This window comes from Simochromis diagramma, unplaced genomic scaffold (genome assembly GCF_900408965.1).
Source record: "Simochromis diagramma unplaced genomic scaffold, fSimDia1.1 OVJJ01000165.1, whole genome shotgun sequence".
NCBI classification, from domain to species: Eukaryota; Metazoa; Chordata; class Actinopteri; order Cichliformes; family Cichlidae; genus Simochromis; species Simochromis diagramma.
Window position 1 is genome coordinate 3,024,874 of NW_024387467.1, and position 60,468 is coordinate 3,085,341.

Below are 60,468 nucleotides of genomic sequence, written 5' to 3' on the forward strand. Positions count from 1 at the left end.
ACACCCACAGACTTAGTATATCTTGTTTAGTCCTGTATTTGATATTAATGTGCTGTTCAGAGAGGATCTTATGTTCTCTTTTACAAAGCCAGCCCCTTTGTTTTATGATGTTTGTGTATAAATGAATGTAGGCTGTACGTGTATTTGTAAGTGTGAAGGAGCCCTGGGAGAAAAGACTGAAGCTTGTGCCAAAGAAGAAAAAGGAAAGAAAGATCAGCATTAATAAATACGCACAGGAGCACAGAAGGCGCCCAAGCACATGTTTCTTTTTCAGATTTCTCTAAAAGTGTGTGTTAATTTGTTCCGTCATCCTTCACAATAAACAACAGCTAACAGACACACATGCACTCTGTGTCACTTCACAGGGGCTGATGAAAGTGGACACAGTAAAGGGAGAGCTGGATCTGTTCTACACATCTTGGACTCTGTTAACAGACTTTATTCTTCAGCATCAACAGATGACGTAAAACTATAACAAATATATGAAAAATATAGAAACGTTTAACATTGTGACTGTTCACATTAGTGAAGCTGTTACTTTGCTGCCAGGTGGAAAAAGAACCCTAAAGCTGAGTCTTATTAAACATCTGTAGCACGAGAGAGTTTCATGGCCCTGCTTTATCATGTGCTTGCTGACCACCTCATCCTGAAACCTCTTCATCATCCTCACAGTTGTGTGAAGAAAGAGGGAAGCAGGTGGAGATGGAAACCATCTGTGCTCCTGTGTTCACTTGTGTGTGTGCGTCTATGGTCATATCTAATGTGTACCTACAGACAAATACAAACACAAACACCTGGCATTGCACAAGAGTCTCTACTGGAGCACCCTGCAGATGTCAAAAATGTGATTAGAGGGTGAAGTGGACTAGTGAGTGCATCTATGTTGTTGTTGTCTGCTGGGGGACAGCATCAGCTCCAGAGATGCATCAGGATCAGCAAACTAATCTGCAAGGCTGGAAGTGTCACTGAAGGAGTTTGAGTCAGTGAGGGACTCAAACTCTTTATTCTGTGAGCTGAACACAGCTGTCAGGCAAAACATCTGTGATGGGAATTTTCTTTATTTCATGTATTGATCACTTTGTCACTTAGTTCTATGCATGCAGGACAGCATCACATGCGAGTCTTATGCTGCTTCACATCTTTGTTCTACACACACACAGTGGGGCATTGTAAGTTCATGTGGGTAAAACCTTTTATTGAGTCTGTTTGTCATTGACCTGATCGACCTATAGCACCTACCAGAGGGAAAGGGTGGGGGGTGGAGTGAGTGTCCAGGGTGCGAGGGGTCCTTGAGGACGACATTGCCAGTATATAAATGTCTCTGAGGGAGGTTAGTGTCGGGCCCAGGGCCGCTCTGCTGCCCTCACCACCCGCTGCAGTTTCCTCTTGTCCTCCACATCAGCTGAACCACAGTGTGCAGCAGAAGTATCTCCATGGTAGAAGTTAATTAGCGGTTTTTGATTAGCATTCTTGAACATATGTAGATCTCAAATTAAAAGCCAATGATTGATGCAAAAGTCATTTGTTGGTTTGGGTTTGCTAGTTTCAGTTTATTAAATATAAACTTTTAGTTATGTCATGTCTTCTTCAGGTAATGATTCAAGACAAAGAGAAGGTAATAAGGCAAAGACGCGGTACTGGCCACTAGTGAAGTGTGTGACTGTCAGGCTGCCAAACAAACCTGTTCTCCAGCACGTCACACTTGTGGAGCTTCTTGGAAACTGTGTAACAAGAGCAGAGATCAGATGTGGAAAGTGGTAATTCAAGTTTAATTCAAATGTATCTGCACCTTTATCTTTAACTTTATCTGCACCAAGTCTGATCTTTTTGATCATTCACATGAATGGAAACAACTTAAAATTCAAATATATATCTGGGGGAAGAAGCACTGACCAGCTCCACATTCATAGGACACTGATGACATAAAAATAAAAGAAATGAAATAGCCAGTTGACCAGTGTGCTTATTTGAGGAACTGTTTCATATTTGATATTTCATAAACTCTGAGACATTTTAAGTACATTTGTAAATGCGCCCGTTAGTGGAAAATTTGTGTTGATGAAGATGAAACAAGGGTGGACATTTCAGCAAGACAATGATCCCAAACACAGCCAACTGGTTTCAGAGAGAGAAAATAAAGTTGATAGAACGGCCATTGACCTGACCTGAATCCTCACAGTTTATAGAAGTTTGATGTGGAGAAACATCCGAGCACATGTAATGTGCAAGTTAAGAGCATTTGAGCATCTCATGGTGGTCAGTGTTGGGAAGGTTACTTTTAAAATGTATTCCATTACAGAATACAGAATACATGCCCCAAAATGTATTCTGTAACATATTCCGTTACGTTACTCAATGACAGTAACGTATTCTGAATACTTTGGATTACTTAATAGATTATCATGCGTTTTACAACAACGTGAATGTACTATTGCTGTGTGATTTATTACTGTTACTGAAGGTCCGCGACTCCGAACTGTAGTAAAGGGACCTCTGACTAATACGGCGGGGTCCCTGTCGGCTCGTAGCCGAAAAATAGCTTTACTTTGTTGTGTGGGTCAACTTTTCTTGCGAGAGACAGAGAGAGGCGTTGAAAGACTGCTCCAACGGAACTTATTGTTTTCAGAGGAAAACATGAACACGGTGTACAGTCGAGTTTTAATAGCTTACTTACAACTGGGCTCGTCAGGCACTCTTCTTGGCTGCAGTGGTTATTATTATATTTACATGCTTCCAGCTCCCGTTTTTCCTCGATGACAACTCGTACCTTTCCACTCCCCTTTTTCTCCCTCCTCGCGCTCACAGACCCATAACGTGTATGGCAGTCCATTCTCCCTGCAACACGGACTACACTGCCCATGATGCTACATTCTTTAGAGCAGGGCTGCCCAATCCCAGTCCTCAAGAGCTACTATCCTGCAGCTTTTAGATATTATCGAATTTCCCAGAGGAACCCACCCGAGGGATTAATAAAGTTCTATCTTATCTTATCTTAGATGCATCCCTACTCCAACACAGCTGAATCAAATGGTTTGATTACCTCTTCAGCATGCCATCATGTTTGGCAAAGGCCTGATAACAAGCCATTCATTTGATTCGGGTGTGTGGGAACAAGGATGCATCTAAAAGCTGCAGGACGGTAGCTCTCGAGGACCGGGATTGGGCACCCCTGCTTTAGAGCTATGCTCGTAGCATTCAGCCTGTTAGCTTAGCACAACAACAACAACAACAACAACAACGAAAAGGCGCTCTCTCACCCAGGAAACACACAGTCGCAGAGAGAGAGAGAGAGCGTCGCCCTGTAACCATGGCAACCGTAACGCTGCCGCCTGGAACAACAGCACGTAGCTGTCAAACAAAACCCAAACAGTCCTGACCCGCAACAAAATGAAACAGGAAAGTACCGCAGTGTAATCCATTTATTTCAACAAAGTAACTGTATTCTGAATACCACCTTTTTAAACGGTAACTTTAACGGAATACAGTTACTCATATTTTGTATTTTAAATACGTAACGGCGGTACATGTATTCCGTTACTCCCCAACACTGATGGTGGTTACCCGGAGACTATCTGTCACTTTGTGTAGAGCCACGCCCACAGCGCACAGAATTCATGCGTACGACTAATTTGTCCACACAGGAGGCATCTTGATGCTGTCATCATACACAAAGGCTTTTGTACAAAGTATTAAACATGGTCCCGCCTTCACTGTTGTGATTGGTGTGGGGGTAGGGACAGGCTTAGGGCGTTGGGGGGTTCCCCGGAGGCATCTTCCTTGGGGGGCTCAACCCGGGGTAGCGGTCATGTCCGGTTAGGGGCTCTGTTGGCTCTCAGGTGACTGTTTCCTCGCGGCTGCGTGCAGCGGGGCTAGGGGAGGGTCTGTGCTGACGGACGTGGGTTACTGACCTGGTAGCCTGGCTGCCCCTGGGTGGGTCCGGGATGGGCGTGAGGTTCTGGGGGCGCTCCGTCTCTGGGCTGGGACCCGGACCGGGCCTCAGGGGCTTGGGTCCTGGTTGGTGTGTTGCCGGGGTTGTGGGCGGGTGGGTGCATGGGGGCCCAGCCCTGGAGCAGGGTGCCGCCGGTGCGTCGAGCCACCTAGGGGGCTCTTCAACTGGTGGGGGAGATTGTCACATCTTGCAGGAGCCTTCCTCTCCTCAGGAGCTCCCTCTGCAGGAGGGGGAGATACAGGAGAGGTGGAGGAAGATCTCAGCCTGGGTGTTTATTGTCTTATGTAGTCTGGAAGATGAGTGGATGGTGGGGTGGGTGCAGTTTTCTCTGTGGTGGGGTTGGGTGGACTGTCCCGGGCTCTGTGGGGCCGGGCGGCGCTGCTGCACTGGGCCCCAGTCTGGATGGGCCTGGGCCCCCTTTCCCTGGCGGGTCGCGGAGTATGGGGGTGCCTACTGGGGTCAGCGGGGGAGCTGGCCCCAGGGAGGGGTCACTTGCCCCTCCCTTCCTTCCCTCCCCATCTCCAGCTGCCTCCCTCTTCCCGCTCCACCACAACCACCCACACATGCAGGGCCTTGGAGTAGGGGTATGTCACCAGGGTGCAGAGGAGGCTACCCCCCCCTCTGTCCCCTTCTGGCTGCCTCTGCCTCAATTTTATCCCACAACTTAGACATTCACATTACTCACACTCTCATTACACATACATATAGGATCTTGGGGGTGGGCACGATACACGGAGTCCAAAGTACCATCAGGGTGTACACCCCACCCCTGGCATCGTTGCCCACCTCTCAATTTTAAATACACGTAGACATTGAGGGCTAGCAGGAGGGACCATGCGCTTACCTGCTGCTCTCTGGCAGGTAGCTCCAAGCCCTCCTGGGTTTTAAATGCACCTTAGAACACACATGCATCAACACTACAATGAGCGGGTGGAGGGAGGTTTGGAGTCTTCTCTCACCCCCATTCTCTGCGACCTGCTGGAGCAGGGGGGCTAGGACTAGGAGGAGGAGTTGGCCGTCCGACTGCGGTCTGGAGTGTGGAGCCTTCCTGCTGCTGCGGAGTCGGGGCGGTCTGCCTCCCCCCACCGCAGGGAAAAGGGAAACACCACCTGGGTCTGGGTGCAGTTCCCCCCTCCAGGGGCGGGGGCACCTAGACCCGGTTTGTAGAGTACGTTTGGGGAGCGTGATCGTGTGTACAACGTCTCTTTATGTCTGTCTCCACGTTGGTTGAGTGTGGAGTAAGTGCATATGAGAGCATGAGGGCGGGGATGGATGTTTGTGTCTGTGTGTGCCTGTATGTCTGTGTCTATATGTCAGGTTGGGTGTCAGGCGCCACCTCTCTGGGGACATCTCAGGCCCTCCAAGGTTTGGAGGCCTATCTCCCCCTACCACCACTTCCCCTGCCAGTGGCGGACTCCCTCAGACATCGGTGCGTTGGTGGTTCTTTGTGTCCGGGGATGGGCGTCCAGGTACACACCGGCTCACTCCTTGGCGGCCGCTTATCGGGGCCTGGAGCCTGGGGCTCGCTCGGGCCACTTCGGAGGTGGGGTGCCCCCGACCTCTCGGCCTGGGGCTCGGTCACTCAGGCGCAGCTGGCTGCCGGCGGAGCTCACGGGCGCGTCACTGCAACTCCCCCTGGCTTCTGCTCCGCGGCTGCTGAGTGAGCCCTCATCTGGGACTCTCCTCAGCTCTTTCCGGGACAGTGGCGCAGCTGCCCCTCTGTTGGTCTTCCTTGGTCTCTTGTGTTCTGGGGGCCTCTGGATGTCTGGAGTTTTGATCTCCTCCACACCTGCTTCACGCCCTGGAGGACGGGGCTGTGGCCCCCCCACACCCTCTAGCAGATTATTACATGAAGGAACCTTTTAAAAAACAAAAAACAAGCGCGTCCATGCTCACAGGTGTACACACGGGTGATCACACCCACAAACTACACCCTTTTTGGCTCCTACCTCAAAGCACACTGTGTTCTGTTGATCTTATGTGCTGCACAATAATGTTTAACATTTAGTATTTACTGTCATATTCCCATATATCATTGTGATGTTGTTTATTCTATTACTCTTGTTCTCTTCTGCTTGCTTTCTTTTTTCTTTCTCAGCAGGTGATCCAGGTGATTGATATATGCATTTTTTTTTCTCTGCCCGTTCTGTTGGTTTTTGTCTTTTGCCCTTCTCCCCCGTCCCTCTTCTCAGCTGTTTCTCTTTCCTTCTTTCTTTCTCCCCTTCTTTCCCCCAGTCAAGTCTGTCCCGTATTCAATAAGTGAAAATAAAATAAACAACAAAAGGTGAATCAAATGGACCATTACGGCAAGGCTGGGATGGTCAGTTTGGTAAAGTAAATCCGTTGGGCATCTTTCTTTGCCTTTAGACAACAATTCTGATGGCAAAAGAGCCAAACGGGACAGGCCAAAAAAACAAAAAAACAAAAAAAAAAACAAAGGCTTTTGTACAAAGTATTAAACAAACTGCAGCAAGTGTGTTCAAGACTTTTTCCCTGTCTTATTTCTCTTTATTACACATAATCTATGGAAACGTGTGGTTTGATTACTTTGCATGTGTGGATTTGATGGGTTGTTGCCAAATCTGGTGAGATTTTCATGTCAACAGCACCTTCTGAAATATATTTCTTTAGAAAATTGGTGACATTGGTGACATTCGTCCAATACCCAATCTATTTGAGCGATTAATCTGAGCGATCGTGGCTCAAGAGTTAGGAGTTCGCCTTGTAATCGGAAGGTTGCTGGTTCGAGCCCCGGCTTGGACAGTCTCGGTCGTTGTGTCCTTGGGCAAGACACTTCACCCGCTGCCTACTGGTGGTGGTCAGAGGGCCCGGTGGCGCCAGTGTCCGGCAGCCTCGCCTCTGTCAGTGTGCCCCAGGGTGGCTGTGGCTACAATGTAGCTTGCCATCACCAGTGTGTGAATGTGTGTGTGAATGGGTGGATGACTGGATATGTAAAGCGCTTTGGGGTCCTTAGGGACTAGTAAAGCGCTGTATAAATACAGGCCATTTTATTTAAACCCCATAACCACACTGGGTAGCAACCTCACCACTACATGGCCACAGAGATTTCCACAGTATGCACCTGTGTGGAACAGGAACATGACACAGAAATGTATTATTTAAATGGTCTGTTGGAAAATACATTCAAAGCATGGATGGAGAGATGTCCCCCTAATCACAAACTGGGAAGCTCAACTGCTTCAGTGAAGGACTGAAAACATCTGTGCACAAGCACTTTGTGCCAATGGACTTGGTGTAGCTGCCCACTTGGAATTACCACTCATAACGCAGAGAGCTTCGACTGAGGCGACTTTATTCTCTCGTCTTTAAACCACCAACAATATGGCACCGTGAAAACTATAAAGATGCACAAACAAATGCCATTATAACATTTAAGTAGAAAGTGCAGAAATGTTCACATTTTACTATATAGAAAATTATTTTGATGAACTCAAATTGTGACATTGACATAAATCAATAGCTTTTAAACAATTTATGTTACAGCATTTAATAAAATGAATTAACGACAAGCTTTCTGTCTCTTAAATACATAAACAATCATTTGCAATCATTAAACCAACCTCTTTCTGCTTCCAAGCGTGCTAATCATGCTGAACCAGCTAGCAACCTCCATGCGCATCTCTTAGCCAGTCTTTCCACACCACAAACAAATGACATGCATATACACAAAAAACGAATTCAACTACATTGTGTAAACTTTCCAAAGTTATAGCATGTGACAGTAAATAAAATACATAGTTCTGCATGAGTATTTTCAAAAAAAAAAAGGTTTTTACTCACTCTGAAACAACGTGTTTGTGTCGTTTCACTGAGAACAGAACAGGAAGTCTGATACAATAAAAGAGGAAGTGCTAAGGTACTCTTCAAAATACAAGCGCAAAGTAAAGTGGCTTATAGTGGCTATATCTCCTCCCTCACAGAGAGGATTATGACCTTGTTTTCTGATTGGCCGTCACCTAAGGATTTACATCCCTGATAAGCTGAAGGAGTGCAACTATCTGTTTAACGTCTCCCATTACAATGGCCTCACTGTGTTAACTTTCCACATGCATGTAAACTGGTGACAGCAGTGCTCTTACCATAGTAAAGGGAGAAAGTGATATTACGATATCATGATATTATGATTAAATATGTGGTTAATACATGAAAAAAGAAATCTGCCACCACACCTACATCCAGAGCAACATCACAGACACTCTGGACCCCCTGCAGTGTGCCTACCAGTCCAACAGGTCCACATCAGACACTATCGCTACTGCCCTTCACTACTCACTCTCCCACCTCGAAAACAAAGACTCCTGCATCAGGGTACTTTTAGTTGATTACAGCTCCGCTTTCAATACTGTGATCCCATACAAACTCACTCACAAGCTGTCTACACTCGACCTGCACCCCACCCTCTGTGACTGGCTACAGGACTTTTTGACTGGCAGGCCTCAGTCTGTCAGGATCGCCAACAAGACTTCAGCCAGCATTACCACAAACACTGGCATCCCACAGGGTTACGTCCTCAGCCCCATCCTCTACACGCTGGTCACCCATGACTGTGTCACCTCCAACAAAGACAACATCATTTTGAAGTTCACGGATGACACTGCAGTGATCGGTCGCATCACTGGAGAGGACGACGTGGCTTATAGGAGAGAGGAGGCTGGTCTGGTGTCATGGTGTGAGGACAACAACCTCCCCTCAACACTGACAAGACAAAGGAGATGATAGTGGACACGAGGAAGAAGAAGAAGAGGCCTCACCAGCCGCTGTTTCCCCGGGAGAGTGAAGTGCAGAGGGTGAGCAGCAGTACCTGGGCGTCCACATCAGTGAGGACCTCACCTGGACACTGAACACCACACAGCTGGTTAAGAAGGCTCAGCAGCTGCTGTATTTCCTGAGGAGGCTGAGGAAATTTGGTATGTTGGCCAATATCCTCAGCAGGTTCTACAGCTGCACTGTGGAGAGCACACTGACCAGCTGCATCACTGCATGGTACAGCAGCACTACTGCAAACTGCAAACGCCTGCAGAGAGTGATAACAACCGTGGAGAAGATCATCAGGATCCCGCTGCTCTCTCTGTAGAGCATCTACCATCACAGAGTGCTGAGTCATAGGGGGTCATATGATTGCTGGGTTTTTCTCTGTATCTAATATTGTAGGATCTACTGTACAATATAAAGCGCCTTGAGGTGACTGTTGTTGTGATTTGGCGCTATATAAATAAAACTGAACTGAACTGAACTGAGCAGAGTCCAGAGGAGAGCTGCCTGCATCCTCAAAGACCCCACACACCTTCAACACGGACTGGTCACACTTCTGCCCTCGAGACAAAGGTTCAGAAGTGTGAAGTCTAGAACATCCACACTCAACAACTCCATCTTTCCTAACCCTAACCCCTTGCTATCAGACTCCTGAACAGCTGACCGACCTCAAACTGCAATTTGCACATCAGGTCACTTTGCACACTAAGTTCATTTTGCACATTAAACTCCTTTGTACATCCATCTACATCGACATCTGCAGACCACCCGTGTCTTCAGTTACTTATTTGTACTTATTTGCACTTATTTATCTTTTTATTTTATTTTTTTTAATTATTTTTTATCCTTATTTTTATCTTTTTATTTATTCTTATCTTGTTCTTTTAACCCTTATCTAACTTGGCATTGTGCATGCTATTTCTTCTGTACATATGACAATAAACACTTTGAATCTTGAATCTTTGAATCTTGAATCTGTACACATCTGTATGTTTCAGCTTTGTCCTTCAGTCACAACCTGGTTCATTGTTATCTTAACATCCTGTGAGCTTCTATCGTGGTTAAAGCTCTTGAATCCTCTGGAGATCAAACACTGATGAGCTGAGTAAAGCTTGATGGCTATATTATACACGTTGTGACCAGTGATGGGAATAACGGCGTTACAAGTAACGGTGTTACTAACGGCGTAACTTTTTTCAGTAACGAGTAATCTAACTAATTACTATTCCTATCGTTACAATGCAGTTACAGTTACTAACAAGAAAATGCGGTCCATTACTATTTTTCAACAAACAGACAGTTGAAGCTGTGTTCAGCTTACCGCATCTTATATCTGTTGCACGGAAGTAGCTGACTACGTAAGTAATCTGGACGCTACAGCTTTAAGCAGCTGCGCGCGCTCCCACGGACGGTAATCATGATCACTTTTTGGCACAACACCTGGAGCTATTGGGCAAAACAATCGCATGAGTGCTGCTGTTTGACTGAGGAAGAATAAAGTAGTCATGGTAAGCCTATCACATGACCACTTAAAGACAAAGCAACAAGGTGATATATACCAGTTTATAAATTGTGTTGATAGGCCACGTAAAACCAGAGTCATAATAAACAATATATACGCAGCGTTTTTTCCTCAATAGTTTCCTCACGTTTACTGTCTAAGGACAGCGCTAGCGAGCACTCTCTGCTTATGAGCAAAAAAAAACAAAAAACAGGGAAAGCTTTAGGAGTGAGAGAGAGGGGGGGGAGAAAGAGAGAGAGAGAGAAAGAGAGAGGGAGTTTTGAGTTGTGAGAGATTTGTCACGTTTAGCGTGTTTGGAGTGTGTAGTTAATGTGTTGTCTTGTGTAGTTAGTGTGTAGTGTTGTGGATAGTTTTGTGTTGTGTGTCAGAACAATGAGGTGACTGCTGTCTCCAGGTAGAAACAGGAGTGATACACCTGCTGCTGTCAGACCTGCAGGTATCAGGCTGTGATGTTCTCCTTTATAGTGGACAGAAATTATTTTTTTGGAGTGGCAAAAAATAATTTGTGCAGCATCTTATTGAAGATCAGCTGACTGTTCTGTAAATAGTTTCAAATGGTTATTTAAAAAATCAAGGTAAAAGGTAAAAGGCTGAAAATAACTTTGTTGTTTGCAAAAGTTGTGTGTATGATTTTAAAATTGTCAATTTATATTTTCATTTAAAGTTAAGAAATATGATTCACTGAACATGTTTGTGGTTGTTATGGTAAAAAATATAACTTTTTCTATGTTGATTTTATGTTTTTTGTCTGATTTTAGATCAATTGTGTTAATACAGTAGTCAAAATGAAAACATGACTGTAAATTCAGACACGTGAGGTTGTGCTGAAAAGGATGATACCAAACAAGGCAAAGTAAATATTTTTTAAAGGTAAAATGTGGAGGGAAAATCAAAAGTAGTTAAAAATGGCCAATTATACCCTGGTAACTAGTAACTATAATTAATTACTTTTTCAAAGTAACTTGCCCAACACTGGCTGTGACACATGGCAGCTGTCAAAGCAGAACACATGAAGTCTGCAGGTGTGTTTAAATTCAGGGACACGGACCCCCTGTTGATCCTCTACGTAATCACACGAGCCAAGGTGTGAGAATGGGTGTGGGTCACAATCAGCCAAGGTTTTGGGTGAACCCATTGTGAGACCTAGCCCCACCCCATCATGTGATTTCCTGTGATCAAATGGCCCAGGATGTGACTGGGCATTAAGACGTCCATGTCCCTCTTCGGGGACACTCACACAGGGCTTAAAAACTGGGACTCTCCACCATTTGACCTTAGAACTGAAGAAGCTTCTCAGATGAGAGGTGAAACGTCTTCAAGCAACTTAAAGAAGTCCAGACGCTTTGCTTTCGAAGCTCCTTAGACAAAATCATTCATAGAACAGCTTCCAGCTTCTTTTGCTCGGCTACAGTTTGGATGGATTTGCATTTAAAGATGCAAAGAGACTAGAATGGTTAGGGTCAGGAGGTCAAAGGTCAGAGGTCCTGTGGGTCTGAGGTAGGGCTGGGCTATATCATAGCATTCACGGTAATACCGGTGTAATTTTGGGCAACGATAGGAAAATGAAATATCGCGATAGAATATGGGTAAAACGTGCATGCGCAGTGCCTATGTTTACATACGCACATGGCGGCGACGCAGAATGAGAAGGGGGAAAGCGGATCGTTGAGTGAAACCAGAATTGGTTTGTAAAAATGCTGCAGCTTCAGTGGTGTGGTACTGGTTTAGCTTTCGTCTGTCAGATACACAACAAAGCACTATTTTGGGTAGAGCATGCTAGCGGGCCGTCGTTATTACCGTGTTGTTTGGAAAATACGGCACACTTAAAATCAATCCTTTGATTTCTCTGAAAGTCGACAGAGCCCCTTATAATCCTATGTGCCTTATGTATGAATTCTGGTTGTGTTTACTGACCTAGAAACGATTTTATGTACACGGCGCTCGAAAATCTGTCAAATGTTTTAGTACGACTTTGCTAAGCTACTAACCCGCACTGCTTGATGGATTGTCGGAGCATTACGGCTATCGTAGGCAGGCACCTCGCGGAGTGATACGTACTGTGCTTCAACATAATATTACAGTATTGTGTGTTTATAACCTCTTTTTAAGTTTAGTGGATATTATACATGGTTATGCTGAGGATATGTCGGCCAATTTCCACTGGAAATGCCTTTTGGTTAAACTGTCTGCAAGGAATTTGCACTGTTTATAACTTTAATGCACATAAAAAACAGCTGCTTGTTTAAGTGAAAATACATTGATGGGTTTTTTTGCACTAATAAAGTTGTGGAGTTGTAAAGTATTTTGTCTAGTGTCAATTGTATCGTCAGTTATATCGTTATCGCAAATTTTCAAATGTATATCATGATAAATATTTTTGGTCATATCGCCCTGCTCTAGTCTGAGGGCAGCCTCACGCTGGAGAAGGATGAAGGAGTCTGACCTGAGCCAGTGTTTGACATGAACACATCAGCACTGCTGTCAGTGAGCCTAACGACAGCCGTTAGCATCATTTCAGTGTTTCAGTCAATAAAACACTTCCCGTCACTGTGGTGGTTACAGTGACATCATGCAGTTTGTCTTTTGACCTCCAGAGGGCGACAAATCAGCACAGACAGAGCTCCATTCAAACTTTGCTGCCATCAGTAATAAGTCTTCAAATATAATCATCAGTGTTTCAGCAGTTATAATATCAGGGACAATCTAGACATGTGTGACAGTACTGAACATGTCACATGACACACCTTAAGCATCATGTGATCCACTCTCAGTCTGCGCTTTCATTCATGACTTCAACAGGTTGAAATTAGCTTTGAACAAACATCAGTTCAGTGTTGAAATATAAAAATGCTTCAGGAAGAAGAACAACAAAGAGATGACACATGTTTGTGTTTCAAAAAGGAAATCAAGCAGAAATAAACCACAGCCTGCCAGAGAGTTTGGAGTTTACGAGGTTGAACGCAGCACACAGTGTTTCAATGGTCCTGATTGTCCTCAAACACCTCTTTGGGTGTTTCCTTCCTGCTCAAAGTTTACTTTCACTTTCCTGAACTTCGTGGAGTGGAGCTTGTTGTTGGTGTGTGTGAAGAAACTGTAAGTTTGCTTTGTTTTCTCTGTTTGTCTTTAGAAACTTTACTGTTCGTTCAGCTCATGTTTGATTTCTTCACACAACAAACTGTGATTGTTTGTATTAAAGTCAGTGTGTAATGTTTTCCTGGCTAACATCAGCTGTGTGCAGCTTAGTTCCAGCACCAATCTGCCGCTCCATAGTTCACGGTAACGGACTCACAGCTGGACCAACGAGGCCGAATGTGTCCGCCACTCTGAGCTACGTTCGTGTTTGTGTACTTGTAGTTTGTACTTTGTGAGTTCACTTAGAGTCCACAGAGGACGCAACGTATGTGATGACCTGCAGAGTTCTAACGCTAAGCTAGCCAAGAGCCCAGAGTGACGTTAAAGCTGAGTAAACACTGACCCCAGACCAGCACCGTGATAAAGTGAGCTGCTGCTGCTGAACTTGAACAGGTAACAAAGTGATGAGCAGTCAGGCTGCAGGTTTCTACCTGTTCATGTTTCTACAGTAGAATCACTTTGAAGTGTCTTTGTGCTGTTTCATCTTTGATTTGTGTTCATAAACACTCAGAGAAACATCACGTGACCTCATCAGGCTCTGTGTTGGTGTGCGGGGCTGTAGTCTCAGCTTTATGTTGTTACATGGTCATTTGTTCATTTTACACAGTAACATGAAAGAAATGTTATGAGTAGTAATGAAGTAACGTACTCCATTACTTTTAATAAAAGTGTTCTGTGTAATATGTGTAATAATAACTTTTTTTAGTAATGACCCAACACTGATCACAACAAAGAGGAAATGCCTCCAACATGCACAAACATTTGACCCACAACATGCAGTTGATGTGCACAAATGTCTTTGATATGCTGCTCAGTGATGGTGGTGACTGTCAAAGCAGAGCTACTGAGAATCAATAAGTAATATCAATGATGGAATCAGAATCACTAAATTCTTCTCATCCCTGTCAGTATCATACATGTGCTGTATAATGTGATAAATGTAGAGGTGCTGGCTGTTCTCTCACTCTGCTGTTTAGCTGTAAAGGACGCCTCCCTGCCTTTGTCTCATTCATGACCTTTAATAGCTTCTTCTAACATGCAGAGATCTTTTAGTGTGATCAGGGTCCAGCAGCAGAGTTGATGATTGATGGTCAGCAGCTGACTGACTTATTGGATGGAGGAAGCTTCTCATTACCAGTAAATCAGTGTGTATGCCTTTCTCTACAACCTTCATCTCTCCATTAAAGTCACACACAGCACTGTGCTGCTGTTTCCTGTCTGTCCTTAAAAATAAAATGTCTGACTGCATTCAGCTGACACTGAGATGAAGCAGGAAAGAAGCAGCTGATATTTGGACAGCACACATGATGGAAAGGAGGATTTCAGTTGATGTGCACATGAATGATTTGTGTTTTCTCTGCAAGTGAAGGTAGAAAGTGTGTGTGAGCTGATGTGAATTGAGCAGCATGGATCAGTGTGAGGACAGAGAGGAGGGAGTCCCTCCCTCTAAAACCACTCTGTGTGGGGAACATGAGAGCCAGACCAAAGCTCAGAGGTGAGATGACCATCTCTAACTGTCCATGACTCTTCTCCATGTCACAGCTCAGCACTCACATCACTGCTCCATCATTATTCACAGGAACCCACCTGGACCTCCACCCACTGTTTCATCTAAGAGCAAACGGATGAAGAATTTCTTTTGTGATTTACGGCGAAAAAACACATTGGATAAAAAGTAAGTTTATGTAATTGTTACAGTATCTAAAATTTTCAGTTTATGTGTGATGAGGTTTTTACTGAAGAGATGAACTTTTTTAGGATCAATCAGAGACTCACATCAGAGTCACAGCTTAGCACTCAAAGTTCTAATGAACACATTCTGGAGAAAATAAAGTGTATTTACAGACACTAAGTTAATCTTATAGTTCTTGGAAATTGTGGGTCTCCCCAAAGAGGAGAGAAATTTTTCTGTGGATGATGATTAAAAATGATTTTCGTTCTCTCTCTGTGCAGTAATGATGACCCAATATGAGCCAGTTCTTAGACTGCTTACAAACCAAAGCGTTTATACAACTTTTTCAGTGCTTCTAACAATTATACTCCTGTGGGCGCATTGGAGAGCAGCTTGGGAGTTCACTATCTTGTCCAATGACATTTGCCATGCAGACTTGGGTTGAACCTTCAAATTAGTAGATGACCTGTTTTACCTCCTGAGCTACAGCCAGCCCAGTCTGTCTGTGTAGGTTCTCCACTCAGTCCATTGTTTTTCTTTTTTGTAAACTTAGAATTAATCTATGTAAAATATGTAGGAGTTGACACCAGTTTGTGTAAGATGCCATTTCCCCCAACCGTGAGAGGTCAAAGGCACTACAACTGAAGAAAATCCTACCGAACAGTAATGAAAATTCAAAACCACATGAAACAAAACAGATGTTAAGTAAAGAACAATTGAAATGTAAAAAACAAACAAACAAACAAAGAAAAATCCCAAAGCTCACAAAACACAATAAAAGTGTTTCTGGGGAGATGATAGCATGATGGACCAGCTGTGGATGTCACATGCTAACACTAAAGAGCATGACAGTCATCCTTAAAATACACATTTGCTAGATCTTTTTTCCTCACAACACTGAATCCTGCACCTCCTTGCATGTGCAAGACACAGGCGTTCATGGGCCATGGCAAATTTTAATTAATGTCTTTATCTTCAGACTTCAGAAGATATGAAGGATCACACCTTTGTTTTATAATTAAGAAGAGGTCCCTCTTACTTAATAAGTGAAAATATTTTAAAAGTGATGTGGAAGTCGACTGTTATTTAAATGTGTTAAAATGTGGTGTGTACAAAAATATTTTTATATACAAAGTGATGAGTGTTATAAGCTATGGTCACATTGTTTGCTCTCTTGGTTGTAACATGTTTGCCCTACAGCGGCCACCATAGCTAGCGTTATGCATTTGAACTGGGAGGGTTAAAAAAAGAACTAGTGGTGATATTTTAAACATTGTTCTTTAATGTCTAAATGATTTGTTCTCTGTGTCTGTCAGAATCGCACAGACTCCATGGTACCATCTCCCTCCTCATGCTCAAAGCATCCAGAACTTTTCTGTACCAGAGCCCAGCTGTGTGTCTCTGAGCAGTAATCGGTCCAAGGATGAACCACTCTCCTTTGCTCCGTACCATCCGTAAGCTGTGAATGTGGCCTTCATGTGTTCAGTGTTAGTTTAATGTGTTTGTGAGCACATGCAGCAGGTTAGCTTCAGTGTTTAAGCTGTTTTCAGTATGTTGGTAAAAAGGTAAACATTTGACATCAGTTTCTACTTTCTAATGCAAAGTAAAGATGTTCAATCAGATAAATCTATGTGTCAGCCTCCAATGATGATTTTGCACCTATAATAAACCTACTTTAACAACCTCCAACAAAAAACAGCACTTTAAAATATAACATATGGTAAAATATGCCAGTAAACATGGATGCTCAAAGCAGGACTTCAACAGTAGAAAGTTCAGCCTGACATGCAGCATCCCAGTTACAAAATATGTTTCAGTTTCATCCTGTGATATTATTGTACAAGGTAAAGTTACTTTAGTTTTTGTTGAAGTGTGGACCAGTAATTTTATGTTTTGACTTCAGATTTCCAGTGAGAACACCACCCAGGCTGTCTTTGTTCTTTGTCTTGTGTCTCTGCATATAATACTCCTCATAATATTGAGTGCTGCCAGCACCCTGGTTTAGTAGATTCACAGTTGTCAGTAGTATGTAGTGGCAGCACCTCATTGTAAAAGGAGGATAATGTCCTGAAAACATCCTTCTTTTACTTACACTTATAAATGCTACTGCCTGCAAGCTGTAAGCATCGATTAAGCATGGTTCAGTGTGTATTTTTTCTGTACTGTCAGAAATAGGATTATCACTGATTTTCAAGTTATACTTTTGATCCTGTATTGCTCAAACCTACTGTGGGTGATGATTAAATATGATTTTCTCTGTCAGAACCGATAAGAGGGAGGGTTAAAAAAACAGAACTAGTGGTGATATTTTAAACACTGTTTTTTAATGTCTAAATGATTTGTTCTCTGTGTCTGTCAGAATCGCACAGACTCCATGGTACCATCTCCCTCCTCATGCTCAAAGCATCCAGAACTTTTCTGTACCAGAACCCAGCTGTGTGTCTCTGAGCAGTAATTGGTCCATGGATAAACCACTCTCCTTTGCTCCATACATGTAAGCTGTGAATGTGGCCTTCATGTGTCCAGTGTTAGTTTTTGAACACGTACAGCAGGTTATAGTGGGCTAAATAACTGCTGAATTTGTAAGCTTGCTCACTTCGAAAGAAATGAACAGTCTCTATTTTTATGGTAGTTTTATTTTGATGGAGAGAGACAGAATATTAGCTTTCTTTTTTTTTCTTTTTTTTTCTTTCTTTCTTTCTTTTTCTTTTTCTTTTTTTCCCCTTTCCTTTCTAACAAGTTGATGCTTGGTTATAATCTGCTAAACTCTTAAAAATGGAGGTGTCTTTTTTTTACAGGAAACATAGACAGCACTCTATTCATATATTATTAGGTATTAAATTAATGATTAACACTGTATGTCTTATAGAAGAACTTAAATGTTAACTTGGGCTGTGGCTCAGCTGTAGCAGCAGAAAGAAGATATTGCCTTTAGATCCAGGGAGAATGAGGCCGCCAAGAAGGAGGTACTTTTACTCCCTGTTCATTAACTAAGAGTGTCAAGATTTCTCAAATCTTTGAGGGCAACAAAGCAGGTTTTCATTCTCCAAAAGTTTTACAGTATTTTTTAACCTTGTTGTAAGGAGGAATTTTTCTCAAGCTAAGCTTGTTTCTTTGGTCCACTGTTATCCTATCTATTTATTTATTTTTTTATTTATTTTTTTGTTTCACACATGGTACAGCAGTAATGCATTCCCATACACAACCTTCCTTTCAATTAAAGTAACACTGTTTCCATGCATGAAAAGGAGCAGGAAGAAGAATAAATTCTTATTGATACCTGCCCCCTATCTGTGGTAATACAAGTAGGCAACCAAAATTACACTATGACAATTTTCTACACATAACAAAACAAAACAAAGCAAACAGAACAATATACTCAACAATGAACAATACCACTAAGTATCAAAATATCCTAAAGCACAATCCGGGCCTATCTTAAAGTTAGTTGCTAGCACTATGTCTAACATTTAAAAGCTTAACCTCTTTATTGATACTGTTTGAAGTTGGAATCATAGACCAGCAAATATTAAAGCCATACTGTACATTCTTTTTTTTTTTGCTTCTTTCTTTTTTTTTTTCTTTTTTTTTTTTTTGTGTCCCGTTTGGATCTTTAGCCATCAGAATTGTTGTCTTAAGGCCAAGAAAGATGCCAAGCGGATTTATTTTACCAAGTGGATCATCATGGCCTTGCCATATTGGTCCATTTGATTGACCTTTATTATAATTATGAATTTATTTTATTTTCAGTTGCTACAAACGGGACAGACATGACTGGGGGATAGGACAGGGAGAAAGAATGAAAGAAAGAGAGGGAGAGAAAGAAAACCAAAGGGGAGAAGAGACGGTGAGAAGGGGGGGAAGAAAGGGAAAAAAAAAAAACAAAGAAAAAAAAAAACAAAACACCTGGGTCACCTGTATGGAGAAAAAAAAACAGAAGAGAAAGCAAACAACAAAGAGCAACATAATAAAAAAAACGGCACCATCACAATAAACTAGCTAGCAGTAGATATCAGTAGATACTAAATAATAAACGATATTGTGCAGCACGCAAGATAGACAGCGCACAATGTGCTTTGAGGCAGCAGCCAAGAAAGCTGTAGTCCGCGTCTGTGAATACCCATGTGTACACCTGTGTGCATACCTGTGTGGATCAGCATGCTTGCATTCCAAAGGTTTCTCCATGTAACGATCTGCTAGGGAGTGTGGGGAGCCACAGCCCCGTCCTCCAGGGTATGAAGCAGGTATGGAGGAGATCAAAACTCCAGACATCCAGAGGCCCCCAGAACACAAGAGACCAAGGAAGACCAACAGAGGGGCAGCCGCGCCACTGTCCCAGTAAGAGCTGAGGAGAGTCCCAGATGAGGGCTCACTCAGCAGCCGCGGAGCAGAAGCCAGGGGGAGTTGTAGTGACGCGCCCGTGAGCTCCGCCGGCAGCCAGCTGTGCCTGAGTGACCGAGCCCCAGGCCGAGAGGCCGGGGGCACCCCACCTCCGAAGTGGCCCGAGCGAGCCCCAGGCTCCAGGCCCCAATAAGCGGCCGCCAAGGAGTGAGCCGGTGTGTACCCGGACGCCCACCCCCAGACACAAAGAACCACCAACGCACCGACACCTGAGGGAGTCCGCCACTGGCAGGGGAAGTGGTGGTGGGTGGAGATAGGCCTCCAAACCTTGGAGGGCCTGAGATGTCCCCAGAGAGGTGGCGTCTGATACCCAACCTGACATATAGACACAGACATACAGGCACACACAGACACAAACATCCATTCCCACCCTCATGCTCTCATATGCACTTACTCCACACTCAACCAACGTGGAGACAGACATAAAGAGATGCTGTACACACGATCACACTCACCAAGCGTACTCTACGAACCGGGTCTAGGTACCCTTGCCCCTGGAGGGGGGAACTGCACCCAGACCCAGGTGGTGTCACCCTTTTCCCTGCGGTGGGGAGAGGCAGACCGCCCCGACTCCGCAGCAGCAGGGAGGCCCCACACTCCAGACCGCAGCCGGACGGCCAACTCCTCTTAGCCTCCCCGCTCCAGCAGGCCGCAGAGAACGGGGGTGAGAGAAGACTCCAAACCTCCCTCCACCCGCTCATTGTAGTGTTGATGCATGTGTGTTCTAAGGTGCAATTAAAACCCAGGAGGGCATGGAGCTACCTGCCAGAGAGCAGCAGGTAAGCGCATAGTCCCTCCTGCTAGCCCTCAATGTCTACGTGTATTCAAAATTGAGAGGTGGGCAACGACGCCAGGGGTGAGGTGTACACCCTGATGGTAATTTGGACTCCGTGTATCGTGCCCACCCCCAAGATCCTATATGTATGTGTAATGAGAGTGTTAGTAATGTGAATGTCTAAGTTGTGGGATAAAATTGAGGCAGAGGCAGCCAGAAGGGGACAGAGGGGGGGGGGGTAGCCTCCTCTGCACCCTGGTGACATACCCCTACTCCAAGGCCTTGCATGTGTGGGTGGTTGTGGTGGAGCGGGAAGAGGGAGGAAGCTGGAGATGGGGAGGGAAGGGGCAGGTGACCCCTCCCTGGGGCCAGCTCCCCCGCTGACCCCAGTAGGCACTCCCATACTCCGCGACCCGCCAGGGAAAGGGGGCCCAGGCCCATCCAGACCAGGGCCCAGCGCAGCAGCGCCCCCCGGCCCCACAGAGCCCGGGACAGTCCACCCAACCCCACCACAGAGAAAACTGCACCCACCCCACCATCCACTCATCTTCCAGACTACATAAGACAATAAACACCCAGGCTGAGATCTTCCTCCACCTCTCCTGTATCTCCCCCTCCTGCAGAGAGTTCCTGAGGAGAGGAAAGCTCCTGCAAGGTGTGACAATCTCCCCCACCATTTGAAGAGCCCCCCAGGTGGCTCGACGCACCGGCGGCACCCTGCGCCAAGAGGTGGGTGCATGGGGGCCCATCCCTGGCGCATGGGGGCCCATCCCTGGCGCATGGGCCCCCATGCACCCACCCGCCCACAACCCCGGCAACACACAAACCAGGACCCAAGCCCCCGAGGCCCGGCCAGGGCCCCAGCCCAGAGACGGAGCGCCCCCAGAACCTCACGCCCATCCCGGACCCACCCAGGGGCAGACAGGCTACCAGGTCAGTAACCCACGTCCGTCAGCACAGACCCTCCCCTAGCCCCGCTGCATGCAGCCACGAGGAAACAGTCACCCGAGAGCCAAAAGAGCCCCCAACCGGACATGACCGCTACCCCGGGTTGAGCCCCCCAAGGAAGATGCCTCCGGGGAACCCCCCGATGCCCTAAGCCTGTCCCTACCCCCACACCAATCACAACAGTGAAGGCGGGACCAAACTATGACCCCCCACCCCCACTAGGTGATGGAGCTGATCAAAGGAGCCCAGAGCAATTGATCTGATGTGGTGGCAGAGGCTGTATCAAGACTAATGTAATCTAATAGATAATTTCTATATTGGTTAGAATTAAGATTGTTTTTATTTTTCCAGTTCATGAGGACTGTTTTCTTGGCTATGCATAGGGCAGTGAAGATCATATGGGCTATATTCTTTTCTGAAGTGACATTATCTAAGCTGCCCAACAAACACACTAAGGGGGAAGTTGGAATGTTACATTTCAGACACTTTGATAAGTCTTCACATATCTCGCACCAAAACTTCTGAACTGGTGGACAGAACCAAAGAGCGTGAATGTAATTGTCTGGTGTATTGCCTTGACAGTATGAGCAGTTGTTGGAAGATGTAAAGCCCATCTTGAACATCCGATGACCTGTATAGTGCACTCTATGTAGTATTTTGTATTGTATTAATTGCAGACTGGGATTTTTAATCAATTTAAAGGTTTTTAAGCATACCTCAGACCAGAAGTTTTGGTCTAAGCTGACTGATAAATCTGCTTCCCACTTTGCAATAGGAAGGGATATTGATTCATCTAATTTAGAAAGTGTTCTGTATATTTTAGATAATAATTTGGGGGATTTAAGAGTAAGGAAATGTGCCGCACTTGGTGGTGTTTGTAATTCAACTTGACTGAGGTTAAATTTCTTTTTTACTATGGATTTAATTTGTTGATATTCTAAAAATCTTTTCTTGTTGATCCCATATTGTGCAACTAGTTTGTCAAATGGAATAAATTCTGTTCCCTCTAATATATGTTCTAAGTATTTAATTCCTTTACAACTCCATTCTGGGAAATTAATCATATTATTGTTTTGTAATATGTCAGGGTTATTCCAGATAGGTGTACGTTTGCATGGGACTAATGAAGACTCCGTTATTTTTAGAAACTCCCACCATGCTGTCAGAGAGAAGCTGATGTTGATACTTTTAAAGCATTCATGTCTTTTGATGTTTGAGCTAATAAATGGTAGGTCTGAAATCTCTAGATCCTTGCATAGTGCCTGTTCAACATCTAGCCAGGGCTCATCTGAGAAGGTATGTTTTGACCATTCTGAGATGAACTGAAGCCTGTTGGCTAAGAAGTATTGGTGAAAATTAGGCAGATCTAATCCTCCTCTATCCTTGGTTCTTTGTAGCGTTTTTAAGCTGATACGCGGGGGTTTATCTTTCCAAAGGAATTTGGAAATATATGAATCCAGAGATCTGAACCAATCTTGTGATGGTTTGTTAGGGATCATCAAAAATAAGTAATTAATTTTTGGCAAGATCATCATTTTTATAGTGGCGACCCTTCCCATGAGTGATATGGGTAAAGATTTCCATCTAGTCAGATCGCCTTCTACTTTCTTTAGAAGTGGGATGTGGTTTAATTTAGTTAAGTCTGAAAGCTTAGGAGAAACATTAATACCTAAATATTTAATATTTCCGGATTGCAGTGGGGCAGAGGAAGAATTATGGAAGGAGCAGTTAATGGGGAGAACTGTAGATTTTGGCCAGTTAATTGAATAATCTGAAACTCTTGAAAACCAGTTTATTAGAGTAATTACCTCAGAGAGGTTGGTTTGTGTGTTTTGCAGAAAAAGCAACACATCATCCGCATAGAGACTGATTTTATGTTCTATGTTCTTACATTTTATGCCCTTAATTGTTGTAGCCTGTCTAAATGCTGCTGCTAGAGGTTCGATAAAAATTGCAAAAAGTGAAGGAGAGAGTGGGCATCCCTGTCTGGTGCCCCTCAGGAGACAGAAGCTGGAGGATGTCTGGTCATTTGTTCTGATACGAGCTGTTGGGGAATTGTATAATATTCTTATCCAGTTTATGAAAGAGTTTCCAAAACCAAATTTGTGTAAAGTTGGGAATAAAAATTTCCAGTTAACTCTGTCAAATGCCTTTTCTGCATCTAGAGATAATATTATGGTTTCGATGTTTTTATTGTATGAGTAGTCTATTAAATTAAGTAATCTACGAGTGTTTGTTGAGGAGTGCCGACCTTTTATGAAACCAGTTTGGTCAGGATGAATTAAGAGGGGGGTTATTTTCTCTAATCTCTTTGAGAGAGCTTTGCAGATTATTTTAAGGTCTACATTTAAAAGAGAAATTGGACGATAGCTTGAGGGAAATAAAGGGTCTTTGCCTGGTTTTAGCAGGAGACTAATGTTGGCAGAATTCATATTTGGTGGTAGTCTGCCATTTTCCTCGATTTCCTGCAACATTCCGTGGAATACTGGTGCCAGAATTGTCCAGAATTCTTTGTAGAATTCTGCAGGGAAGCCGTCTGGACCTGGAGCCTTATTATTGGGCATACTTATCAGGGCTTCCTGGAGTTCACTTGGCGTCAGTGGCGAATCCAGTTCCATTGCTTGACTGTCTAGTAATTTTGGAAGAGTTACGTTGTCAAGAAACAGATCAATTTCATTTTTAGATGGGTTTATTTGTGGTGAGTATAAAGTTTCATAGAAATCCCTAAAAATGTTGTTTATTCTTCCAGGGTCATATATTGTGGTCCCCGATAAATCTTTAGCAGCACATATAGTTGTTTTTTCTTTCTTTATTTTTAACTGGTTAGCTAGAAATCGACCTGATTTGTTACTGTGTTCAAAATTCTGCAAGCGAAGTCTTTGTATAAGGAATTGTGTTTTTTTATTAATAGTTTCATTTAATTCTAGTTTTGTCTTGCGTATTTTGTTCAATGTTTCCTGATCTTGGTCGCACGCGTAGGCTTCTTCTAGTGATTTGATGGTTTTTTCTAATTCCTGAATATTTTTGTTTTCTTCTTTCTTTTTGTGTGATGAGAAAGAAATTATTTTACCTCTCATCACAGCTTTCCCTGCTTCCCATAGAACAGAAGCAGATATTCCGGGAGTGTCATTAAAGTCTAAATATGAAGTCCATTCCTTTTTAAAATATTTAATAAAGTCTTCATCTTTAAGCAATGATGTATTAAATCTCCAGTTTTTACTTGGCGTAGTATTATTCTTGTGCATTAGTGTTAAAGATACAGGAGCATGATCGCTGACAGCTATAGGATGAATCTCAGTGTCTGAAATGTCACTCAGTAGTGAGCTGCTGACCAGAAAATAATCCAGACGAGAGTAAGAGTGATGAACATGCGAGAAAAAAGTATATTCCTTACTGTTGGGGTGAAGGGAGCGCCATGCATCGCGAAGGCCAAAGTCGCTCATATACTGTTTGATTATATTTGTGGATTGCCAATTGCGCTGAGTTCCTGTTGTGTTGAGCCTATCCATTTCTTCATTTAGTCCAAGGTTGAGGTCACTGCCAAGAATGAGTGTGCAATCGAGGTGTTCAGAGAGTGTACTAAAAAATCCGTGGAAGAATGAGGGTTCATCAACATTTGGACCATATATACTTACAATACATAGTTTTTTGTTCAATATTGATAGTTTAATAATTAGAAATCTACCCTCTGGATCTATAACTGTATCGAGTACTGTAAAATTAACATTTTTATGTATTAAAATTGCTACTCCCCGTTGTCTAGAATTATAACAGGCTGCAAACACGTTAGGAAACTCGGGTGTTTTAAGTTCGTTTAAACCTGTGACAGGTCTGTGAGTTTCTTGTAATAAAACAACATCTGCCTGTAGTTTTTTAAGCTGGTTAAATATCTTTAACCTCTTTCCTCTGGTGCCAGCTCCATTTACATTCCATGTGACAAACCTCAGCATGCCCATAATTGTGTGTGTATGTCTAATGATGTACGCTGGGTGTTTCGTTTAGACAGGTGGAGTGAATGTGGAAACATCCCTTGTTTGTAAATAGAAAGAGAGAGAGAAAAAAAAAGTGTGGTGAGAGGCCCCATAAGTCTGACTATGTGTGTGAATATTCACTAATATGAACAAGCGTGGCTTGTGTTATGTGTCCTGCAAGTCTGTGCGTGCTGTGACGCTGTTGTGAATGTGGTGCCGTTGAGCGGATGTGTTTGCGTGTTCGTGGTGTGAAAATATGGAGAAATAGAGGGTGTTGTTTGTAGGTGAGTGGGGAAGTAGGTGATCACAGCAGTGAAAGACAAGAGAAAGAAATAAACCACATGAACTGTGAGCAACAACAAAAAAAAAGAAATGAAACGGAAACATTCCAATTAAAATAATGATGGAGGGTGACGGTGTTATATCTGCTATGACATCATATTGATATTACTAGGCTAAACCCATGTTAAAGGAGAAAGTGTGAATGAATAAGAAAAGAGTGTAGCGGGTTCTTATCTGGAGTGCAGTCAATATAACCACGGTGTGGTGCCGGGGTCGCGGTACAGCTGTCCGTCCACGTAGAGCCGGTCCACGGCGATGACAGCACGGGAGCCTTTCTGGATGAAGCTACGTCGAACTGGGAACAGGACCTTGCGTCATTCCAGGATCTCTTTGGGGAACTGGTCGTTCACGCTGAAGTCCGTTCCTTTCAGCTCTCTGCCGCGACTCTTCACCTGTTCCTTCTGTTTGAATTGACCGAATTTGGCCACAATAGGCCGTGGTCTCCCGGTCCGCGACCTCACGCCCCCCAAGCGATGTACTCTATCGAAGTCGATGTTCTTTACGGTGTCCTCCAGCAGCTTCAGGTGGATTTTGATGAAGCTTTTCACCGTTGCCTCCGCGTCCTCTCCGGCAGATTCTGGAATACCAGAAAACACAAGATTATCTCTCATGCTACGGGCTTGTAGATCGATAACGGACTCTTTTATTTTTTTATTTTCAATGTTTAGCTGGGTCACGTTATGGGTGAGAGATTTGACCGACTCCCGTAGCGTGGCATTTTCAGTGGCAAGCGTTTCCACCTGCTGCTGGCTGAATTCCAGGGATTCTCTCAGAGATTTAAATTCCCGGTGTAAAATCTCCACCAGGGACAGCCTCGCATCGAAACTGGACAATCGCTTGTCGATTGACTCCAGGATGTCTGCGATGTCTTTGCCGGCAGGCAATGTTGTACCGGGGGAGTCTGGAGGGTGACATCTCTTCGATGACGGCGTCTCAATTTTGGCCGGGGAGGATGCACTCTGGGCCTTCTTCATTACTAAATCTTGAAAACAGCGGTCGATGTAATCTTGGAGAGCGTCTAAACTCTCCCCGTTGTCCTCCAGGGTGTTAGAGATGATAAAACAGATGTTGTTAGTTATATGACAATTCATTAGTATATTTGGTAATACTGAAGCTTGAAAAACCTTTGTTAAACTCTATGCTACCATTTGCTTTTTTTCCGCCAATTCTCCGGCGTCTGACGTCACCTACAACATGGGTCGCTTACCTTACTCGTCACTTACTGTCCTCCTCTCTTTTTTTTGCTTCTTACTTACTTCTTAGGATTATTGAGAGGCTGGAGCGTATCTGGGCTGTTGAAAGGTGAAAGACCTTAGCTTTAAAAAAAACCCAAACCCTTTACATAGGAGTTATAGATTGATTTCCATGTCACTGAGTAAAATAATAATTTGATTCTCAAACAAAACATGACTTAATACTTGGTTGAGAAGCCCCTGTTGGTGAGCACAACGCTAAGTTGTTTCTTGTAGTTGGTCAACAGTTTTGCACATTTCTCTTTACAGAAACTCAATGAATCCTTTATGTTTCTACTCCCTCCATAAATTTTCAACAGGACTAAAGTCTGGAGACTGGCTGGGCCACTCCAGGGCCTAACTGTTTTTCATCTTTAGCCACTCCTTTGTTGCCTTTGCGATATGGTATGGGTCCTTGTCATGCAGTAAGCCCCATCCATCTTCTGTGTTTGGGCTGCGGGAAGATTTTATGTCACATGGTCTCATCGATCGGCCCCTCACTGCAATGATGAAGTCCTGTATGCTAAGCAGAAAAACATGCTAATGCAAAAGACCTTGATTTTGGTTCATGGGACTGTACAACTTTCTCCCAAGCCTTCTCTGAATCATTCAGATGTTTGAGGCAAACTTCAGATGGACCTGTACTTGGATTTAATCCATTACAGTGTAGTATGTTACCAGTGTGTTCTTGGTGACTGCAGTCATGGCTGCCTTCAGCTTATTAACAAGCTTTCTCATGATCATCCTCACCTCACTGAAGGGTTGTTATATTTCTGAATTATTTCACCAACAGTTGTCAACATTTCGCAAAGCTTCTTGCTGTCTTCTAGCACATTCCAACCTTGTGCAGTTTGACAGTCTTCTCCATAACATCCTTGACAACTCTTTGGTCTCACCCATGCTGCTGGAGAAGTTGATGTGTAAGAACTTTATTCTCTTGACAGGTTTGCTTCATACACACAGCGAGTTGAGATCAGGAGTGTCTGTAAAGAGCACACAGGCTGTGCTCTAGGGAATCAAATACTTACTACACTCAATGATATGCAAATCAATTTATAACTGTTTTGTCACAAATGTCTTTGAGTTTGGTTGACATTCTGTATCTCTGAAACTACCATAAAAATTAGAGGCTGTTCATTTCTTTCTAAGAATGTCATCACCCTGGACATTACTTATTTTATAGTTTTAAAAAAGTAGTTGTTTAATAATGCACAGTGTTTACCTGGGAATAAACAGATGTATTGAAGTAGATTTCAGAACAAAAATGAAGAATTTTTTTTAATTTTTCCCCTTTTTAAACCAAATTTGTTTTTACAGATGCTTTACATTACATTACATGCTCTTCATGATAATTTCAGTCATTTTACTTTGACACTTGAACTTAAACTGAACCTAAAACTAAGTTTAGGGTGTCTTTTAGTTTTAAAGATGGATAACAATCATTGTTTTAAAAGCTAGTTTGGTTCAAGCATAGAATCTTAAAAACCTTTTTTCTTTCTCACAGGAGAAAAAATGTGAATACATTTTCTTTATTAAATAAAAAGATTAATACAAGGATAATGCTCCCAACTTTGTGAGAACAGTTTTTTCTCTTTTCTCAGTTTCTTTCTCTTCCAACATGAGTGTTCACAAAGAAGGTCCATAAAGAGAAGGATGATTGAGTGTGTGTCATGGGCCTGGGTCTGGGGAGCCAGTGCTCATGTACTTTATGGACTTGTGCATATTTGCTGGTCTATCTTGGGCTGGCCATGTTTATGGATTGTGCTGTTGTCCCTTTTATTTGTGTGTGTGTCCATGTGTCCTGGGACACCGGGCCCAGAGAGTTGTTCCCGCTGTGGGGACCTGTCACACCTGGAGGCGTAATCACACACACATATGCAGCCGATCAGCTGTTTCCCGGCAGCGTCTTAACAGAGTGGCTGAGCTCCGATCAATGCTGGATTGTTGTGAGAGAGTCGTCAGTTTGCTCTGTAGATAAGTCTTAGAAAGTGTGTTGGTTGATGCTGGTGTGAATCCTAACATTCGCTTCTGTGGTTTCCTAGAGGATTACAGAAACGAGGGAACGGAGTGAGCGCACTGTGAATATTGAACAAGGGGAGCGAAACACGGACCACTGGCACATAAGGAAGACACTGCACGGGAGTCAGGAACATACATACTCACCTGGAGCATGCACAGAAGACATTTGGCACTTTGGTTGTCTTTTGCACCATAAATAAAAACACTGCCTTCATTCAAAGAGACCTGTGTTTTGGTCCTGCATCTGCAAACCTGAAAGTTGGGTGTAGAAGAACTTGACTGGCCTGCATACAGTCCTGATGTCAATCTGACAGAACACCTTTGAGATGAAATAGAGCAAAGACTGAGGGCAAGACGTTCACATCCAATATCAGTGTCTGAAATCACAAATGTGCTTCTGAGAAACGAAAGTTTTTTCTTAGACAAAACCCTCATTTATATGAAAAAAGACAGCAAAACAGACTGCAGCAGGGGAAAAGTGAGGAAAAATAGAGGTGAGAGCAGAGGAAACAAGGTGAAAAGGAAAAAATGATTTATGCATCGTGTGTGTTGCATTTGATAGTTTTTTTGTTTTGCTTTCTCTCCCTTTTCATTTTTTATTTTTGCATCTTTGGTCCTCCATACCTCTTAGCCACAATGAAGTGAAATCGCATGAAATACAACAGAGAGATCAATTAACTTTCGCTGCATCAGTTGATCCAGGTCATAATTTGTTCTAATTGTGTGTCTGTGTACTGTTTTTTTTTTTTTTTTTACCTGAGGGGGCCGCTCTTCAAGCTGTTTCCTGTGATATTGAGTGGCAGCTGGTGATTATGATGATGTTGGAGGCCTGTATTTTCTTTTGGTTTTACTTAAAATGATAGTTCATATTTGCGGTTGTTTGAGGTCGTGTGTGGCCTGATATTGTGTACTACAGATGATAAATCCATTTTGGACTGCCTGGATCGCAAGTAACCCCAGCGGAAGGGGCTACATGAATAGGATGACGGACCTATGGATTCTTCGATACCCAACATCCACAATGACGGCGAAACAACTAGTAGCTCAGTGTTCCAACATTCGAAAGAAGGGACTGCTCTCACAGCTAGAGATTGACGAGGTACAACACAAATGCTACGGCAAGGAGGAGTCAGGACGCCAGGTCAGGGGGGAGATATCATCACCCCCACCCGAGATTGGGTACATAGCCCCAAGTGCGATAGGAGAAGGACCGTTGAGTGGGAGAGGAACTGACCTGAAAAATAGGATCATGGCCAAGCTTGAAACCTGGATCCCCCGTAGCCGCTTACCAAGATTACGTGAAGTACCCTCAGAAGGTCTGCTAGATGATGTTAATGCAGCACTACGGACAATACCTACAACCACGATTACCGAAACTAACAAGCTGATCTACAATACGGCAGCAGTGATCAGCGAGATGCTTGGCTACAAGTTGAACAGCAACAAGGGGCAGTACCCTCCATGGAGAAGGAGGCTAGAGGGCAAGATCAAAGTAGCACGGAGGGAGGTTAGCCAACTAACGGAGTTGCAGAAAGGTGCGACAAAGAAGGTGCATAAGAAATACAGCAAGCTGTCCATACCTGAGGCCTTGGAAACTTCCAAGCAAAGACTCACAGCCTTGGCCAGCCGCTTGAGGAGGTACACCAGAGAGATCGAAGGCAGGAGAATAAACCAGCTGTTCTCCACAGAACCAGCAAAGGTGTACTCTCAGTGGCAAGGGAACAATAATAATAAGAGAACAGCACCACCAAGGCTGGAGACGGAGCAATACTGGAAGAGCATATGGGAGAAGGACGCAACCCATAACGGCAATGCTCAGTGGCTAGTGGATCTGAGGGCAGACCACAGCGACCTCCCTGAACAGGGTCCAGTAACCATCACAGTGGCAGATATCCAAGAAAGGGTCTCCAGTATGAAGAGTTGGACAGCACCAGGGCCCGACATGGTTCACGCCTACTGGCTAAAGAAGCTGACTGCACTCCACGAGCGTCTGGCAGCACAAATGAACCAGCTGCTAGTTAACGAGAGACACCCGGAATGGCTAACCGAAGGTCGGACGGTCCTGATCCCCAAGGACCCCAAGAAGGGACCGGTCCCCTCCAACTACCGACCAATAACCTGCCTCAGTACTACATGGAAGCTCCTGTCAGGCATCATATCGGCTAAGATGAACAGGCACATGGGTCAATACATGAGCGGGACACAGAAAGGAATTGGCAAGAATACCAGAGGCGCAAAACACCAGCTACTGGTAGACAGAACAGTCAGCCGAGACTGCAAGACCAGACTGACCAACCTGTGCACTGCCTGGATTGATTACAAGAAGGCCTATGACTCAATGCCCCACAGCTGGATACTGGAATGCCTAGAATTGTACAAGATCAACGGGACCCTAAGAGCCTTCATCAGGAACTCAATGGGGATGTGGTGTACAACACTAGAGGCCAACTCCAAGCCCATAGCACAAGTCACCATCAAGTGCGGGATCTACCAAGGAGATGCTCTGTCCCCACTGCTGTTCTGCATAGGCCTGAACCCCCTCAGTGAGATCATTAACAAGACTGGCTACGGATACCGACTACGGAACGGAGCAGTTGTCAGCCACCTCCTGTACATGGATGACATCAAGCTGTATGACAAGAGTGAACGAGACATCGATTCACTGATCCACACTACCAGGCTATACAGCAATGACATTGGAATGTCGTTCGGACTGGAGAAGTGTAGTCGGATGGTAACAAAGAGAGGGAAGGTAGTCAGAACTGAGGGGATTGAACTACCAGAAGGCAACATTGCAGACATAGAGGACAGTTACAAGTACCTGGGGATCCCGCAGGCAAATGGGAACCATGAAGAGGCCGCTAGAAAGGCTGCAACCACCAAGTACCTGCAGAGGGTCAGGCAAGTCCTGAGGAGTCAGCTGAATGGTAAGAACAAGATCCGGGCCATCAACACGTACGCCCTGCCCGTGATCAGGTACCCTGCTGGGGTAATAGGCTGGCCAAAGGAGGAGATAGAAGCCACTGACATAAAGACAAGAAAGCTCCTTACCATGCATGGAGGGTTTCACCCCAAGTCCAGCACCCTGAGGCTGTACGCTAAGCGGAAGGAAGGGGGCCGGGGACTGGTGAGTGTCAGCACCACAGTCCAGGATGAGACAAGGAACATCCAAGAATACATTGGGAAGATGGCCCCAACTGACCGAGTGCTCAGTGAATACCTCAGGCAGCAGAAACCCAATAAAGAGGAGGGAGACGAGGAACCATCCTGGAAGGACAGGCCCCTGCACGGTATGTACCACCGGCAGATAGAGGGGGTGGCTGATATCCAGAAATCCTACCAGTGGCTGAACAAAGCTGGACTGAAAGACAGCACAGAGGCACTAATCATGGCAGCACAAGAACAAGCTCTGAGTACAAGATCCATAGAGGCTGGGGTCTATCACACCAGGCAAGACCCCAGGTGCAGGCTGTGTAAAGATGCCCCAGAGACAATCCAACACATAACAGCAGGGTGCAAGATGCTAGCAGGCAAGGCATACATGGAACGCCATAACCAGGTGGCTGGCATAGTGTACAGGAACATCTGTGCCGAGTATAACCTGGAAGTCCCGAGGTCAAAATGGGAGATGCCCCCAAGGGTGGTGGAGAATGACCGAGCTAAGATCCTGTGGGACTTCCAGATACAGACGGACAAAATGGTGGTGGCTAACCAACCGGACATAGTGGTGGTAGACAAACAGAAGAAGACGGCCGTAGTGATCGATGTAGCGGTTCCGAATGACAGCAATATCAGGAAGAAGGAACACGAGAAGCTGGAGAAATACCAAGGGCTCAGAGAAGAGCTCGAGAGGATGTGGAGGGTGAAGGTAACGGTGGTCCCCGTGGTAATCGGAGCACTAGGTGCGGTGACTCCCAAGCTAGGCGAGTGGCTCCAGCAGATCCCGGGAATAACATCGGAGATCTCTGTCCAGAAGAGCGCAGTCCTGGGAACAGCTAAGATACTGCGCAGGACCCTCAAGCTCCCAGGCCTCTGGTAGAGGACCCGAGCTTGAAGGATAAACCGCCCGCAGGGGCGTGCTGGGTGTTTTTTTTTATATATATATATATATATATATATGCAGGACGAATTATGAACACACTAACAATAAACTGAAAGGATTTTGTGCAACGTATTGTGCTTCATCGATTTGAGACTGCTCTTCATGTCACTCCAACCTTGTTAGTTATGGCTTGTTTGTCTCTCTAGAGGCAAATTTAATTTGGGCTGATTCTTTATCCACAGAGTGGACCAGCAGAGTTCAGAGGTTCCCAGTGGTCAGTCTGCCCAGCAGCATCAAACACAGCTGGACTCCATATTTATGGTCTGTACATGTACAACAACTACTGTTACATCTATTCTGTTCACAGTCATCTCCATGCTGCTCTTTGTAGACCAGTGGATTGTCAGCGTGTCCAAAATGGATCTGATGTTTGGCTCCATGATTTCAGTCTGATTGGCTCATTCATAAATATTCTGTTCCAGCTGCTGGAGGACAACATCATCACTTTTGTGAAGAACGAGCTGAAGAAGATCCAGAAGGTTCTGAGTCCAGATTACCCAGAATACTTAGAGAGTCAGAGGAGCAGCAGCAGAGAGGCATTTCTGAAGATCACAGTGACCTTCCTGAGGAGAATGAAGCAGGAGGAGCTGGCTGACCGTCTGCAGAGCAGTAAGAGGATTTATGTAAAGATTTAAACTTTTGGATAAATGAGACACTTTTATCTGAATTGATGGCCCAGTGTGTTCAGTAATTTCTCAGAAGTGTCATCAGCATTTTCAAAAATGTGATTGTTGATGTTGTATTTTTATTATTATTATTCAGAACTTTTTGCTGCAGTTTGTCATCGTAACCTTAAATCTGCTCTGAAGAAGAAGTTCGAGTGTGTGTTTGAGGGGATTGCTAAAGCAGGAAACCCAACCCTCCTGAATCAGATCTACACAGAGCTCTACATCACAGAGGGAGGGACTGCAGAGGTCAATGATGAACATGAGGTCAGACAGATTGAAACAGCATCCAGGAAACCAGACAGACCAGAAACAACAATCAGACAAGAAGACATCTTTAAAGCCTCACCTGGAAGAGATGAACCAATCAGAACAGTGCTGACAAAGGGAGTGGCTGGTATTGGGAAAACAGTCTTAACACAGAAATACACCCTGGACTGGGCTGAAGACAAAGCCAACCAGGACATCCAGTTCATATTTCCATTCACTTTCAGAGAGCTGAATGTGCTGAAAGAGGAAAAGCTCAGCTTGGTGGAACTTGTTCATCACTTCTTTACTGAAACAAAAAAAGCAGGAATCTGCAGCTTTGAAGACTTCCAGGTTGTGTTCATCTTTGATGGTCTGGATGAGTGTCGACTTCCTCTGGACTTCCGCAAAACTACAATCCTAACTGACCCTAGAAAGTCCACCTCAGTGGATGTGCTGCTGATAAACCTCATCAGGGGGAAACTGCTTCCCTCTGCGCGCCTCTGGATAACCACACGTCCTGCAGCAGCCAATCAGATCCCTCCTGTATGTGTTGGCATGGTGACAGAGGTCAGAGGGTTCACTGACCCACAGAAGGAAGAGTACTTCAGGAAGAGATTCAGAGATGAGGAGCAGGCCAGCAGGATCATCTCCCACATCAAGACATCCCGAAGCCTCCACATCATGTGCCACATCCCAGTCTTCTGCTGGATCACTGCTACAGTTCTGGAGGATGTGCTGGAAACCAGAGAGGGAGGACAGCTGCCCAAGACCCTGACTGAGATGTACATCCACTTCCTGGTGGTTCAGGCCAAAGTGAAGAAGGTCAAGTATGATGGAGGAGCTGAGACAGATCCACACTGGAGTCCAGAGAGCAGGAAGATGATTGAGTCTCTGGGAAAACTGGCTTTTGATCAGCTGCAGAAAGGAAACCTGATCTTCTATGAATCAGACCTGACAGAGTGTGGTATCGATATCAGAGCAGCCTCAGTGTACTCAGGAGTGTTCACACAGATCTTTAAAGAGGAGAGAGGACTGTACCAGGACAAGGTGTTCTGCTTCATCCATCTGAGTGTTCAGGAGTTTCTGGCTGCTTTTCATGTCCATCTGACCTTCATCAACTCTGGACTCAATCTGCTGGAACAACAACAAACAACCTCCAAGTGGTCTAGAAAAAAAGAGTTTCTCCACCGGAGTGCTGTTAACAAGGCCTTACAGAGTCCAAATGGCCACCTGGACTTGTTCCTCCGCTTTCTCCTGGGTCTTTCACTGCAGACCAATCAGACTCTCCTACGAGGCCTGCTGACACAGACAGGAAGTAGCTCACAGACCAATCAGGAAACAGTCCAGTACATCAAGAAGAAGCTCAGCGAGAATCTTTCTGCAGAGAAAAGCATCAATCTGTTCCACTGTCTGAATGAACTGAATGATCGTTCTCTAGTGGAGGAGATCCAACAGTCCCTGAGATCAGGAAGTCTCTCCACAGACAAACTGTCTCCTGCTAAGTGGTCAGCTCTGGTCTTCATCTTACTGTCATCAGAAAAAGATCTGGATGTGTTTGACCTGAAGAAATACTCTGCTTCAGAGGAGGCTCTTCTGAGGCTGCTGCCAGTGGTCAAAGCCTCCAACAAAGCTCTGTAAGTACATTAGTACTCATGTCTTTACTTTAACATCCAACTGTGTCATTAATTTATTTCACCAGGCTTTCTGTCTTTGTATGAATTTGTATCCTAAAGTTTTGAAACTGTAACCTCTTTGATGGCTCAAGAACTCGGTGTACTTACGGTGCTGAATCCACCATAAACTCTGATCATCACTGCTGCTGTTGTGTTATCAGTCTTTGTTTAAAAACTTAGGCTGCGTGTGCCTAATGTTGTAATGCTTTATATTCACATGCATTCTCCTAGATACATTTCTACTGCAGATCTATTTTTAGTCACAAATATTGGTGAAACACTTGCTTTTACATGCATCGTGGGCCCTGCATTACAGAAAGCATTTGCATTTGAATTACTCAATAAATCATTGCAGTCATAGAAACATCCTTACACTTTAAACTAACCTCTGCCTCGGTCTTCCACAGTGTGTTTTTGTTTCTTTGTTGTTTTTGGCCTGCGCTCTCCCCTCACTACAAACTGGTTGCAGCAGATAGTTGTCCCTCCCTGAACCTTTTCTTCCAGTTTTCCTTTCACACTGTTGTCAAAATGTAGGTACAGACTTTGGTGCAGCACCTCAGTTCATCTTCAATCTGAAACCAGCTGTTTTAGCTACTTCACACCTTCCCTGGTCATCTCTGCTGTGGTTGCTGTAAAATTTCATCTTGATTTAAAAAAAAAAAAAGAACAAAAGAGAAAAAAAACTCAAGTCAGACTTTATGCCATTTATTGGCAGCATGGTCCCTGTTTGTCAGTCTTTGATGATAAACTGCACCACAGTCTAAAGCAAACCTTCTCATCACTGTCAACGGTGATTTTGTTGAGCTTAATTAGAATTTAAAGAGATCCATGTCAGTCTGTAGTTCAGCACCATTGAAACAATAACCTTTTCCTAACAGCCTATAAAACAGATGATGGGCAGAGTTTTCCTCTGTGTGTTGCACATCTATTTGTGGATTTATGCATGTATACTGTATATTCTTCCTGTTCACCTTGGACACAAATCAGCTCTGTTTGTTGTGATTGGATCTAGAACACAATTCAGATCAGCCAACATATCCTAATCTAGATGATTTTTAAGGTGGTATCTGGGATGAAAAGTTAAAAATCAGCTTGGATGGCCTGTGCTGTATGATGGCCTTTGTTGCACCACATTGATAACTATGCAGGGTGGCTCACTCTTTGGGCAAGAAGACCGAGGAGTGAGCCACCCTTGGTCAAAGCTTGGTGATTCAAGCTCACTGTTTTTCCCCCTTGTTGACTGATGATAAGTTGTTTTTTTGTTTTTTTACCTGACTTGTAGTCATTCTCATTATTGTCTTCATATTAACTCATACATTGCTGACTGCTGTTATAGCTTACCTGGCTGAGCAGGTGACCCATGTACTGAAAGTTAGCGTCGTAACTCCAGGGCCTGGTTTGAGTCTCCCCAAGACCATTTCCTGTGTGTCATTCTCCTCACTTCTCCCTCCCTTCCTGCCTTTTCTGTCCTATACAGTGAAGACAAAAGGCCTCAGGTTGTGAAAACTCTTCCCCTTCATCATCTTCCAAATCATCTCTCTCATCACCAGTATTCTCTGAGTAGAGAATATTTTCACAGTCTTGAATGATAAGTGGGTAAAGTTATTTATTTGTTGTGTTCTGATTTGTAGCTGGGAAAGAGTGTGAAAAACTGAGCTGCCAAAATTACATCCAGTTTAGAAGAAAAACATGGACTGAAGTGTTTGCAGCAGAGCAGTACAAAGCATGTCTTACTGGATGGCTGCAACAACCAGAGTTTTACCTACCTTTGGTATTCCCTGACAGCATGAGCGTAATATTTATTGACCAAATCGTCTTCTGTAATCTTTTTATATTCAGAAGACTGTATTTATCCCCGAGGGGCAATTAGGATACTGACCTTGCCAACCATACATACAATACACAAACATCACATTGGGGAGACAGGTCAGGCTAGGTAGCTGGCCGGCCAGCCGCACGAGCAGCAACCCAGAACCAAACAGCGGAAAATGCACAACATCAGGAGAGACAAGGAGAAAAAAAAACTCCCACCAGACTGAGCTCAAACAGGGAGATCAGTTTAAAAACAGAAAAAAAAACATCTCAGCACATAGCACATGAAAACTCTAAATACACCATAGAAAGACATGACAAGCAACAGGGATGGGTAAAAGGTGAGAGACAGCCGGTGTAGACAGCGCTTCCGGGCCTGCAGCATATGCACTGGACCCCTTGACCCACCGTCTGCATCGGGAGGAAATAAGCTTCGAAGGCGTTTGGAAGGGGAGGGAGGATGAGTGTATATTTACATGTGTATATGTGTGTGTGTCCTGAGTTAGCTGATAGAGTGTCCTTCGCCCTGCCAGGCTAAGTAAACAGTCTTCCAGCCGACCCAGGTGGCCTTGCTTAGGATGGGAAGGAACAGTCTATGCACAGTCTGTTATCAGGGTGAGATTTGTTATGTTCAGCTCCAGCCTTGAGACCACAGCTGGCGCCGGTATGTTAGCCGCATGAAATGATGGTGGTTTTCTTTGGTGCGAACAACTGCATGTCAATTTCACAGCTGATCTAACAGTCCATCACTAGTCTCTCAATCTCAAGTTGGAGAGCCGCGAGCTTCTCTGAGATGTTATAATAATAATAATAATGGATTGGATTTATATAGCGCTTTTCTAAGCACCCAAAGCGCTTTACAATACCACTATTCATTCACTCTCACATTCATACACTGGTGGAGGCAAGCTACAGTTGTAGCCACAGCTGCCCTGGGGCAGACTGACAGAAGCGAGGCTGCCATATCGCGCCATCGGCCCCTCTGGCCAACACCAGTAGGCAAGTAGGGTAAAGTGTCTTGCCCAAGGACACAACGACCAGGACAGAGAGCCCGGGGATCGAACCGGGGATCGAACCGGCAACCTTCCGGTTACAGATGCGATTCCCAAACCCCTATCAATTTTGCGCTCAAAGAGCATAGTCTGAGTGCTCACGACAGCGTCGTGCTTCTTCAAAATCTTATCCGTGCTGCTAGGGCTGCTCAATTAATCGCACTTTAATCTTGATTATGATTTTCAACGATCATTAAAAATGACTGAGCCGATTATTAGCCCCTCCCTCGTGCTTTACTCTCGCGCTGCTCCGTGTGGCAAATCGAGCACACCTCTCTGCATTTCGAACACGTGTCACAACAATTAGAGGACCCGAGGGAAGCTCGGAAAGCTAAGCAGAAGTTATTTGGAGAGGAGAGTGACTGCCATTGATTGAAGGGAGAGGTAAAAAAAACTTCAGTGGTGTGGAAACATTATGGGTTCGTGGAGTAAGATGTGGATCAAGTAGACTGCAAAGTTCACTAAACATAGATGTTTACATTTTTCATTTATTTTTTATATTGCAAACATTTGCACTGTTATCAGTATTTGCACACTATTTTATATTATTTTTTGACAATCTTTAAAGTCATTATTCAATACATTGTTATTGTTAAATAAATATCGTCAAATAATCGAGATCTCAATTTCAGTGAAAATAATCGTGATTATCATTTTTGCCATAATCGAGCAGCCCTACGTGCTGCATTTAATGAGCCCATTTTGAGAAGTCACGACCCGTCCCATCGTTTTAATCACAGCGGGCATCCTTGTGGGGTTTTGAACAGCCAATTCCACTTTCTTTAATCTTCGATAAGCCAGGGCCAAGTCAGCTCCGATCAGCAAGAACCCTTTGCTGCTGTGAATGTCCGTGCTGCTATTTTTTAGTACCAGGCTCTAAATGTACAAATGGATCTGAGAAGATCACGTTTCCAATCATGAGTCAGAAATTATGTTTGTGCTAGATTTACAGTTTGTTTTCATGTCTTCTGACTCAGAAGGTGGAGCAGGTGGAGCTTACAAGGAGTAAGTGCTGATATAGAAGGACAGTTGTGTTTTAATGAAGCTATTTAGTTAACCAATAATTGTATTGCATGCTGGCATTAAAAAAAATGTTTCATTTGACTGATTTAATTAATTTTTTTGTTTGTTTTTCCAGACTGAGTGGCTGTAACCTCTCAGAGAGAAGCTGTGATGCTCTGTCCTCAGTTCTCAACTCCCAGTCCTCTAGTCTGAAAGAGCTGGACCTGAGTAACAATGACCTGCGGGATTCAGGAGTGAAGCTTCTGTCTGCTGCACTGCAGAGTCCACATTGTGTACTGGAAACTCTCAGGTCAGGATCCAAACATCCCCACTGCTGATCATTAAATGATATTATTGTATAAACAACCAAGCTTTATAGAATTGGCAGGTGAACTTTTCTTTATCTTTGGATTGCTTAGGAGATTCTTAATTAGTGTCTGAAGATTTATGAAGTGCCTTGAGGCGACTTATGTTGTGATTTGGCGCTATATAAATAAAATTGAATTGAATTGAATTGAATTGAATTTTTACAGTCACATATTTTGTTTTAATGGTAAAACAGAAGTATTGTTCAGTTCAATGAGCAGTTAGCTGTGCTCATGTATGCTGATGTTGTGAGTAATTTAAAGCTGAAGTAAACTTGTAATGAGTTTAAGAGAGTTTCTCAAGTAAGTGTACTTGGAGATATTTATGTGTTAATTAAAGTACAGGAGCAGGAGGCTGTGTGTAGCATAGAGGAACCCAGACCTCAACTTTGTCTCCTGGGTTTCTGTTGCTGCTGTTGCACTATCCCCTCATTGTTCCCTTCAACAGTCTCCTCACTGTATCAAATCAAAGTGTTACTGTATAGATTCACGTCTGAATGTTGCCATGTGCTACTAAAACTAAAAGCGATGTTTCATAAACCCACGTGGTTCAGTCACACAGTAACTGATGGTAAATAATGTTTGTGTTGTGCACATTGTACAGGTCAGCTGCTCCACACAGATCTCAGGTTTACATGCTGGGACAGTGATAATGAAGGATAAACCTAACTTCCTGTTTGTTTCATACAGATGTGACATGAGCAATAACACATTCATGAAATCCTTTTAGGAACCCAAACACTATTCTAGCTGGAGAATATATTTGAATGTAGGGGATCACCAATAATAACTAACCATCTCCTCACCATTTGGGTTGGTAGCTGCATGTTTATTGGTGAAGTCATTTTCTTCTTCCTCCATTTCTACCTTATTCAGATCAGATTAAAAGCTGCACAGAGAAAGGCACTGGACATGTTTAGCCTAGCTTAGTACAAGGACTGGACACGCAGCGGAAACAGCTCCCATCGCTGGATCAAAACATGAAAACAAATCTGAAGTAAAGTTTGATTGAAGTGAACTGTGGTGGTACCTGACAGGGAAAAGGGGAATGATAAGTCTTAGTGTAAATGTAAGTAAAGTAAGTAAGTAAAACTTTATTTATATGGCACCTTTCAAGATAAAAATCACAAAGTGCTTCACAGAAGCTAAAACCTAAAAATAAAAATCAACCAAAAGCAAGTTTAAAAAGATGGGTTTTTAGCTGTTTTTTAAAAGCGACCACTGAGTCCACAGATCTCAGGCTCAAAGGGAGAAAGTTCCGCAATCTGGGGGCCACAGTTCCAAAAGCTTTGCCGCCTTTTGTTTTCAGCCTCGTGTGTTGGACAGCAAGCAAGCCCCGGTCACATGACCTCAGGGACCTGCTGGGAATGTATGGATGTAAAAGTTCACTTATATATGTTGGTGCTTGTCCATGCAGAGCCCTGAAAGTCAAGGTCAAAACCTTAAACTGGATTCTGAATTTAACGGGGAGCCAGTGCAGCTGAATCAGCAGGGGTGTGACATGGGAAAACTTGGAGGACTTGGTCAAAAGCTTTTCAGCAGCGTTCTGAACAACTTGCAGACGCTCCAAAGAGGCTTTACATAAACAAGTAAACAAAGAATTACAATAGTCCAGACGAGATGAAACAAATGCATGAATGACAATTTCTAATTCGGAGCGCGATACAATGGGACTCAGCTTAGCAATGTTTCTCAAGTGATAAAAACAGGAGCGAACCAAAGATTTTACATGGGCATCCAAAGTCAGAGCTGAGTCAATACTAACACCAAGGCTCCAGATAGACGGTTTTGCAAATGTAGCAAGTAGACCCAAGTTTTCCATAACACTAGGTACAAAATTTTTAGGAGCACAAACAAGAACTTCAGTCTTCTCCTCATTTAGTTGAAGAAAGTTTCCAGCCATCCAACATCTAATGGAGTCTATGCACTTGTGCAAAATCTGTAGCTTGGAAACATCATGGGGCTTAATGGAGATATATAACTGAATATCATCTGCATAGCAGTGATACGAAATGTCCTTAAAAGTGCTCAATAAGTGTTGAAGAGGAAGTAAATACAGTAAGAACAATAAAGGCCCCAAAACTGAACCTTGTGGCACACCATAGGCAAGAAAAGTAGAAGAGGAACTGTACTTAGAGGTAGCCACAGAAAAGGATCGTTCATGCAAATAGGATTCAAACCATTCCAAAGCAGCCCCTGATATACCCACCCAGTCTCTCAGCCTATCTAGGAGAATATGATGGTCCACAGTATCAAAGGCGGAGGTCAGGTCCAACATCAACAGAACGGAGCATTCTCCTGCATAACATCTCATCAAAATGTCGTTGGAGACTCTAAGAAGTGTAGTTTCAGTAGAGTGAGCTCTACGAAAGCCAGATTGGAATTTATCCAGAATGCTGTATTCATCTAGAACAGCTATAAGCTGCTTAGCCACAACCTTTTCTAAAATCTTAGAAATGAACGGTAATTTTGAAATTGGTCTGTAGCTACTGAGAAGAGAAGCATCAAGCTTAGGTTTTTTTTAACAGTGGGTGAATAACAGCATTCTTACAATAAACAGGGACCTGACCAGAAACCAGTGAGGTATTGATAATTGTGAGCACACAGGGACCAATAGACTGAAAGACATTTTTAAACAAAGATCCAGGTAAAATATCAAGAGAGCAGGAGGATGCTTTCATTGAATTAACTAACTTGACCAGCTCAGGTAAGGTCTAAAATTACAGGCCTAGCTTGAGTTGGAGCAGACAAGAGAGACACAGAAGGAGAGATATTGTTCCTCACGTTACTTTTTCACAATCTTCATTTGATGAAATTGGGACAGCATGTGGAGCAGGAGCAACAATATCACTAATGGTGTCGAATAGTACCTTAGGGTTACCTCTGCTCTTAGACACTACAGTAAGTCTGAGAAATAGGCTGCCCTCGCATCTCGAACTGAAGTGTTAAAAGAGACTAAAAGGTCCTTTAAATGAAGGACATGGACATGCAAACGCGTTTTCCTCCACAAACGCTCAACCTTACGGCAGCAACGCTTTAAGAAGCGAATGCTGTCATTTATCCAGGGAGACGGGAGCTAGTCTAACTTTGACAGGACAAACATTGTCTAAAATACAAAGACAATGACTGTTAAAAAGATTTGTTAAAAAATGAACATCTTTATAAGGAGATAAAACTAAATTAAAAGCATCGGAAAATTTAACAGCACTAGAGGAAGTTAAGATGCGAGAGCTAACCACATGTCGAATAGGAGAGAGGGACAAATGAAAAGACAGATTAAAAAGAATACAATGATGATCCGAAATAAAAATGTCCTCAGTACAAATAAAATCAATGTTTAAACCTAAAGTAAAAACAAGGTCCAGTGTGTGTCCTTTGGTGTGTGTGGGACCAGACACATGCTGAGTAAAATGAAAAGAATCCATGACGCTAAGGTAACCTCTAGCAAAGAGGTCAGAGTCATCATCAACGTGTATGTTAAAATCCCCGACTATAACCAGTCTGGACAGCTTCAAAGTCGAGGATAAAAAGTCACTGAACTCCTTTAAAAACATACTGTTTAGGCCAGGTGGACGATACACTACAGAGCAGTAAAATGGATCTTTATTTCCAATTCTAACCAGCTGTAGTTCAAAGGATGAAAAATGTCCGACCAACACTGCGTGACAGTAAAACCGGCTTCCAAACACCGCAGCGACACCTCCTCCTCGACCCGACGTCCGAGGCTGGCTGATGAATGAGTACCCACTCGGACAGAGTTCGATGAAGGATGAAAAGTCACCATCGCACTGCCAGGTTTCGGTCAGAAATAAGAAGTCCAGTTTCTTGGAAAGAATAAAATCATTCAGCAGGAACGTTTTATTAGTCATTGATCGAGCGTTAAAAAGCGCCACTCTCAGCGAAGTAGAAGACATATTATTAACAGAAGCGGCCCGATTTAGGGGACGAAGAAACAGAGAGTTTGATCCGCGATGTTCATAAATTCCACTCACCGCGGGGATGGAAGGCCAAACAACAGGAGAGTCTGGATGGACACTCCTGAGGTAGCGCCGTCTCATAGATCCAGGCACAGTTAGTCCCTGCTTTCAGAATAGTCTGAGTTTCACCTGGACACCTGCTCTTTTTTCCTCTCCTCCGTGAGTTACGCGGACACAGAAAGGCGCCACTGATGACACCTAACGAAGATCCAGACACTGGTGTTGGCAACGGAGGATGGAAAATACCGCAGGAGGATAAGGCATCTTGACTTATCATAGAGGATCGGATGGATAATAGCGTCAGGTAATCATAGACAAGGGCAGCCAACACATTAGTGACAAAAAGTGAAAGCAAAAAGGCAGAAAAAAACAGCACAGAGAAACCACGTCCGGCAGCGGCAAAGCCAAACGCAGGCGCCATCATTCCGGAAGTGACAGGGCAGAACAATCCTGATCATGAAGGATGTAATTTTGTATAAGTATAAAAAAGGAACAACTAAAATGTTCCAGCTGAAAAACTGAAATCAGTTTCATTTTATGAGTTTGGGAGAGACTAACAGCCTCGACAGCAGAGGGGAGAAAGGCCGGCTGTAACACCACCATTTTACTCTATTCTACCTGTTACGGTTTGGAGGAGGACTCAAGCGCAGGACTCTGGTTCTGATGCTCACAAGAAGGGTTTATTTACAATTCAGCAGGTGTATATACAAGAATGTGCGGGGGCGTGCTATATACAGCTGAGTGGGGGGAGAAGGGGTCTCCAGGGAAGTCCAGGGGAAAGCACGCGTTCTTCAGATTATCCACTCACACGATCACCCCGTGATCGTGTGATCACCCTGTGATCACCCCAGAGGACTAGAGAGGCACGGCTTCACTTGCGACACGTGGAAGGTGTTATGGATTTTCATATTCCGGGGCAGTTTAAGACGGACAGAGACAGGGTTAATCACAGAGTTGACTTCAAAGGGACCAATGAAAGTGGGTGACAGTTTCTTGGATTCAGACCTGAGTGGGACGAATCTGGTAGACAGCCAAACCTTTTGTCCAGGTGTGTAGGCGGGTGCAGGGGTCCGGTGGCAATCCGCCAGGCGCTTATTGCGTTCCACTGTGCGGAGAAGGGAGGCCCGAGTCGCTCTCCGGGCGCGCTGACACCTCCGAAGATGCTGTTGGACAGAGGGAACAAAGTGCTCACCTTCGACGGCTGGGAAGAGTGGCGGTTGATAGCCCAAGGACACCTCGAAAGGGGACACACTGGTGGCAGAGGAGGTAAGGCTGTTATGAGCATACTCAATCCATGACAGTTGCTCGCTCTAAGTTGACTGGTTAGTGGATACCAGGCACCGGAGAGCCACTTCGAGCTCCTGGTTGGCATGCTCCGTTTGGCCATTGGTCTGTGGGTGGAAACCAGAGGAGAGACTGACCTGAGCTCCGAGGGCACTGCAGAACTCCTTCCAGACACGTGACGTAAACCGCGGTCCTCTGTCTGACACAATGTCCGTGGGGATTCCATGGAGGCGAAAAACATGGTTAGTTAGTAGCCAGGCGGTCTCTAGAGCAGTGGGGAGCTTAGGGAGGGCGACAAAATGAGCAGCTTTGGAGAAACGGTCCACAATGGTGAGAATGACAGTTACCTGACGAGACGGGCAGACCAGTGATGAAGTCAACAGCGATGTGCGACCAAGGGCGACTCGGAGTCGGCAGAGGTTGGAGGAGGCCAGAGGGTGGTTGATGGACGCTCTTGTTTTGAGCGCAGGTCGAGCATGCGGAAATATACTCACGGACGTCTTTGGCAAGGGAAGGCCACCAGGCGAAACGTTGAAAGAAGGTAATAGTGCGGTGGACCCCCGGGTGGCAGGTGAATCTGGCAGTATGAGCCCAATGTAACACTCGTGACCTTACTGAGGAGGGGACGAAGAGCAACCCTGGAGGTCCCGTTCCGGGGTCTGGTTCTGTCCGCTGAGCCTCTCGAATAGCCGACTGGATCTCCCAGGTCAGGGCCCTGATTACACAGGTGGGCGGTAGAATGGGAGAGTCCTGAGTTGCGTCTTCGGAGGCGGCAAATTGGCGTGAGAGGGCGTCTGGCTTGACATTAAGGGAACCGGATCTGTAAGTGATCGTGAACTGGAATCTAGTAAAAAACAGCCCACCTGGCTTGCCTGGCGTTGAGGCGTTTTGCCGATTGAATGTACTCCAGGTTCTTGTGATCAGTCCAGACCACAAACGGCTGGGCAGCGGCCTCTAGCCAATGGCGCCACTCCTCCAGGGCTAGCTTAATGGCTAGTAGCTCTCGATCTCCCACATCATAGTTACTCTCTGCAGAGGTGAGACGGCGTGAAAAGTAGACACAGGGATGCAGCTTACCTCCTTGCTGCTGGGAAAGCACCGCCCCCACTCCAGCGTCCGAGGCGTCCACCTCCACAATGAACTGCAGGTTGAGATTGGGTTGGACGAGAATGGGCGCCGAGGCAAAGCGGTCCTTCAGATGGGCAAATGCTCGTTGAGCCAGCTCATCCCAGCAGAAGGGAACCTTGGGAGAAGTAAGACGGGTCAGAGGCAGGGCAAGTTTACTGTAGTCACGAACAAAGCGACGATAAAAGTTTGCGAACCCCAGAAAGCTTTAAAGCTGTCTACGGTGGGAAGGGGTTGGCCAGTCAACAACGGCTTGAACTTTTGCGGGATCAGTTTTGAGGTTACCCTGATCGATGATGTGGCCCAGGAAGGAAACAGTTGAGACATGAATCTCACACTTTTCCCCTTTAACAAAGAGACAATTTTCAAGGAGACGCTGAAGGACTTGCCTGACATGGCGTTGGTGGTCGGCGACGGAGCTGGAGAAGATGAGGATGTCATTCAAGTAGACGAAAACGAAATGGTCGATGAAATCTCGGAGCACGTCGTCACGAGAGCCTGAAACACAGCTGGAGCATTGGTGAGACCGAAAGGCATTACAAGATATTCGAAATGGCCCAGGTGATTATTGAAAGCCGTCTTCCACTCGTCTCCCTCCCTAATCCTCACCAGATGGTAGGCGTTGCGCAGGTCCAACTTTGTGAAAATGGTGGCACCCTGGAGAAGCTCGAACGCGGAACTCAGCAGAGGGAGGGGATACTTGTTTTTAACTATGATGGTGTTGAGGCCGCGATAGTCAATACAGGGCCGTAAACTCTTATCTTTCTTGGTGACAAAAAAGAAACCAGCGGCAACAGGTGAGGACGAGGGGCGAATGAGACCAGCGGCAAGTGACTCATTGATGTATTTTTCCATGCTTTCCCGCTCCGGTCGTGACAGGCTGTACAACCTACTGGTCGGGAGTGGCGCGCCTGGGAGGAGGTCAATCCCACAATCGTACGGCCGGTGAGGGGGGAGGGAGCGTGCCTTATCTTTACAAAACACTTGCGCCAGGTCGTGATAAAAAGATGGTATGGAGGACAGATAGGCAGTTCTGAAATAGTTTTATTGGGTGGTAGGCTCATGGCGGGGGTGGAGGCTTCTAAACAGGACATGTGACACTCCTCCCCCCACCCCGAAATACTTTCTTTCCTCCAACCAATCACAGGGTTATGTTGACATAGCCAGGGATAGCCTAAGACTAGTGGTGTGAGTGGGGCTTTAAAGACGTACAACTGTATGGTTTCAACATGATTGCCAGAAAGAGTCAGGGAAATCGGTTCTGTGACATGAGTAATGTCTGGAAGACGCTGGCCACTAAGGGCTGTGACTTGGAGTGAATGAGACAGAGGCTCCGTGCTAAAACCTAATTTGAGCGCCAGCCAGGCATCAATAAAATTCTGTTCTGCCCCGGAATCGATCAGAGCGTCGAGAGAATGAGTCTTGAGACGAACCGTTAGCTTAGCTGCAATAGTGAGACGAGGAGGAGACTGAGAACAGGTGACCTCACCCACCCGTACACTGCACTACTGGCGGGCACTGTCTTTTGGCCGCGCCTGGCAATCCATGGCAATATGGCCCTTGCGGCCACAATAAAAGCACTCACCGGCTCTCCAGTGACAATACCGCTCCTCTGGCGACAGTCTGGAGCGGCCCAGTTGCATGGGCTATTCACTTTCCTCCATGCTGTCCGATGAGTGACTGCCGCTAGACGCGCCTCCACCTGACGTCTCCATGCGCCCCGGGGGCCTCTGGGAAATGTACTTTCCGGTTCCCCGACGCGCCCGTAGGTGCTCATCTATCTTCACACATAGTGTAGTCACATCAGACAGGGTCTTAGGAACATCTCTCATCATCAGTTCTCTCTTTAACTCATCACAAATATTATTCAAGAGAGTACTTATCAATGCCAACTGCCCCCAGCCAGTTTCTTTGGCCAAGGTCCAGAATTCGACCGAAAAATCAGCCATACTCCGCCTCCCCTGCTTCAAATTTAACAGTCTGTGGGTGGCTGCCTCCACTCCAGTGCCTCTTTCAAAAACACTTTTAAATTTGGTGAGGAAGTCCTCGTAAGAAATGTCATGGGCTGTTCTTAAAACAGCTTGCGCCCAGTTTAATGCCTGCCCACGTAACAGTTGAACCATAAAGGCGATTTTGGCCCCGTCTGTCTCATACGTTCTTCGTAACTGGCGGAATTGTAGTGTGATCTGAGTCAAAAATCCACCACATTTATCGAACTCACCCGAGAAAGGCTCCGGCGCTGGTAACGATCGCTCTGGAGGTTCAGTGGAAGCCGGCGTGGGAGAAACAGGTGGAGCGGCTGCAGATGGATTCGGGGCCGATAGCTGAGGAGAAACAGACGGAGGAGGTGAGGGTGGGCTTACCGACGGTAGATGTTGAGCGAGGGCTTGAGTGAGTGCAGCCAGTTGTTGATTTATGTGCCGAAGCAGGTGTTCGTGGCGTTCCAGAATTGCCTCCGGGGTGAGGAACGGGTTGCTGGGTGGGATTTGAGTCCGCTGAGTCCATGATGGCTGGATCGTTATTAAGTAAGTAAAGTAAGTAAAATTTATTTATATAGCGCTTTTCACAGATAAAAATCACAAAGTGCTTTACAACACAGGAAATGGGAATATAAAAACAATATAACAGTAAATAAAACAATGTAAAACAATAAAACTATAAAAACAGCATAAGAAGAAATTCATCAAATGCTTTTCTAAATAAAAATGTCTTCAGCTGTTTCTTAAAAGAATCAATGGAGTCCGTGCAGCGAAGAGACAGAGGGAGAGAATTCCACAACCGTGGTGCCACAGTCTGAAAGGCCCGATCACCACGAGTTTTAAAACGAGTACCACCAGCAGTCTCTGATCTAATGACCTTAAAGCCCGAGAAGATGAATGTGGTTTCAGCAGGTCAGATAAATATTGAGGAACCTGACCATGTAGGGCCCTAAAGGTTAGAACTAAAATTTTAAAATGAAACCTAAAATTTACAGGCAACCAGTGAAGGGAGGCCATATGAGTGATAAGCGAACTTCTCTTGGTGCCTGTTAAGAGACGTGCTGCAGCATTCTGCACAGTCTGAAGACGATTTAAGGCTGGTTTGTTAAAACAAGTAAAAAGGCCATTACAATAGTCTAAACGAGAAGAAATAAAAGCATGAATAATCATCTCAAGTTCAAGCTTTGATACCATTATTCTGAGTTTAGAAATAGTCCGTAAATGATAAAAACACTTTCGGACCAGCTGCTTAGAATGCTGCTCAAGCGACATCGAGCTGTCAAATATGACACCGAGATTTCTAAGGCTTGATTTTACATAAGGGTCTAAGAAGCTGATATGCTGTCTAATTTCTGGGACCATGTGGTCTGGAGCAATAATTAGAGTTTATGTTTTATCAGAGTTTAGTTGGAGAAAATTGTCATATAACCATTTGTTGATTTCTGTCAGGCAATTACTTAAATTAGACAATTTATAAAACTCAGACATTTTGAAGGAACAGTATAGTTGGATGTCGTCAGCATAGAGATGATAGGAGATATATTTGTAGCGCTTCATAATTTGGCCTAGGGGAAATACATAAAGTAAAAAGAGAATTGGACCCAGGACAGATCCCTGAGGTACCCCACACGGCAAAACTGTTGATTCTGATGTGACATGATTCATGCAAACAGTAAAAGATCTCTCAGACAGATATGATATAAACCATTTTAAAACAACACCAGTAATCCCAAACAAGTTCTCGAGTCTGTTTATCATGATACTGTGATCTACAGTGTCAAAAGCAGAGCTGAGATCCAACATGACCAGCACTGTGTAATCTCCAGAGTCTGCTGCCATCAAGATATCACTAGATACTCTTATTGTTACGGTTTGGAGGAGGACTCAAGCAGGACTCCGGTTCTGATGCTCACAAGAAGGGTTTATTTACAATTCAGCAGGTGTATATACAAGAATGTGCGGGGGCGTGCTATATACAGCTGAGTGGGGGGAGAAGGGGTCTCCAGGGAAGTCCAGGGGAAAGCACGCGTTCTTCAGATTATCCACTCACACGATCACAGGCTCACACTCCGACACTGCCACACGGGAATCACACGGGGGGAAATCCAGGAAGCTCTGTAGACAGGGAGACATGGTTAAGTACGACGCACTCCTGGCTTAAATGCTGCTCCCCTTAATGAGACCCAGGTGTCTTATCTCCCGAGGGCGTGGGCCGAGGGCGTGAACCCACAGCGAGTTCCGCCCCGGCGAGAGAGAAGAGGAAGAGAGAGAAACAGAGAGAGTGCTGATCAGCGTGCAGCTGATCCGCCTGGCCGTGACACTACCTGTCACATCATGTTATCAGAAAACATAGATATGCTCATGTTTTTACTGTGTTTTGCTTGAAGAGCTAAAATGTAAGAAAATCAAATGGTGCTCTTTATTATTGTCTTGGTTTGTTTCCTGTCTCTTGGATGGAGCCCAGCTGTGCGTGGCCCCTGGGCCTGTGGTCGGAGTGTGTGTTGGATAATCCGGCCCAGGATGAGGCCAAACTGAAATGGGATTAAATGTCTGTCACATATTTCAGCCTAATTTAAAAACATCATCCATAAATATTGAGTAATAACTAGACTCTCAGTGTGAACGTAGCCTAAAATGCCTTTACACATCAGGGTTATCCTGCTGATCAAAGTCCAACACTGAGTTTGTAAAAAAATGTTTGTCAATCATTTTGTTTGGTTTATGAGGAAAATGATTCAATAACTTCCTGCTAATACACAACATTTCATCATATTTCCTCATAACCCTCTATTGTCTGACCATTTGAATCACATTTGAATTTCCAATAAAGGACTCCACAGAGTGTGGTGAAAATAATGACAGTAGATGTTTGTGTGAAAGTGCTGGAAGCAAATTAGTGCATGATGTTCTTGCATTTTGTAGACGGTCCCTGAACACTGGTCTCACAGCCAGCTGCACATAGAAACCAGTGTTGTTAGTCCAGGTCAGAAGATGACTTATTGGAATGAAAATGAGCTTGTAGTTTCATCTGCTTTAATAATGTGACTGTAAAAAGGTGTTGGACTTCAAATATGTCCATTTCTTTCACACTTCACCTTTAAAAGTGAAGCCATGTGTTTCCTGGAAGGAAAAACCCAACTTTTTCATGTTTGTATGATAAATGTACGACTTTATTGTGAAACATTCAGAGTTTTTTCTCTTGTTGTGTTTGTTTGAAGCTGCTTCCTATTGGCTTCAGTTGTCTGGATTTTCCATTTTCTAAACTTCTACATTCTGAACCTTCTTCAGCTGATTTCAGGCACGCACTTTGTCTAATAAACTTACACCTTTCATTCTTTATACAGATTGAAGAGCTGTGGTTTGTCAGAGATCAGCTGTGATTATCTGGTAGCAGCGCTGAAGTCCAACCCCTCGTATCCCAGAGTGCTGGACCTGAGTGTAGACTACAACAACCTGCAGGATTCAGGAATGAACCAGCTGTGTGTTCTTCTGGAGAATCCACGATGTCGATTTGAAAGTCTGAGGTCAGTCCCCATGTTTTAGTTGTGCTAAGATGAATATGATTGAAAGTTGTGCTGACACTGTGGATCAGTAGGCCCACAGGTCACTATACAGGAAGGCTTGTTTGGCTCTTTGTAGAACTTCTGATCCCTGACCCTCTGAGTCCTACTCAGTAGATAATGCAGCGTTCTGAGCTGATGTGGGTGAGGGGACTGGGGTAGCCTGACAGACTTGATGTCCATAACTTCCCTGCTCATCATGATACAAATAAACATGAGTAGCCTTTGCAGGTCAGATCTTATCAGTCACACCTGTTAGTGCAGCTCTCCTCTAGATTGTAGTGCTTGTTAAACTATGATGGTTTAGAAGCCTGGACCGCAGACTCCAAGGGAAGATATGACTTGGAAAGACTAAAGCAACCCATCAGAGATGTTTGTACTAACATAGATTAATACTCAGGTTTACATCTTTATTGTCTCACAAAGGGTTAAAAAGTGAATGTACACAGAGAGGTTGGTGGTGAGATGGGCACTTCCAGCACTGTAGATGAGTTCCAGCTCAGTGTTCATGGAAATAATCCAGAGAGCAGGATTCTTTGATGAATGTCACATCTTCTTAAAGTTATAATCCACAGGGAAACCTTGAAACTGTCGCTCTAATATCTAGTCAACCAATCAGGTGTTTACATGTCCTTCACTGATCTTCAACTTCACCTTATTATCACCCTCTCTCTCTTTCACATCTGAATAATCTTCACTTCATATTTCAGTAGGTTCAGATTTCATTATCACATTCACTTTAGCATAATTCATTTTAATCCAAACACCTTTCCCTTTAAACTCTGTTTGTCAGTCATGGTATATTCAGTATAATCCTCTATTTCACTAAGTCACACACATTTAGAGATCAGAGTGTCCTGTATGTGCTCTCATTCACTCACACTCACTCTCATATGGCTGAAGTCTGTTTGTATAGAGTAGTGATGGTAAATTTGATTATTTTTACGGGATCGAGTTTTAATGAGTCACTCACCACAGTGAATCGGGTTTTTTGAGTCATTTGATTCACTGAGTCAGTTGACCAGAGAGTGCAAAAAATGTACATTTTCACTCAAACTTAATTTGTTTCTCTTTTCATTTAAATCCTACTGCTAAGATGAATGATTCTAAAAGAAAACAACTATTTTATAGAGCAAAAAAGAGCAAAAACATTTCTAAAATTAAGCAATTTCCTATCAAAATTGCTTAATAAACATTTATTTATTTCTTATTTTATTTATTTTATTATTATTTTTTTTTTAATTTTTATTTTAATTTTTTTATTTTATTAGTATTTTCCTTAAATGTGTTAAATATATATTTTCTTATCTAAATGTTCACTGAGCTGTGAGCCAGGGGGCAGTAATGTACCTTAACATTGGTTGCCAACCAAGAAGAAGAAGCTGTGAGCCAGGAGGGAGGGGGTGAGTGAGTGATTCGTTCGCTCTATGATTCAGCACAGGAGGGAGGGGGTGAGCGAGTCCTGAGTGATTCGCTTACGATTCAGCACAGGAGGGAGGGGGTGAGTGAGTCCTGAGTGATTCGCTTACGATTCAGCACAGGAAGGAGGGGGTTAGTGAGTGAGTGATTTGTTTGCTCTATGATTCAGCACAGGAGGGAGGGGGTGAGCGAGTCCTGAGTGATTCGCTTACGCTTATGATTCAGCACAGGAAGGGAGGGGGTTAGTGAGTCCTGAGTGATTTGTTCGCTCTATGATTCAGCACAGGAAGGGAGGGGGTGAGTAGCTCAAATGTGCTGTTAGCATGTTAGCAGAGCGATGCTACTGTGAACCGAGGAGCTATTTTCTTGATGTGAGCTTCTACTCAGGGTTTTTTCTTCCAGTTCAGAAACAGTGTAAGGTAACAGCCTCCAATATTAGAGAGAAAGCCCCAACCATCAGACAATCCACTGTGAGCAGCACTTGGTGATGGTGGGAAGGAAGAACTCCCTTTGACACAAAGATCCTCCCAGTGAAAACAGGCAGCGGCTGCTGCAGGAACGAGCAGCCGCTCAGGGACGTCCTCACTGACACAACACCATGGTTGCCATGGCAATCACAGCTGACACGAACAAATTGCACAGCTGGAACCCTGCAGGTATATTATATATATATATATTTAACATGATTTATTTCTCACTGTCCTGTCTGTGTGTGAGAGATTAACAGCCTCTGTATGTGAGTGTAAATATAGCATGAATATGTAGAGGACATGTTTGTGTATATAAGTAAATGAATGCTCTACGTCATTTGATTCTTTGATTACTGTTTCTGTTGCAGGTCTGCGACTGAACGTCTGGGAGGAGAAAAGTTGGTTTCATGCTCTGTGACTCTGCCTGTGTTTTGTCATCTCTCTCGGCTGATGGAGAGCTCAGATGATGACCCCGCCTATGTGGTGAAATTCAAGTTTACATTCAGAACAGACCTGGAGACACGCAAACAAAATGCCAACATTGTATATGTGAAAACTGCTGCTGCACTGGAGCCAGATTCAAGGAGCTCAAGTGTTTACCCAGATCTGAGAGGCTGAAGTTTGGGCCTCAGTCTCCAACTTACTGAAGGAACAGAGGGTTGTTGGAGGGAAACCTGTGGAAGCAACAACATCGGAGCCACCAGAGAAAAAGTTGGCCCTATTGGCTGCTTCATCAGAGTGTGATTGTGAACAGGAGGAAGACTCAGCTGAGAACAGTGTGGTGGATACAGAGCAGAGCCCACCATCAGTACAGAGGCCTGTCCATTAGAGTGCTGCTCCAAACATGCAGCATGGCCTCAACTGCAACTGGCCTTAAGTACTTGGCCACCCCTGGAACATCTGTACCCGTGAAAGGTTGTTCTCTGTTGCTGCTCATATTGGACAGAAGAAGAGAGTTTCTTCGAATGAAAAGTGGAATTGTAAAGTGCTTTGAGGGCCCCGAAAAGCACTATATAAATGCAATCCATTATTATTATTATTATTATTATTATTTATCATCAGAAAATGTCAATGAGCTTGTGTGTCTTAGCAGCTGGCTCGGTGCAGAGGAGGAAGAAAATGTCAAGTCAGAGGAAGATAAATGCAGTTCATGTTGTCAACTCAACCTGGACGACTGAAAGAGTTTTTCTTTGTCTTGTTTCGGAGGAAATCCAGTACAAACACACACTTCACACACTCCAAGTCCCTGCACAGTAAATGAGCTGATGAGCGTTTGTGCTGCTCCCTGATATCAGAAAAATAGTTCTGCTGGTTCCTGTTCTGAAAGCACACATTTATAAATGTTCACTTGCTGTTGATCAAAGGTGCCTGTTATAATGTTATGATGGTAGCTCTGGACTCTGAGAGGAACTTTGTTTGGAACAAACTAGATCAAATGTTAACGTCCTGGCAGAGGCAAAGAACTTTGATTTGATATTTGATTTGATTAGATTCATGTTTCAGCTCAGATTGACAGACACATTTGAACTGCAACTGTGTCAAAGTTCCCTTTGACACAGTAGCAGTTCAAATTGCTGCTGTTAAAAAGCACCTGATTTGTTTCACATCTGCACACTGAATGTTCCACTTCTCATACTGCAGTACTATTAAAATAAGTACACAATAGACTACTTTTGAGTTCATGATTGAATGTTGCTGTAACAATGCCATTAATGGTGATTCAAAGTGTTCATGGTTGCCCAGCACTACAAATGATTGTACAAGTGTGACTGATCCACTTTCTAATGTGTGTGTAGCCCACACTGTGTGTCACTGTGTCACAGGTGAGTCTGTGTATCCAGGTTCTAAGGGGAGAACAGGATATAGTGAATTAGTCCCGGAGGCTTAAAGTCTGACTCCATCCTCCATTCAAATAACTCACACCAACAACTGAATACCTTTGCCTTTGTGCAGCTGACACTTCACTTTAATGTCCTTCTATTCTGGTTCATCTTGTTTCAGTTTCTATAAGCACACAGGTTTCATCAGTGACGCTATGACCTCAGTAATCTTTGCTGGGCCTTAATGCTCTGAACAAAGCTGCACGTCACAAGACTAAATAGAAATGAATCAGTCTTTCATTTCTCACTGCTGTTTGACTTCAGCTCTCAATGTCCCACCATAACCCATGGAAAGAATTACTGTCCATCCAGGCTGGGATGGGATCATAAAATTATTTGAAAGAAGACAGAAATGTCCCATAGACAGCAAGGGTAGTGGTAGAGACCAGGAACACAGAGAAACGGGGAGCTGTATTTAAATGCAAGCATGTCAGGACAGAGTGAAAACGCAAAATGAGCAGCATCTGGCTGCATTTCAGTGATTTTGGAGACCACAAAGCTGTGTGCATAATTTATATATGAGATATAAGGAGAAACTGAGAGTGGAATTGATAAAAATCAGGAACTTTTAAAGACCTTCTATGACTCTGTGGTGGCATCTGTCAGTTTTTACAGTGTGGTATGTTGGAGCAGCAGTTTATTGGCAGCTGAGAGGAAGAGGTTGGATAAACTCATCAGGAAGGCCAGCTCTCTTCTGGGATGCACCCTGGACCCAGTGCAGGTGGTGGGAGACAGAAGGACTCTGGCCAAAATAACATCTCTGATGGACAGTCTCCCACTCCATGCATGTAAATGTTGCTGAACTGCAGAGCTCCTTCAGTGACAAACTGCTGCATCCTAGATGCATGAAGGACCGTTTCCGCAGGTCCTTCCTCCCTGCAGCTGTCAGACTGTACAATCAGAACTGCTCCCAACAAACATAGATGTTTACATCTGCGCTGTAACTGCAATAATTTAATCAACCGATTCGTACTACAACCTGGTTTGCCTCTTATCTGTAGTTATTTTTATTTAATTTAATAACTGTACAGTACTCTGTTTATAGTAACCATTGTCCATATGTAAATATGTAAGAAAAATTGTGTATGTTTCTGTTCTGTGACCTGTGTACTGTTTGTTTGTATATGTCTTTCTGGCTGCTGTTACAACCAAATTTCCCCTTGTGGGACAATTAAAGGATTATTCTATTTTATTCTAAAGTGACACCCATTTTTATTTCCACCCATTTTCCATTGTGGAGGACAAAAGGTTTCAAACTTGTCCAGGCCTTAAACCTCACGTGTGTTCTTCCTTATAGCAATAAATGGATAAAAACAAGGCTTTTATGAAAACACTGAATAACAATGGCTGCCTTTAAAAAAGACTAAATATACAGTTCAGTATTGAATACTACATAAAATAACTATGTACAAAGTGTCTTTGAACGGCAGAGATCCAGAAATGTGTGCATGTAGCACAGAGCCACGGCTCAGTGTCTGAATGAGTCTCACAGGCCTGAATGTGCTCTTGAAGCCATTTATAATTATAACGTAATTCTTTACTCGTTTGATCTGCTCCTTACCACAAGCAACCAGATGTAGAAGATTGTGGACTTTTAACTATATTTTCTTAAGTTTTACAACTTTTTTTTACTGTTGAAAACCTCCTTATGACCATTTAAACTATACCAAGTAATTAGACATGTGTGGTATTTACAGAAGTGTCAGAATCTCAGCTAAAAGTTCACAAAACCATCTCAACAACCACCAAACAGCTAAAACAGCAAGTGAACCGATGTTAACACAAAGTGTGGAGCCCCCTGTTCATCTGTTTTTCAAACGTGAAGCGTAGTTTTGACTTTCATTTACTGCTGGTTCAGTGAATTTTGGTTGGACAGTGATGAAACCTGCAGTCTCAGAATCTGTCAGATGTCTCCTTTCAGCACGCAACATCACTGTTATGTTGTGTCCTGTGGAATTACCTCTGCAAACTCATTACTATTTTACCATCAAGTTTCTACTTAGAAAATAACAAAAGAGAAAGCAGTTCCCAGGAACTACTGTCCTGTTTTAGAACTTTTCAACATAAGAGTATGTTGCACACAGAAAACCTCCACATCTCCTCTTATTAGACCAGGTTGGCCAACTCCAGGCCTCAAGAGCCGGTGTCCTGTAAGTTTTAGATGTGTCCTTGATTCATCACAGCTGATTTAAATGGCTAAATTACCTCCTCAACATTTCTTGAAGTTCTCCAGAGGCCTGGTAATGAACTAATCATTTGATTCAGGTGTGTTGACCCAGGGTGTTATCTAAAACCTGCCCTCGAGGCCTGGAGTTGGCCACCCCTGTATTAGAGGGCTGCCTTATTATTATTGTGCTAATTCTGTCAGTTCATTCAAAAACAATGCTCGATCTCACCTGAGAGTTTCCAGTGTACAGTGTGGACTCTTCAGTCCTTCAGACAGAAGCTTCACTCCTGAATCCTTCAGGTTAATGTTACTCAGGTCCAGATCTCTCAGATTAGAGGACTGAGAGCTGAGAGTTGAGGACAGAGCTTCACAGCTTCTCTCTGACAGGTCACAGTGACTCAGTCTGAAAAATAAAAGATAAACAATTAAAAAAAGACACTTATGGTGAAGTGTAATGAGATACTTTTATATGTAGCAATAATTAATCTTGTTTTTGTGAGGAAACAGCACTGATGCAGAGCAACAGGTGGAGAGAATCAGAGGAGAAGAAGTGAAGATAGAACAGCAGTAAAAGCACACTGAATTGTTCAGTGTGCTTTTGGTATCAACAAAATGTGTCAAATGTCTGTATTTTATATTCATTTTAGTAGAATTGATGATTATCACTTAGATAACAACCACAGGACAGGTCTAAATGGCACTTTGGTAACAGTTACACTAGGGGTGGGCGAAATAAACGATATATGATAGAAACGATATAAATTTGGCCAACGATAGAGATTTTGATTATACCGCTCTATCGCGATAGCGCAGGTTGATGATGTCATCAAGCTGTGCCTGTTTTGGTCGAAAGCATCGCAGCGGCTGCTACAACCATTATCATCTGCAAATTATGCCGGGTGACAGTAATAGCAAAGAGATGAAGCACTTTTGAAATATGGGGAAAGCCAAAAACTGCGCTTCCTCTACTTCCTTTTTCTTTCGCAGCTGTTCTATTCCCATGTTGTTGCAGAATATTAATAACTAACCTCATATTGTGGATGAATAATCTCAATTGTTCTCCTGACTGAAGTTTGGCCCGTGTATAGCATCCTGCTATGCAATTGCATTTGTCCCTGACCACCAGAATCCCTCACGTTAACTTTTATCGAGTGGAAAAAAGTTGGCGTTCATCCTCCAGCTTCACTGCTAATGTTATGCTAACATAGCTGTGTCGCTAGCAGTCATGTAGCACAACATTATATACCAGGTAGTCCAACTTCAGTAACCCTAAAAACGCCACTGCTGTTTAGTTTCCTGTCTTCATTTATGTTGGAAGTGATAGCAGAGCTGTACATTTTAATTAGTTTCAAAAATCTCTCAGTCAGGACATGGTATGTCATGTTTAGGTGGAAACTAGCGAGCTAACTTTCTGTTAACTTCTAACTCCGTTAAATTTAATACGCTGATGATTTTATAAAAAGATGAAAGAATTTAGACTGTTTTTAACTCTGTGTTCGTTTGACCTGAAGTGGCCGGAGTTTTGGACCCAGATTACTCCGTGAGGCTCCTCACTACGGCAGCCGTAATGCTCTGACAATCCATCAAAACATTTTTTAACAGATTTCTGCACGGCAAAATCGGTTCGAGGTCAGTAAGCACAACCAGAATTCATACATAAGGCACACTCTCGATTTTTGAGAAAATGAAAGGATTTTAACTGTGCCTTATAGTGTGAAAAATACGTTATACAGAAGAAAAGAATATATCGCGATATATATCATTACCGCACATGCTTCAAATTATATCGTGATATGGATTTTAGGCCATATCGCCCAGCCCTAAGTTACACCCAGAAATATTTCAGAAATGTGGACAATTTCTGCTGCAATATATTCAGTATTGAACAATGTCAGTACAGATGATCACTTAATAGTTTTATAGATTTTTCAGACGTCAGCAGCCATTACTTCTTTGGTTTAGTTTTGATATTTTATTTGAATTGTTCCCAGCTGATTTGTGTTAAGTAGAATAAACATTTAAAAAGAAAAGGTATGATCACATATTTACTTACAGAGCTTTTTTTGACCACTGGCAGCAACCTCAGATGAACCCTTTATAAGGGCTCATGTTCTCACATCTATTTCTAATGACATTTCTTTCTGGGAAAAACGGGGATTACTTTGAAAACAGGAAGTATTTTCCCCAATAAGCAGCCCTGGATTAGTAAATCACTCAAACATGTTCTCAGTCAGGAGAAGCTGTGTTGTTATGAGGGAGAGAAGAAAAAGATTGAGACACATAAACTTGTTCAAAGAGAGATGAAGCAGCTAAAATCAGGTCTAAAAGTAAAGCAGAGGATGAGCTGAATAAAGGACACTCAAGGCTGGCTTGGAAAGGAATGAAGTCCATGGTGGGGATGCAGAATAAGGAAAAAAGATGAATGTGATGCTGAATCAGCAGAAGAGTTGGACTCATTTGATTCCAGCTTTGATATCATTGATTTCAAAGAAGAGCTTTGTGATTTTAGGAAAGGGCTGGTAGCTCTGAGAGTGACACTGATGAGATGTTTGTGAAGGTTCTCAGTCATCTAAAGAGCTAAGAAAAAAGTTTCTTGAAGACGTTTCACCTCTCATTCGAGAAGCTTCTTCAGTTCTAAGGTCCAATGGTGCGAGTCCCAGATTCAAGTCCTAGGGGAGTGTCCCCCCAGGGAGGTCATGAACCCCCAGTTGATCCTCTACCTAATCACACGAGCCAAGGTGTGATTAGGTAGACTCTGTACTAGTGATGCGCGAATCATGAACGAATCGTTCAATACTCGAGAATCACTTTACTGACTCATGAATCATGATTCACAAGCCCAACTGACTCACTGACTCATCCCTGTTGCTGTTAGCAGCAATGTATCTAGCTTATAATTAAAATTGTGGAGAAAAACACAACATCCAGTATCGTAACAAAAAAAATTCGGC

The 60,468-nt window shown here is 43.9% G+C and overlaps 1 protein-coding gene and 1 long non-coding RNA gene across 2 annotated transcripts; one reads left to right on the forward strand and one right to left on the reverse strand.

Moving 5' to 3' along the window:
• The first annotated feature begins 14,824 nt into the window (after positions 1 to 14,824).
• On the forward strand, positions 14,825 to 36,610 carry LOC120723404. Its single transcript, XM_040014836.1, has 8 exons — positions 14,825 to 14,871; positions 14,956 to 15,051; positions 16,365 to 16,502; positions 17,408 to 17,542; positions 33,021 to 33,099; positions 33,261 to 33,447; positions 33,601 to 33,757; positions 36,574 to 36,610. The coding sequence occupies exons 2-8, from the start codon at positions 15,002 to 15,004 to the stop codon at positions 36,608 to 36,610; spliced, it is 783 nt and encodes a 260-aa protein (XP_039870770.1). The 5' UTR covers positions 14,825 to 14,871; positions 14,956 to 15,001.
• Positions 36,611 to 41,005: 4,395 nt separating this feature from the next.
• LOC120723432 lies at positions 41,006 to 50,887 on the reverse strand. Its single transcript, XR_005693747.1, has 3 exons — positions 50,778 to 50,887; positions 43,357 to 43,362; positions 41,006 to 41,017 (listed from the first exon to the last, which is right to left on the reverse strand). It is a non-coding gene; the product is annotated as an uncharacterized LOC120723432 (long non-coding RNA).
• Positions 50,888 to 60,468: the final 9,581 nt, after the last annotated feature.

Excerpts from the sequence above, each read along its gene's own strand:
- LOC120723404 (XM_040014836.1), top strand. The coding sequence starts at position 15,002 with ATGAAGAATTTCTTTTGTGATTTACGGCGAAAAAACACATTGGATAAA. Across the intron at positions 33,100-33,260 it reads AGCTGGACTCCATATTTATG|CTGCTGGAGGACAACATCAT; the intron begins GTCTGTACATGT and ends ATTCTGTTCCAG. Across the intron at positions 33,448-33,600 it reads GGCTGACCGTCTGCAGAGCA|AACTTTTTGCTGCAGTTTGT; the intron begins GTAAGAGGATTT and ends ATTATTATTCAG.